Below are 60,948 nucleotides of genomic sequence, written 5' to 3' on the forward strand. Positions count from 1 at the left end.
AAAATACCCCTCTCTGGGAACCACAGATTACAATACACATAACATTCACCTGGAAATTAGCGGGAAGTAATATTGGTGAGGATGACAGTTCACACCCACAGAGGACTAAGATCACAAAGAGTAAGGGTTTCATGAGGATCTATGCACCAACCCTGTCTGTTATTTTCTGTAATTCTGGTCCATGACATCTGGGACCTTGCTGACTCCACAGGGATGATCCTGCCAGGTCTTGCCTATTCCGAAAGACAGCAGTTTCCTTGAGAGGGGGACTTTCATGTGGAAATGAATCCAGAGCCCACACCCCAACCAGCTCCTCTATGGAGCTGTCACACTCAGGGCCACTGTGACCTGCCCTGTCACCCAGGGCCATAACCATGGATAGCCATGGACTCTGCCCAGAGCCTCTGAAATTATTCCAGGTAGTCAATCCTGAGACTGCTCGTTTTGTCTCTCTTGTTTCCTTCAGAAACCATAAGGAAGGCTCTTTGCCCACATGCTCCCCAATGAGCTTCTGCTTCTTGACGGACACTGGGGCTTCCCCTGTGGCCCCTCTTGGCTTGGCGTGCCCCCTCCTCTTGTCAATGTCACAAGCTATTTTTTTTTTTAGTGACAGTCATTTCCTGCTCTTTTTTTATTTTGTTTTGAGATGGAGGGAGTCTCGCTCTGTTGCCCAGGCTGGAGTGCAATGGCGCGATCTCAGCTCGCTGCAACCTCTGCCTCCTGAGTTCGAACAATTCTCCTGCCTCAGCCTCCCAAGGAGCTGGGATTACAGGCGCCCGCCACCACACCGGCTAATTTTTTGTATTTTTAGTAGAGATGGGGTTTCACCATGTTCGCCAGGCTAGTCTTGAACTCCTGACCTCAAGCGATCCGTCCACCTCAGCCTCCCAAAGTGCTGGGATTACAGGCTTGAGCCACTGTGCCCAGCCCTCCTGTTCTCTTTAATTGTTTTGTGTGAAACTTTGTGATGCGGGGAATTGCTTCCTGCAAGAATTCTTAAATTCCATTTTGTGAGAGTCCTTCAAAACCCAGAGGCATTTTCTCAAACTACGTGTGTGTGTGTGTGTGTGTGTGTGTGTGTGTTTGTGTGTGTGTGTGATTGAAGGGGAATTGGGAGATGACTCTTGAGTCTCAGGTCATTTTCTTGCCTCATATTTACCTTATTAGGACACTCCCTAAACCCAAACGCCTAATCTCAAGGCTAGAGCAAGACAGCAGCCCTGGAATCTCTCCTCTGGGAGGTACCAGCACCCGGCTGCTTGGATGCTCAGAGGCAGGATGGGAGCAGGTGACGGGGGTGTGGGCTTGAGACCAGACAGCCTGGAGACCTCCCCTCTGTGAGCCCACTGTCCTCCTTTGTAAAATGCAGACACTCCTAGGACCTCGCTCACAGCCAGGGCTGCTGGGGATGGCTGTTTACGTTGTACCCTGCACTTAGGGTCCTGTTCAAGGCAAGGGGCAAAATGTGAAACCCCGCCTGCTCTCCACAGCTGTGTCCATGCAGAGCTGAGGGATTATTTTCAGGCATCCCACTGATCTATCCCACTTCCCACAGCCCACCCTGTACATAGGCACAGCCAGTGTAATTTGGGAAAAACTCATTTTAAACAAACAAAAAAATGTCCCAGCCAATACAACATATCCCTTTAAAAAGTACATTATTGTGTTTTTCTTTTCATTTGAAGCAATGTCTATGACATTGCAACATATATATAACTTAATATTTAACATTTTAACCATATTTAATTGTACAGTTCCCATATTAGGTGCTTTCACATTGTTTTACTATGATCTCCGTTGCTCATCTCCAATATTCTTTTCATCTTGAAAAACTGAAACTCTGTACCCACAAACAACAACTCTACTTCTCCCTCACACCCGTCCCTAACATCCACTTTCTTTTTTTCTTCTTTCTTTCTTTCTTTCTTTCTCTCTCTCCCTCCCTCCCTCCCTCCCTCCCTCCCTCCCTCCCTCCCTTCCTTCCTTCCTTCCTTCCTTCCTTCCTTCCTTCCTTCCTTCTTTCTTTCTTTCTTTCTTTCTTTCTTTCTTTCTTTCTTTTTTTTTCTGAGATGGAGTCTGGCTCTGTCACCTAGGCTGGAGTGCAGTGACACAATCTCTGCTCACTGCAACCTCCGCCTCCCGGGTTCAAGTGATTCTCTGCCTCAACCTCCCGTGTAGCTGGGATTAAGGCTCCCGCCACCATGCCTGACTAATTTTTGTATTTTTTTTAGTAGAGACAGGGTTTCACCATGTTGACCAGGCTGGTCTCAAACTCCTGACCTCAGAAGATCCACCCGCTTCAGCCTCCCAAAGTGCTGGGATTACAGACGTGAGCCACTGCGCCCGGCCCACTTTCTACTTTCTGCTCTATTAGCTGGTCAGCATTAGGGACACTATATTATTGGAGTCATAGAGTACGTCTTCTTTTGTGCCTGGCTTGTTTCACTGAGCATAATGTCTCAAGGTTCATCCAGGCTGTAGCATGTGGCAGGATTTCCTTCCTTCATAAGGATGAATAATATCCCATGGTATTGATAGAGGATATTGTGTTTATTCATTCATACTTTGATGGACCCTTGGGTTGCTTCTACTTCTTGCTGTCGTGAATGCTCCTATGAACATGGGTGGACACATATCTGCTCGAGTTCCTGCTTTCGATTATTCTGGGTTTATATCTCAAAGTGGTGTTGATGCATCATATTGTTAGGGAAACAGGAGCATAGGAGAACCAGGGTGACACCATTTTAAAATCTGTCCAAAAAACTAGCAAGGCACATTCCTTGCCAGCCCTCCTCCATGGCCATTAAAATGAGTATAGCTGAGGAAACAGCTTAATCAAGCCTGCAAGGACAAACTCCTATGAGAGTAAAATGTCCAGATACCCCAATACGGCATTATATGCTTTTAAGATGATTATAGCTATGCTTTGATGCATTATGCACCAAAATGCCAAGGATAGCTTTCTTTAAATCAACAAAATAATAAATTTTGTCACGCTGCCAGCCCACCTGCACATACACATAACTTTGCTTAGCTATTACCTAGATAAGACCCCCACATAAGTAAAACTTAAAACAAAGATGAGGCATTCCTCTCTTTGCTTTCTGAGGACGCCCTACTCTGTATCTGAGTCACTTTCAGTAAATGATCTCTTCTTACTGCACTCTGCAACTCACCTGGAAGCCCCTCCTGCAAGAGATCCAAGGACCTTCTCTTGGGGTCTGAATTGATAACTGTTTTCTGGCAACAATATGGTAATTCTACTTTTATTTGTCCAGAAACTATTGCACTGTTTTACAAGGCAGCTGCACCATGTGTCCATCCCACTGTCGAAAACCAAAATTTCCACCAGTTTATTTCCACTGTAATCAGATTCAGGATCGGCTGCTCAATGCTCGAAAGCCAGGCATGGGAGGAAAGGGTTGACAGAAGTAAAGACAGGTTCAATCAGAGAGCCAGAAAACTGAGACAGTGGCAAGCTAACATTCTAAAGCACCATCTTCAATTTTAGAATTCACCATGGGGGTTTTAAAGGGGAAGTTGGTATGGGAGACACGTGGAGTGTGCAGGGTGCAGGTCTGTGTCTGTTCTGATGGCTATCATGGGTTCAATTGGAGAGCCAGAAAACCGAGATGGTGGCAAGCTAGCATTCTAAAGCGCCATCTTCAATTTTAGAATTTACCATGGGGGTTTCAAAAGGAAATTTGCTATGGGAGACATGCGGAGTATGCAGAATGCAGGTCTGTGCCTTTGTTCTGGTGGCTATCATGGGTATCACCCACCCCAAGGCCTGGCTGGCATTATCCTGACTTCAGAGGAAGAGATAAAGGGGTCAGATGGGAGGGAAAGGAAGTGGGTGATTAAAATATATTTTAAAAACGGAGGTCCCTGGCTACACAATGATTGAATTGGCGTTTGTTATCGATTTATGGATCGGGCTGCATCCCATCTAGAAATACAAAGGCATTTTTGCCCTCATGTCAGAACAGTAGGCGCACTTTTTTGTCTTTTGTTTTTCTTTTGAGACGGATTCTCACTCGGTCACCCAAGATGGAGTGCAGTGCTGCGATCTCAGCTCACTGCAACCTCCGCCTCACAGGTTCTAGCAATTCTCCTGCCTCAGCCTCCTGAGTAGCTGGGATTACAGGTGCCCACCACCGCGCCCGCCTAATTTTTTGTATTTTAGTTGAGACGGGGTTTCACCATGTTGCCCAGGCTTGTCTCAAACTCCTGAACTCAGGTGATCCACCTGCCTCGGCCTCCCAAAGTGCTGGGATTACAGGCATGAGCCACCGCACCCGGCTAACAGTTGGCTTTTGTAGGGCTTCTTGAGCAGGAACAAAGAAACAGCACCATACAAAAAGGTGGCTCTTTTAACTTCTGGTTATTTTAGGTTACTTTCCTTTTCAGGGTTAAAGCAGAGGGGCTTCCTTCTCTTGGCCGCTCACGTTACTTGGGTCCTTTTAGATCAGATGCTGTGGATCTCTTGTGTTTTGAAAAAACTGGCCTGTTTAGGGATTTTCCTGTTTTTCCAAGTTTCAGTGTGATGACATGCACTTAACCTGAAAGACTCCATTTTTATTTGGTTTGTGAAGGGCTAGAGAAGGAGCTCAGTCCACAACAACGGTCTCCTATCAACTTTATTTAACCCATTAAGTGCAGAAGGGTTCCGATTTCCCCAAAGGCTGCCAACATCCTTTATTTTCCATTTTATGGAGAGTAGCCATGTTAATAATGTGTGCTGGGTTCTTTTTTTCTTTTCAGTGGAAAAAATCATATTTATTTCATTTTTCAATAGCAATTATTTATTGATGGTGTGTGCGTGTCTGTTGAGCACTGCACAATTTCTCAAACCTTGGGATCAGACTAGACCATGCCACCTGACTTTCGAAACCTTGCTGATTTTCATGTGGTAATTGCTCTTCTTCACAGCAACCATGGATGCCCCAGCATCACAAAGACATGACGTCAGCAAAGGAAATGTAGAGAGACCGAATGTGAAATCTGTGAGCTACTGGAGCTGGTGGTTCACGTGGTGTCAGAGGTGGAATGCTGCTGTGCTTCCCCTAATTTTAACGTATCCAGGGTCCCTCTGTGGACAGCTGAATCTGTGAGGATAGAACAGCAGGAATGCAGTAGGAATTAGTTGGAGGGGGGAGGTAATGGAAGAGCTGATCTGGTTGCTAAGCAGCTCAGAATCTCTGGAGATGAATCATAATGGAATTAGAGTGAGAGCAGACAGTGCGGAAGGGGCTACTCTGCTCCAGCTAAATGCAGCTGCAGAGAATAAGTGATGTGGATGTTCCACAGTCTCCCCTTTCCTTTCCTCTCTCTTCCCCTCCCCTCCCCTCCCCTCCCCTGCCTTTCCTTTCCTTTCCCTTCCTTTCCCTTCCCTTCCCTTCCCTTCCCTCCCCTCCCCTCCCCTCCCCTCCCTTCCCTTCCCTTTCCTTCTTTTCTTTTCTTTCTTTCTTTCTTTTTCTTTTCTTTTTTTTTTTTTTGAGACAGAGTCTTGCTCTGTTGACCAGGCTGGAGTGCAGTGGCACAATCTTGGCTCACTGCGACCTCCGCCTCCAGGCTCAAGTGATTCTTCTGCCTCAGTCTCCCGAGTAGCTGGGACTACAGGCACCCGCCACCACGCCCGGCTAATTTTTGTATTTTTAGTAGAGACAGGGTTTCACCATATTGGCCAGGCTGGTCTCAAACTCCTGACCTCAAATGATCTGCCTGCCTTGGCCTCCCAAAGTGCTGGGATAACAGGCATGAGCCACCGCATCCAGCCCCAAGTTTCTTTACTTAATAAGTTCTCATTTGTTTATTCTGATGGTCTTCATTTGTAACCGTACATCCATTGCCTGTATATATATTTGGCCAACAATCCCGTAATGCAGTTCAGGATCTGTGGGAAAAATCAAGACGTTTTCAGGGGGTCCACAATTTCTAGACTATTTTTTTAAGAACATTAACATTTTATTTGCTTATTTTCTTCTCTTTTTCTCCGCATGATGTGATATTATAAATATTTGAAGTAAGAAGCATATTGGAAAATCCATTTCTCTTCCATTAAGGAGGAAATTAAAAGAGTTTGCAAAAACTTCAAACAATATCACCTTTATTACTAAGTTTTTGTTTGGAAAATATAATTATTGTTCACAAAATGTGAGCTATGTTAATATACAATAGATTTGTTGTTGTTGTCATTAAGCTTAAAATGTAACGTTTTCTCTGACTTTCTAACATGATCTATATGAGATCATGTTATGTTTTATTTATATCTTATACGAAGAAATATCCTTTGGGAGTTTCCCAATAATTTTAAGAGGGTAAAGGGGTTTGAGATGACAAACTTTGAGAATTACTGTCCTGGGTTAAATTCCTGGGTTCCGTTTTGCTGGATTGAAAGACACACACACTTAATGTTTCTGAGACATGATACCACATTGCTATGATGTTCCACAGCTGTTTCTCTGGCTCTATTTTCTCACGGGAAATGTAACCCAGGTCTGTCGGACTCTTACCAATTTTCCAGTCTGCCTCCTCTCATAAATTCAGTGAAGGAATTTCTTTTCTTTCTTTCTTTCTTTCTTTCTTTCTTTCTTTCTTTCTTTCTTTCTTTCTTTCTTTCTTTCCTCTCTTTCTTTCTTTTTTCTTTCTTTTTCTTTCTCTCTCTCTTTCTTTCTTTCTTTTTCCTTCCTTCTTTCCTTTCTCTCTTTCTTTCTTTCTTTCTTCTTTTTCTTTTTTTTTTCTTTTTCAGAATCTCTCTCTGTCACCCAGGCTGGAGTGCAGTGGTGCAATCTCGGCTCACTGCAAGCTCTGCCTCCTGGGTTCACGCCATTCTCCTGCCTCAGCCTCCTGAGTAGCTGGGACTACAAGCGCCTGCCACCACTTCTGGCTAATTTTTATATTTTTAGTAGAGACGGGGTTTCACCGTGTTAGCCAGGGTGGTCTCGATCTCCTGATGTCGTGATCTGCCCACCTCAGCTTCCCAGCGTGCTGAGATTATAGGTGTGAGCCACCGCACCTGGCCCAGTGAAGGAATTTCTATGGGAAGCACGCGTGGCCTCCAGTTACATGGATGTTCAGAGATCTCCCCTCATGTGGGGTAAGATTAGATATCTCAGAAGATAATGTTCAAGGTATAGTCTTCAGTTTATAAACCCCAGTCCCGACATGGGGTGTCGTGGGCCAGACATGTGCCCCTTCTGAACCTCATTTCCTTTACCTGTAAGTGGAGGATGGGTTGGGTAAAAACTCAACAAAATGGCCAACACATTATAGGCATTTAATACATTATGACTAGGTTTTTCTGCATTTTTACACTAAATAGGAATAAGAGTTTTAATTTAATAATTATGAGCAAAAGAGGATGAGAACAAATACAGAGTCAGTGTCTGTAAAATTTCTCTCAATAGGCCGGGCGTGGTGGTTCATGCCTGTAATCCCAGCTACTCGGGAGGCTGAGGCAGGAGAATCACTGGAACTCGAGAGAAGGAGGCTGCAGTGAGCCGAGGTTGTGCCACTGCACTCCAGCCTGTGTAACAGAGAGAGACTCCATCTCAAAGAAAAAAAAAAAAAAAGGAATGGATATAGAAGAAAAGGAAAAAAGAAAAAATATAGAAAAGAACATAGGGAAACTCATAATTTGGGATAATAAGCATAATAAAGTCAAAGTCAGGAAGAAGAATGTGATTCTAGGAGACAAAGAGAGAGAGGCAAATTATTTGGCACCAGGCCTCTGTGTTTCCCTTAAATGAGCCACCCCAGGCCCTTTGCACGTATTGCTCCTTCTGCCATCACTGGGTCTTCATGTGGTGCCTTCCTGTCTCCATTCAGGACTCTGACCAGAGGTCACCTCTCAGGGATGCCTTCCCTGATTCCTGTCCCCAGAAGCTTGTCATGCACCTCTGCCTTCCAACCATCATGAGGTCGATTTTTTAATTTCTTCTATGTATATAAAAAAACCAGGATACATGTGCAGAATGTGCGGGTTTGTTACATAGGTATACATGTGCCATGGTGGTTTGCTACACCTATTGACCTGTCCTCTAAATTCCCTCCCCTCACTGCCTACCCCCAGCAGGCCCTGCTGTGTGTTGTTCCCCTCTCTGTGTCCATATGTGCTCATTGCTGAACTCCCACTTATGAGTGAGAACATGTGTTGTTTGGTTTTCTGTTCCTGTGTTAGTTTGCTGAGGATGATGGCTTCCAGCTTCATCCATGTCCCTGCAAATGACATGATTTAATTCCTTTTTATGGCTGCACAGTAGTCCATGATGTATATGTACCACATTTTCTTTATCTAGTCTACCATTGATGGGCATTTGTGTTGGTTCCATACCTTTGCTATTCTAAATAGTGCTGTGATAAACATACGTGTGCATGTGTCTTTATAGCAGAATGATTTATATTCCTTTGGGTATATACCCAGTAATGGGATTGCTGGGTCAAATGGTATTTCTGGTTCTAGATCCTTGAGGAATCACCATACCATCTTCCACAATGATTGAGCTAATTTACATTCCCATCAACAGTGTAAAAGCGTTCCCATTTCTCCACAGCCTCGCCAGCATCTATTGTTTCCTGACTTTTTAATAATCGCCATTCATACAGAATCAAAGAAGACCCCGTATAGCCAAGACAATCCTAAGCAAAAAGAATAAAGCTGGAGGCATCACGCTACCTGACTTCAAACTATACTACAAGGCTACAGTAACCAAAGCAGCATGGTACTGATACCAAGACAGACATATAGACCAATGGAGCAGAACAGAGACCTCACAAATAACACCACACATCTACAACCATCTGATCTTCGACAAACCTACCAAAAACAAGCAATGGGGAAAGGATCTCCTATTCAGTAAATGATATTTGGAAAACTGGATAGCCATATGCAGAAAACGGAAACTGGATCCCTTCTTTACACCTTATACAAAAATTAACTCAAGGTGGATTGAAGACTTAAATGTAAAACTGAAAACCATAAAAACCCTAGAAGAAAATCTAGGCAATACCACTCAGGACACAGGCATTGACAAAGACTTCATGACAAAAATGCCAAAAGCAATTGCAACAAAGGCCAAAATTGACAAATGGGATCTAATTAAACTAAAGAGCTTCTGCACAGCAAAAGAAACTATCATCAGAGTGAATAGGCAACCTACAGAATGGGAGAAAATTTTTGCAATCTACCCATCTGACAAAGATCTGATATCTAGAATTTACAAGGAACTTAAGCAAATTTACAAGAAAAAAAAAAATCCCATCAAAAATTGGGCAAAGGATATGAACAGACACTTCTCAAAAGAAGACATGTACATGGCCAACAAACATATGAAAAAAACCTCAACATCACTGATCACCAGAGAAATGCGAATCAAAACGACAATGAGATACCATCTCACGCCAGTCAGAGAGGCTGTCTTTTTTGGTTTACTTCCTGTTTTTTGCCTCTCTCTCTAGTGGAAAATAAGCTCCTTTGAGGATGGTAGAAATAATGAACCCCTGGTTTGCATTACTGATTGTGCCAGAAGATTGTTACTGTGAATGAAAAGCTCCAAAGGACAAAAATAGATTCATACCTGATTTCCTGCTCATTATCATGAAAAATGTTCATTTCTCATGCTGCTTATACCAAGGAAATAGGCATAAAGTAACAACGCACACAAAAGAGTTGGAGGTTTGAATATAGAAAAGCAGTCATGCAGTAGGTATTCACTGGACACAAAGTGAATGGAGAAGCTGGTCCTATTTCCAGGCAGTGCTCAGTGCCCTTAAGGATGAGTCACCACAAGGTTAGAGTGAGAACAGGCAGTGGGGCAGGGTCTGTTCCTCCCCAGCCACGTGTACCTGCAGGAGTGAGGATGAGGAATGACATGGAGGGAGTCATGGCTCATCAGGGATGAGAGTTTCCAAGAGAATCACATGAAGCAGAGTACGAAAAGGAGATTTGAGTTTGTGCAGAAGAAACTGGTTCTAACAATCAACCATAGACAGTGACCTGAAGGTGGGATGAAGATTAGCGGGAAATGGGTGAATCAATACTATGTTTTTCCTAAAGAAAAGGAAAATTGGCATCAGGTGAGCAGAAGTCACCTGGAACATAGGCAGTGATGTTGCAGATGGAGGCTTGAGCTGAGGAGATGGGCTGACAGCCTCTGCTGGTAACAACAAGGCTGATGGCAATTGATGGCTAATGGAGTTTAGATAGGAAATTTGGGAGAGAGGAGATCCATTTTCAGATAGTGAAGTGTTGGGAGGGTCATCTATGTTAGTGTTCCTCCACATCAGCACTATTGAAAATTTGGGCTTGAAAGTTCTTTTTTTATAGGGTGGGGAAGCCTGTCCTGTTTTTGTAAGATATTGATCAATAGGATGCCGTCTGCTACCCAGCTGATGCCTACAGCCCTCCTCCAGTTGTGAAAGCCAAACATGTTTCCAAAAATTGGCAGATGTCTCCTCATGGCAAAATATTCCCTGGTGGAGAACCACAGATATTAACGTGTAGGATATTCCCCAGGATTATAGAGGAAAGTGATGTTGGCGAGGACAACAGTCCACATCCACAGAGAATTGAGATCTCACAGAAATAGGGGCTTTTCATGAGGCTATATGTACCAACGTTGCCTGTTATTTTCTGTAATTCTGATGGGTCACATCTTGGACCTTGTTGACCCTGGAGGGATGATCCTGCTGGGTCTTGTCAATTCCTGGAGATAGTAAACAGCTCCCTTGAAGGGCAGCCTTTCATGTGGAAACCAATCCAGATCCCATTCCCCAATCATCTCCTCTATGGAGCGTTCACACTCAGGGCCACGAATCACTCAGCTGCCCTAATCACCCCAGGACCAGGCATCAGACAGCTCAGGGACAACCCCTATTCCCAGAGCCACTGAAATTCTTCAGAGAAGCCAATCTTGTACCTGCTCGTTTACCCCCACTTGTTCTTTTCCTTGGAAACCATAATTAAGGCTCTTCACTCACAAGTCCTTCCATCCCCTTCATCTTGCCGGATACTTGTCCTTCCTGTGTGGCTACCTGGTGTGGTGTTCCCCTCCTCTTGGGAATGTGAGCAAACAGCTATATTTGCAGTAACAACTTGCCCCTCAGTCTGTTTTACCATTGTGTGTGAAACTTGGTAATTTCTGGTCTTGATTCATGCAATTATGAGCCTCATTTTGTGGGAGTCTATTGAGCACCCTGATGCATCTCCTCGTCGTGTGTGTGTGTGTGTGTGTGTGTGTGTGTGTGTGTGGTTGAAGGGGAGTTTGGGAGACATGCCATTCTCAAGCAAATTGGAGACGCAGACCACTTTCCCTGCCCCTTATCTACGTTATTAGAATCTTGCCCAACCCTAAATGCCCAATCCCAAAGATGGAGCAAGACAGGGGCCCTGGACTCCCTCTTCTGGGAGGGGCCAGGGCACTTTTCTTTGGATGCTCAGACATGGGATGGGAGCAGGTGATGGAGGCGTGGGCTCGGGACCAGAGAGCTTGGAGAATTCCCTCTCTGAGCCCAGTATTTTCCGCCGTAAAATGCAGGCACTCGTAGGTCTCGCTCACAACCAGGGCTGTGGGGATGGCCATGCGTATGTTCCTCAGCATTGAGGCTTCTGTCCAAGAAGCTGAGGGGAGGTGAAATCCAGCCTGCACTCTTTCCAAGTTGTGCCTAGTTCGAGGATGAATAATCCAACCAGCGCCACTCCCTCATTGATCTCTGCAAAGCCCCTTAGCCCACCATGGCCTTGGGTTCACTCATGAAATTTGAGAAACAAATTAGTTCAAGGAACAAGAGAGCAAATAAATAGTGACACAGCCATTTTCAGGATCTCATTTTTTTTCCTGTTTCTTCTCACATGAGGCAATGGTAATGCTACTGTAAAGTGCCTTTGCCATCACTAGGTGGCACTCTTGAAGCACTAGAAAGCATACAGAGGTTTAACTTTTTATCTTTTCATTTTTAATTGTGGCAAAATACACAGAACATAAAATTTACCATATAATCCATTTTTAACTAATATTAATTGAAAAACAAAGGCTGGCAAGTTTAATTTTTTTTTTGAGACGAAGTCTCGCTTTCTTGCCCAGGCTGGAGTGCAGTGGCGTGATCTCGGCTCACTGCAAGCTCCACCTCCCGGGTTCAAGCGATTCTCCTACCTCAGCCTCCTGAGTAGCTGGGATTACAGGCCTGCACTACCACGCCTGGCTAATTTTTGTATTTTTAGTAGAGACGGGGTTTTACCGTGTTGACCAGGCTGGTCTCAAACTGTTGACCTCAGGTGATCACCTGCCTCAGCCTCCCGAGGTGCTGAAATTACAAACGTGATCCACCACGCCCATCCTCTAATTTTTTTTTTTTTTTTTTTTGAGACAGTCTCGCTCTGTCGCCCAGGCTGGAGTGCAGTGGCGCGATCTCGGCTCACTGCAAGCTCCGCCTCCCGGGTTCACGCCATTCTCCTGCCTCAGCCTCCCGAGTAGCTGGGACTACAGGCGCCCGCCACCATACCTGGCTAATTTTTTGTATTTTTAGTAGAGACGGGGTTTCACCGTGTTAGCCAGGATGGTCTCGATCTCCTGACCTCGTGATCCGCCTGCCTCTGCCTCCCAAAGTGCTGGGATTACAGGCGTGAGCCACCACGCCTGGCCTAAAAATTTTTTTAATTGTAAAAAATGATATAGGCCAGGTGCAGTGGCTCAAGCTTGTAATCCCAGCACTTTGGGAGGCTGAGGTAGGAGCATCTTGTGAGCCCAGGAATTTGAGACCAACCTGGGCAACATGGCAAAACCTTGTCTCTACAAAAAATAAAAATAAATTAGCTGGGCATGGTGGTGCAGGCCTGTAATCCCAGATACTCAGGAGGCTGAGATGGAAGGATGGCCTGAGGTCTGCAGTGAGCCGTCATCGTGCTGCTGCACTCCAACCTGGGTGACAGAGCAAGTTCTTTTCTTAAAGAATGGTGTAAATTATTACATAGTTTAACATTGGTATTTTCATCATCTTTTAAGTGTGCAGTTTGTTGGCTTCCATTACATTCGGGTTATTTGCAAACATCACTACCTTCCATGCCCAGAACAGTCTTCGTCTTGCAAAACTGGAATTCTGAGCCAATTGTACACGAGCTCCGCATTTCTCCTCTCTAAGCCCCCATGAACCACCATTCTACTTTCTGTGTCTATGAATTAGGCTAGTCTGGGGCCTGACCTAAGTGGAATCATGCAACAGTTGTCCCTCTGGAGCTGACTTATTCCACTTGGCATCACGTCCTCAGGGTTCCTCTGTGTTGTAGCATGTGTCTGGGTTTCCTTTCTTTCTAAGGCTCAGTAATATTCCATTGTGTGTGAACACTACAGCTTGTTTACCAATATCCACTCATCCTTTGGTGGACACTTGTGGTTTTCTACCTTTGACTATTATGAATAATGCATCGTGTCACATTTCCAGCAACAAGGCAGAAGGTTCCTACTTTTCCAAAGCCTGCCAGCACTTGTTATTTTCAGGCTGGGTGTGGTGGCTCATGCCTGTAATCCCAGCACTTTGGGATGCTGAGTTGGGCAGATGACCTGAGGTCAGGAGTTCGAGAGCAGCCTGGACAACATGGTGAAAACATGTCTCTACTAAAAATACAAAAATTAGCCAGAAATCTCTTGGCCCCTGGAAGCGGAGGTTGCAGTGAGCCGAGATCATGCCACTGCACTCCAGCCTGGGCAACAGAGTGAGACTCCATCTCAAAACAAACAAACAAAAAACCATTTGTTATTTTCTGTTTTACGGATCATAGCAATGTTAATAAATGTGTGGTGGTTTCTCCTTTCTCTTAAAAATAATTTTTCTTTTCAAACAAAAACTATTTTATTTAGAAAAGCCATGTTGAATCATGGCCCAGCTTGGAAAGTTATTTATTTCTTAAAATTAATTAATTTTTATTAAAACTTTTTAAAAATGTAGATACAGGCTTGTTACAAGGACATCTTGCCTGATGTGGAGTTTGGCTTCTAATGGCCCCGTGGCCCGAGTAGTGAACATGGTGTGAGACAGGTGGTACCTTCTCTTCCGGTGTTGACAGTGTCCACTGTTCTCATATCCATGTGCCTGTGTACCCAGTGACAGGTGGTACCCTCCCTTCCGGTGTTGACAGTGTCCACTGTTCTCATATCCGTGTGCCTGTGTACCCAATGTTTAGCTCCCACTTATAATGGAGAATGCATGGTAAAAATCATTCTTTATTCTTCAATCATGGCAATTCCTTCATCATGGGACACACGTGCCTGTTGGGGACTGCAAACCTCTCACCCCTTGGCTTCAGCCTGGACTGCACCACTCTCATTTCCTTATCTGTGTTAATTTTCGGGTGGTGATTGCTTCTCTTCACAGCAGCCACTGACACCCCAGCATCACAGAGATGTGATGTCAGCAAAGGAAATGTTGAAACTGTGAACCCCTGGAGCTGGTAGGTTCTGTGGTGTCAGATTTCGAATACAGCTGTATTCGATGCCTTCAATGTTAAGGTACCCAGGATCTCTCTGCAGAGATCGTCACAGCGGTGAGGACAGAACAGCAGGAATGCAGTAGGTGTTCACTGCAGGGGAGAGAATGGAGGAGCTGGTCTGATTGGCAGGCAACGCTCAGTGTCCTTGGAGATGAGTCACCATGGAAACAGAGTGGGAACAGGCAGTGGGGAGGGGCTGTTCCTCCCCAGCCAAATGCAGCTGCAGAGAAGAAGGAAAGTGATGTGGGGCTGGCGCGGTGGCTCAGGCCTGTAATCCCAGCACTTTGGGAGGCCGAGGCGGGTGGATCACTTGAGGTCAGGAATTCAAGACCAGCCTGGCCAACATGGCGAAACCCCGTCTCTACTAAAAATACAAAATTATACAAAATACAAAAATACAAAAAATACAAAAATTAGCTGGGCATGGTGATGCATGCCTGTAATCCCAGCTACTTGGAGGCTGAGGCAGGAGAATCACTTGAACCCGAGAGGTGGAGGTTGCAGTGAGCAGTGAGCCGAGATTGCACCATTGCACTCCAGCCTGCTTAATTCAAAGTGAAACTCCATCTCAAAAAAAAAAAAAAAAAAAGAGAGAAAGAAAAAAAGGAAAGTGATGTGGATGTCCGGTAGTTTCTTTCATGGATAACCTCTCATTTGTATGTTCAGATGATCTTATAATTTCATATCCACTATTTGAATATATCTTACATCAATGTTTTCCCAAAAGGTAGTTCAAGGACCTTGTGAAAATCAAGACCATTTGAAAGAGTTCCCAAGTTCTATATGTTCTTAAGAACACTGTTTTATTTGCCTTTTTCTTTCTCATTTTCTCTTCACGATGTAATATTGTGTGTTTGAATTAATTAGCTGAAATGAGAATTAGGCTGCTTTCTATTAAGAAACGTTTTCTTTTTGTAGAGACAAAGTCTTGCCTTTGGCGCCCAGGCTAGAGTACAGTGGTGCAATCATAGCTCACTGAAACTTCAAACTCCTTGGCTCAAGGAATTCTCCCACCATAGCTTCCAGAGTAGCCAGGACTACAGGCACACGCCATTCAACTGGACTAATCAAAAAATTTTTTTTTGTAGAGGGGGAGTCTCACTATGTTGACCACGCTGGTCTTGAACTTCTGGCCTCAAGTAGTCCTTCTGCCTTGGCCTCCCAGCATGCTTTGATGACAGGCATGAACCACAGCACCTGGTTATTAAGAAGAGTATTGGCTGGGAGGAGTGGCTCATGCCTGTAATCCCAGCACTTTGGAAGGCCGAGGCAGGCGGATCACAAGGTCAAGAGATCAAGACCATCCTGGCCAACATGGTGAAACCCCGTCTCTACTAAAATTAGAAAAATTAGCTGGATGTGGTGGTGCACACCTGTAATCCCAGCTACTTGGGAGGCTGAGGCAGGAAAATCGCTTGAACCTGGGAGGCAGAGGTTGCAGTGAGCCGAGATCACGCCACTGCACTCCAGCCTGGGTGACAGAGTGAGACTCCGTCTCAAAATAAAAAACAACAACAACAAAAAAAGAAGAGTATTAAAGGGATTTATAAAAAAGTGAAACAGTGCTCCCTTTATAACTAATTTTTTGTTTGGAAAAAGTAATTATTGTTGATAAAATGTGGGTTCTGTTAATATATGATACGGTTGTTACTTTTTTATGTTTTAAATTTAAAAATTTCTCAGCTTCAGTTTATAATATGGTAAATACTCCTAGATATAAACCATGCAAAGAAAAATTCTTTAGAGATTCTCAGTTATCTTGATAAGTATATAGGCCTTCTGACTTTTAAAAGTTTGAGAAATACTATTTTAGGCTAAATTTCTAGGTATAATTTTACGGGGTTGAAGAAGACACATGCTTAATGTGTCTGATCCATGATGCCAAATTGCTCTGAAAGTATAGAGCTGTTTTCTGGCTCTAAATTCTCATGGGGAATGTGATTTATATGTGTCAGGCTTATTGATTTGCCAAGCCGCCTACCATTATAAACCCAGTGGGGGGATTTCTCCAGGAAGTATGCTCTGACTCTCATTACCCAGGCTTTCAGAGATCTCTCTTATATAAGTTTAGAATTCCCAGAAGAGAAGGTGGAATGTAGATTCTCAAGTTTATAAATCCCAGGCCAACATTCATTACTGGGTGATCATGGGCCAGACACCTGCCTCTTTTGAGCCTCACTGCCTTTGCCTGTAAATGAGGATTGGGGGTGTATAAGGATTTGGCACAATGCCCAATACATTGTACAAATTCAATAAATAATAGTTTTACATTTTGCATTTCTACCATAAATAAGAAATACAGTAGTAATTTAATGATATGAGCAAATGATAGAAAGAATAGAGAGGCATTTTCTTTGTGAAAATTTCTCCAACAACTGTATCCACAATGGTTAAAGCTCTTCTCTCCCCAATACTGTTATGATACGTGTGCCACTTCTCCTGTTCCTTGTCTCTCTTGGTGATATAACTGTTTACCCATTTCCTTCACCAGGCCATGAACTCTTAGTGTTCGGGTTGTGTCTCTAAAACCTGTATCAATAGCACTTTGAACTTAGAAAGCAGGTAAATAGTTTCCTGGCTTAGCCCTTGATTTAAGAATCAGGGCAGAGGCTGGGCGTGGTGGCTCACGGCTGCAATCCCAGCACTTTGGGAGGCCGAGGCGGGCGGATCACGAGGTCAAGAGATGAAGACCAGCCTGGCCAACATGGTGATACCCCGTCTCTACTAAAAATACAAAATACCGGGCATGGTGGCACACACCTGCAATCCCAGCTACTCGGGAGGCTGAGGCAGGAGAATCGCTTGAACCCGGGGGCAGAGATTGCAGTCAGCCAAGATCGTGCCACTGCACTCCAGCCTGGGTGACAGAGTGAGACTCCGTCTCAAAAAAAAAAAAAAAAAAAAAAAAAAAAAAAAAAAAGAGGCTATGGTGAGCCAAGGTGACACCACTGCACTCTAGCCTGGGTGATAGGGTGAAACTCCATCTTAAAAAAAAAATCAAACTGTATTGAAGGATGGGTAAGAAGAAAGAGGAAAGGGGAAAATGAAGGAGAAACGGGGAAAATGAAGGAGAAAGAGAGAAAATAGGTAGTTTGGGATATGGAAGGATGAAGAGAAAGCAGAGAGGGAAGAGAGGGCATTCAGACCAAAGGAGGTTCTAAGGGAGAAATAGAGGCAAAATGTTTAGCTCCAGCCACATGGTTATATCTTCTACCCTGGAATTAATCAGCCTCAGGACCTTTTCATGTGCAGCTCTTTCCATCACCCTAGGTCTTAATGTTGCTTTTCTCTGACTCCAGTTAAGGTTTTGATAAAAGTTAACCACCCAAGAAAGTCCCCCCTATACTTCTATTTCCTGGTGCTTCTTTCCTTCCTTCCTTCCTTCCTTCTTTCCTTCCTTCCTTCCTTCCTCTCTCTCTCTCTTTCTTTCTTTCTGTGTTTTTTTTGGAGTCTCGCTGTGTCACCAGGCTGGAGTGCAGTGGTGCGATCTTGGCTCACTGCAACCTCCACCTCCTGGGTTCAAGTGATTCTCCTGCCTCAGCCTCCCGAGTAGCTGGGGTTACAGGCGTGCGCCACCATGCCCGGCTAATTTTTTTTTGTATTTTAGTAGAGACAGGGCTTCACCATGTTGGCCAGGCTAGTCTCGAACTCCTGACCTTGTGATCCATCCGCCTCGGCCTCCCAAAGTGCTGGGATTACAGACATGAGCCACCGCGCCTGGCTGCAGGTGCTTCTTTTATTTGCTTGCTGTTCACTGCTTTCGATCCACTGGAATGTAAACTTCATGGATAATGGCTGAAAATGAACCTAGCATTGTGAGTTTCTGCTAGTTTCAGGTTTGTTACTGGGAATAGAATAAGTCCAATGAGCAACAATAATAACTATATCTCATTTTCTTTTGAGACATCATGAAAATATTCACTCTGTGATGCTACTTATATTTGGGAAATAGAAATCAAGTGAAAATGGGGATGACAGGCTTGGAAGTTTAAGGATAGAAAAGCTGGCATGCAGCAAGCATTCATTGGAGGGAGATTGAATGGAGAAAGTGGTCTGGTGTTCAGGAAGCCCTTGGCATTCTTGGTAGTGAGTCTCCATGAAAGCAGAGTGAGAACAGGAGGTGGCCGAGGGTCTGTTACTCCTCAGCTATGTCCAGCTGCATGAGTGAAGGATGGAGCAGGGAGATTCATAGTCCAGCAAGCATTTATTTTTCTAAGAGACTAACAAAAAGTAGAATATGAAAAATTGCTTCATATGTGTGCATAAAAATTTTATTTTAATCAGAGATCATAGAAGGTGACCTTGAGGTGAAAGTTAAGATTAATGAAAAATGGGCAAGTCAATGGAGCATTAGTCCCCAATGAATGAAGTGATGTTGGCATCTGGTGAGGAGAAGTTACCTGAAATGTAGGAAGTAATGTTGGAGATGGGGTGCTTTAGGTAAATGGATGGAGGGGTTTGTGTTATTGGTAATGAGAAGGCTAATGGGAATGGATTGCTAAGAGGCACTGGACAGAAGCATTGGAGAAGAGGAGGCCAATATATTGATAGTCAAGAGGTTGGGAGAACCATTCATATTAGGTATTATCTACCTTAGCAACATAGAAAATTTGAGCTGGATAATTCTTTATGTCAGGGGGGTTCTGTTCTGACATTATAGGATGAGGAACAGCATCCCTGACTACTATCCACCAAAAAGATCATTCATCATAATCAATTGGGATATTCCACGGATGCAAGTATGTTTCATCATATGTAAGTCAATAAATATGATACATCATATCAATAGAATGAAGGACAAAAATCATGTAATAATTTCAATAGATGCAAAAAAGCATTTCACGAAATTTAATATCCTTTCAGAATAAAAATTCTCAGCAAACTAGGTGTGGAAAGAATGTACTCAATATAATAAAGACCATATATGGCAAACCCACAGCTAATGTCATGCTTAATGAGAAAATGTTGAAAGCCTTTTCTCTAAGATCTGGGACAAGAACAAGTATGCCTATTCCCACCACTTCTATTGAGTATAGTACTGCAGATTCTATCCAGAGTAATTAGGCAAGAGAAAGAAATGAAGGCATCCAAGTTGGAAAGAAAGAAATTAAATTGTACCTGTTTAGAGTGACTTGACCTTATATATAGAAAATCTTAAAAGTTCCATTAAAAAGTGTTATAACTAATAAATTCAGTAAAGTTGTAAGATACAAAATCAACATGTAAAAAGTAGTAGCATCTCTATACACTAATGGTAAAATATCTGAAAAGGAAATTAAGAAAGCAGTTTCATTTACAATAAGCTTCAATAAAATAAAATTCTTAGGAATGAATTAAACTTAGATGGTGAACGATCACTACACTGAAAACTATAAAACCCTGAGGAAAGAAATTGAAGAAGATACAAATAAATGGAAAAATATCTTGTGTTTATAGATCAGAATAATGAATAGTGTTAAAATGTCCATACTACTGAAAGTGGTTCAATGCAACCTCTCTAAAATCAAAAATGGCATTCCTCATAGAAATAAAAAACTGCATATTCTCACTCATAGGGGGGAATTGAACAATGAGAACACATGGACACAGGAAGGGGAACATCACACTCTGGGGACTGTTGTGGGGTGGGGGGAGGGGGGAGGGATAGCACTGGGAGATATACCTAATGCTAGATGACGAGTTAGTGGGTGCAGCGCACCAGCATGGCACATGTATACATATGTAACTAACCTGCACAATGCGCACATGTACCCTAAAACCTAAAGTATAATAATAATAATAATAAAAGAAATAGAAAACAATCCTGAAATTCATATGAAACCATTAAAGACCCAGAGAAGCCAAAGCAATCTTAAGCAAAAAGAATAGAGCTGGAGGTCTCACACTACCTGACTTCAAAATATACCACAAAGCTATAGGAACTAAAACAGGATGATTCTGTCATAAAAATACACACATAGACAAATGTGACAGAATAAAAATCCCAGAAATAAATCCACACATTCACAGCCAACTGTTTTTTACTTTTGACAAAGATACCAAGAACACGTAATAAGGAAAGGACAATCTCTTCAACATATTGTGTTGGGAAAACTGGATATTTATATACAAAGGAATGAAGTTAGACCCTTAACTCACCTTACATACAAAAATCAACTCGAGATGAATTAAAGACATAGAGGGAAGCCTCAAAACTATAAAACTAATAGACGAATACATAAGGGAATAACCCCATGAAATATAAAGGAAACGTCATTTGTCTGGGCAATGACTTTTTGGATATAACCTCAAAAGTACTGGCAAGAAAAGCAAAAATAGCCAAATGGGATTGCATCAAACTAAAATGATTCTGCACAGCAAAGAAAACAATCAACAGAGTGAAGAGACACTGCACAATGAGAGAAAATATTTGCAAACTATATATATCTGTTGAGGGGCCAACTCACACTCACACTCCTCATCCATGCTGATTTCAGGTGGTGATCTCTTCTCTTCACAGCAACCACTGCCAATCCAGTATCACAAAGGTAGGATGTTAGCAAAAGTAATGTAGAGAGAGCTAATGTTGAGTCTGTGAACTGCTGGAGCTGGTAGTTCATGGTGTGTCAGATGTGGAAAATTGCTGTTCTTCCCTTAAATTTAAAGCATGGAGATACCCCAGCAGACAGTTGCAGCTGTGAGGATAGAACAGTAGGAATGCAGTAGGTTTTCACTGCAGGGTGAGAGAAGGAAGGAGCTGGTCCTGTTTCCAGGCAGCTGTCAGCATCCTTGGAGATGAGTCGCCATGAGATTAGAGTGAAAACAGGCAATGGGAGAGGAGCTTTTTCTCCCCAGCCATGTGCAGCCACAGGAGTGAGGGACAGAGCAGAAAAGGATCAGAGTCCAGCAGGGATGGGATTTTCCACAAGAATTGCATGGAGAATATAAAAAAGAGATTTGCGTGTGTGCAGAAGGAATTGATTCTGAGGATTAGCCATGGAAGGTGGCCGGGTGTGAAGGTGAATCTCAGTGTAAAATGGTAGAATTCCTGGAGTGCTGGTCACCAAGGAACGGGGGTACATTGGCGTCAGGTGGGGAAGGGGTCGCCTGGAAGTCAGGGAGATGATGTAGGAGATGGGATGCTGATCTGATGGGATAAAGTGATTTTGGTTATTGGTAATGACAAGTTCAATGGGAGTGGAAGGCTGAGGGAGGATTGGAGAAGAGGTCAATATGTGGATCGTCAAGAGGGTTTGGAGGAGCATTATAATGGGTTTTTCCATCTTGGCGGTGTGGAATGTTTGGATTGGATAACGTGTCGTGTGGGGACAGGGACTTCCTGCGCATTGGAGGATGTTGAACTGTGTTCCTGGCTTCACAGGACCCTTTCAGAGGTGAAAATTAAAAATGTCTCTAGACATCGACAAGTGTCTCCAGTGAGCAAAATCACCCTGGCTCGGAACTACTGATCTAAATGGGTTATAATAATCAACCACAGTGTGGATCGAAGTGGTATTTTGGGGTTGTCACTCCACATCCACAGAGAACTCAGAACAACAGGAAGTGGGGAGTTCCCTGAGGATGTGGGCACTGAACCATCTTTAACTTCCTGTATTCTGATGCTTTCACATTTGGGACTGGCTGACCCTGGAGACATTTCCCCTCTCAGCTGTCTTCAATCCCTAGAGATAGTCACAACTCTCTTGCAAGTGTGCCTTTCATGGGTAAACCAACCAGTTCTAGCTTACACCCCCAGCCACACCTTATGGAGCTCTGAGCCACAATCCACATGCACAGTCACCCAAGGTCAGGTATCAGAAACAATGAAGGACGTCCCATAACCCACAGCTACTAAAATGACCTAAATGAGTCTGTTGTCAGCCTGCTTATCCCGCATGACCTGTTTCTTCCAAAGGGAACTTCAGCGGCTTTGTCCACGTTTCCTCCTGCATCTCTCTGGGTTTTTGCTGACTGGGTGATTCCCTGTGTAGCTCCCCTGGCTGTGCTGTGCCCCAACTTGTGATTATGAGCAACAAACTCCTTTTAACGGCAGGTGTCTCCTGATCTGTTTAACTCCTGTGTGTGAAACTTTGTGATTCATGCAATGAGAACCAGGCTTTATGTGAACAGACCAGAGCCGAGGTGCAGGGCGGTCATTCCAGAGCCCAGGTGCAGCAGTTGCAGGGCGGTCATTCCAGAGCCCACGTGCAGCAGGTGCAGGGCGGTCATTCCAGAGCCCAGGTGCAGCAGGTGCAGGGAGGTCATTCCAGAGCCCAGGTGCAGCAGGTGCAGGGTGGTCATTCTGCCCACACAGGTATGTGTTGGGGGAGGGCAAGTTGAAACAGAGCCTGAGAGATGAATCCATTAACGAACAAATTGGAGCCCCAAGCCACATTTCCTCCTTTACGGTCACCTTGGTAGGATCCTACCCAAGCCCCAAATGCCAAGCTAGAGTGCAGAGCAAGATGGCAGCCCTCAAATCCCCCCTCTGGGAGGTGCCAGAACTCCCCTCCTTGGATGCTCAGAGACAGGATGGGAGCAGGTGATGGAGGCGTGGGTTCAGGGCCAGGCAGCCTGGAGACCTCCCCTCCCTGCGCCCAGTGCCCTCCTCTGTAAAATGCAGACACTCCTAAGACCTCACGCACAGCCAGGGCCGCTGGGGATGGCCGTGCGTATTCTACCCTGCACTTAGGCTCCTATCGGAGGAGATGAGAGGATGTGAAATGCAGCCTGCACTCTCTCCACAGCTGTGTCCATGCCAAGGCTCGAGATCCCACACCTCAGCCTAGCATTGCTCTGTCCAAAGGCAGACAGGCTGGAACAGCCATGTGTGCAGTTATTTTCACTTCAAAAAAAACCTTATTGAACAAAAACCAAATATATGTAAACACACCAGTTTTTTAAGTATCTTATTTTTTTTTTCTAATTTGAGGCAATGCCCATTGTTGTCAAGTATCTGCTGTCATTAGATGGAACTCTTGAAGAATGGAAAAGTAAATAGGTATTCTTTCTTAATATTTAGTTGTAGCAAGATACACATAATATAAAATTTGTGGCCACGCATGGTGGCTCATGCCTGTAATCTCAGCACTTTGGGAGGCCGAGGTGGGGAGATTACCTGAGGTCAGGAGTTCAAGACCAGCCTGGCCAACATGGTGAAACTTCATCTCTACTAAAAATAGAAAAAAAAAATTAGCCAGGCGTCGTGGCGCATGCTTGTAATCCCATCTACTTGGGAGGCTGAGTCTGGAGAATTGCTTGAACCCAGGAGGCAGAGGTTGCAGTGAGCCAAGATCATGCCACTGCTCTCTAGCCTGAGCGACAGAGTGAGACTCCGTCTCAAAAACAAAAAATTGCTATGTTAACCATTTAAAAAATAATATTAATCCTTGAGTAGAGGCTTTAAAATATTTAAATTGTTTACTTTAAAAAATATGGTAAAATGTACATAACAACATCATTTTCACCAATTTAGATGCACAGTTCAGTAGTATTAAGTACATTCACATTGTTCTGCCACAATTTTACCACACGTTTCTAGTATCCTTATTATGTGGCAAAACTGAAATTCTGTATGAATGAGACAGTAACTGCCCGTTCTCCCCTCTCCCAGCCCCTGGCTCCCACCATTCTGCTTTCTGGGTCTGTAAATTTGAGTACAGTAGGTACCTCATAAAAGTGGAGTCATAAAGTACTTGTCCTTTTTTAACTGGCTGTTGCATAATGTCTCAAGCTTCATCAGCGCTGTAGCACGTGTCAGAACTGTCTTCTTTTTAAGACTTAATCACATTCTAGTGTATGTGTAGACCACATTTTGTTTTTCCCATTCATCCCTTGATGGACACTTGGGTTGCGTCCACCTTTGACCATTATAAGTAATGCTGCCATGATCATGGATGTACAGATATTTCCTCAAGATCCACCTTGAATTCTTTCAATATATTCCCTGAAGTGGCATTGCTGGACTGTATGGGCATTCTATTTTTAATTTTTCTTTTTCAGGAACCATTTTACTGTGTTCTGCAGGCTCCGCACTATATCCCATTCCCAGCAACCGTGCAGAAGGATCCCATTTCTCCAAATCCTGCCAACATGTGTCACTTTCTGTTTTAGAAATAGTAGTCATGGGCCAGGCGCAGTGGCTCACGCCTGTCATCCCAGCACTTTGGGAGGCAGAGGCGGGTGAATCACCTGAGGTCAGGAGTTCGAGACCAGCCTGGCCAACATGATGAAGCCCCATCTCTACTCAAAATACAGGTGGCGGGCACCTGTAATTCCAGCTACCCGGGAGGCTGAGGCATGAGAATCGCTTGAACCCAGGAGGAGGAGGTTGCAGTGAGCCGAGATCACACCATTGCACTCTTTCCAGCCTGGGCGACACAGTGAGACTCCATCTCAAAAAAAGAAAAAAAAAGAAATAGTCATGTTAATGGCTATGTGGTGATTCCTTTTTTTCTTTTCAAGAGAAATTTTGTTCTTTCGTTCGTCAATAATGATTACTTAACAATGGGATGTGTGTGTCTGCTGGAAAGGGCACCACTCAGCTTCTGAAACCTTGGACTTGGACTGGGCTGTGCCACCCTCCCTCCTCATCCATGCTGGTTTCCATGTGGTGATTGCCTCTCTTCACAGAGACCCAGCCTCACAAAGATGCGATGTCAGCAAAGGAACTCTAGAGGTAAAACTGCAGGAATGAGGGACGTGTTCTTTGGAGAGGGAAGAGAATGGAGGAGCTGGTCTGGTTGCCTAGCAACACCCGGCATCACCATGGAAACAGTGAGAACAGGCCGTCGGGGAGGGGCCGTTCCTCTCCATCCAAGTGCAGCCTCAGAGACAAGGAAAGTGACATGGACATCCCACAGTTTCTTTAAAAAATCACCTCAACAGGCCGGGCGAGGTGGCTGACGCCTGTCATCTCAGCACTTTGGGAGGCCGAGGTGGGCAGATTACCTGAAGTCAGGAGTTTGAGACCAGCCTGGGCAACATGGTGAAACCCGGTCTCTACTAAAACTACCAAATTATCCGGGCGTGGTGGCAGGTGCCTGTAATCTCAGCTACTTGGGAGGCTGAGGCAGGAGAATCGCTTGAACCCGAGAGGCAGAGGTTGCAGTGAGCTGAGATTGCGCCACTGCACTCCAGCCTGGGAGACAGAGCAAGACTCTATCTCAAAACAAGCAAACAAACAACAACAAAAAACCTCAACATGCACATGGTCTCCATTCATAATTTCATGCCTATTGTTTGTATATCTTTAGTCCGGTAGTTCCCAAAATATAGTTTAAGGACTCCTGGGGGGAAACCTTGACACTCTTAGGAGTGCCACAAGCTCCATACTATTCTTCTAAAAACATTATTATTTTATTTCCCTTTTTTCTTCTCTTTTTCTTTGTGTGATGTAGTACTGCCAGTGTTTGAATTAAAAAGCGGTTTGGAGAATCCATCCCTCTCCATTAAGGAGGACCTTAAAGATATTCGATAAAATGTGAAAACATGCTACCTTTATTACTATTTTTTGTTTGGAAAATGTAATTATTGTTCCTAAAATGTTGGTTAAGCTAATAGGTAATAGGTTTGTTACTGTTTCTTAAGTTTTACATTTAAAATTTACTCTGTGTTAATTTTTAATGTGGTGAATATAGATAGATATAATCTGTATGTATACAATTTATTTGTGGGTACTGTAAGCTCTGCCTCCCAGGTTCATGCCATTCTCCTGCCTCAGCCTCCCAAGTAGCTGGGACTACAGGCACCCGCCACCACGCCCAGCTAATTTTTTGTATATTTAGTAGAGATGGGGTTTCACCATGTTGTCCAGGATGGTCTCGATCTCTTGACCTCGTGATCCACCTGCCTTGGCCTCCCAAAGTGCTGGGATTACAGGCGTGAGCCACCGCGCCTGGCCAAGGGCACATGTCCTTTTCTGACTGGCTTATTTTACTTGGCATAATGTCCTCCAGATTTATCCATGTTGTAGTATATGTCAGAATTTCACTCTTTTATAAAGCTCAATAATATTCCATTGTATGCGAGTACCACAGTTTGTTTATCTATGATTCATTCAGTCCTTGCTGGAAGCTTGGGTTGTTCCACCTTTGCCTATCATAAATAATACTGCTGTGAACGTGAGTATACAAATATCTCTTCACAGTCTTGTTTTTAATTCTTTTGGGTTCAGAGTCAGATGAGCAATTGCTGAACCATATGGTAATTTTATTACCATTTTATCAGGAACTGCCATGCTACCCTCCATAGCGGCGGCATCACGCCCTGTTCCTGTGTGCAGAAGTGCTTTTGTTACCCAGCAGAAGGGGCTCACTCTCTATTGTGATAGAAGCCAGTACTATGACCCTGGGTTTTTGAGAAAAGAAAAGCTTTTTTATTGCAAGTCAACTAATGAAACCACCTTTGCAAAAATCACAACAGTGAGAACATTATGACAGTGAAAGAGGCCTGACCTAACCAACCCTTCATCCTGCCTTTAACCTCCAAACTGCTCTTAATTAACCAACCCCTTATCCTGCCTTTAACCTCCAAACTGCCCTTAATTATTCCTGGGCCTAAGCCAAGCTAACTTTGGGAGCTATTTAGTTTATAGTTTAAATGATAATAGCGTTTCCCCAAAACTAAGTTTTAGTGGTTTAAAGCTTGGTAAAGCTCATGAAAGACCATCAGAGGAGGATGAGAGGAGCCTGAATTCTGCCCATGTGTAGCCATACATGATTACCAGCCATTTTTTCTGGAGGTCACACGATCTGCAACTTCCCCTAGTCACTCCTGCAGATAGTATCACTACTGTAGAACCCAAGATTGGCCTTTTGAGATGCCTTTTCAGGCTTCTGCATTTCTGTTAGCTGATGGGTCCACCCAGACCTGCCAACCAGTCCTGTGACTGCACCCAGAAGTGGACTCAGCCGCAGGAGGACCATTTTTCCACACCTCCATGATTGCTTCCACAACCAATCAGTGGCTTCCATTCCCTGGCCCACCAAACTATCCTTGAAAAACCCTAGCCTCTGAAGCTTTCAGGAGGCTGATTTGAGTAATAATAAAACTCTGGTCTCACAGTCAGCTGACTGTGAATTAAACACTTTACTGCAATTCACCTGTCTTGATAAAGCGGCTGTATCTGGGCAGCAGGCAAAATGAAACTGTTGGGTGCTTACACTAACAAGGAGATGGGGTCCTGCTCAAATGTGTCTCCCTGTGCCTGCTTTAAGCCTGTATTTTTTTTTTTTTTTTTTTTGAGATGGAGTCTCACTCTGTCTCACTCAGGCTGGAGTGCAGTGGAGCAACCTCAGCTCACTGCAGCCTCCGCCTCACAGGTTCAAGCAATTCTCCTGCTTCAGCCTCCCGAGTAGCTGGGATTACAGGCACCCACCACCACGCCCGGCTAATTTTGTATTTTTAGTAGAGACAGGGTTTCATCGTATTCGCCAGGCTGGTCTTGAACTCCTGACCTCAGGTGATCCGCCCACCTCAGCCTCCCAGACTGCTGGGATTACAGGCGTGAGTCACTGCACCTGGCCAAGGCAGTAATTTTATTAGAAAAGTTTAGGGGGTGGATTCTGGGATTCATGGGTGATTGGTGGAAAAAATGGGAGGCTGGAAAGTCCTTGGGCAGGCACAGCTATCTCATCCTCCCTCCTTATGGGTCCCATATGCAAATTCAGGTACAGTTAGTATAAAACAAGCAGCAGAAATTCAAGCTGTGACATCAGCAAGCTTGTTCTGCAGACTCCAGTCGTTCATATTGGTCCCAACCAGTTTCAGCCAGTTTTCTTATCTTACCAACGGAGGAAGTTTCAACATTTCAGTAAGTCTGTTGTTGTTGTTGTTGTTCTTGTTTGTTTGTTTTGAGACAGAGTCTCACTCTGTCACCAGGCTGGAGTGCAGTGGTGAGATCTCGGCTCACTGCAACCTCTGACTCCCTGGTTCAAGCGATTATCCTGCCTCAGCCTCCTGAGTAGCTGGGATTACAGGCACGCACCACCACGCCCAGCTAATTTTTGTGTTTTTAGTAGAGATGGGGTTTCACCGTGTTGGCCAGGATGGTCTCGATCTCTTGACCTCGTGATCTGCCCACCCCAGCCTCCCAAAGTGTTGGGATTACAGGCGTGAGCCACCGCACCCGGCCCGTCGTTTCTTTTCTCATCTGCCATCCCACAAACTCAGTTTCTGTTAGTCTTCGGTGTCTTTAAGTCTTTGGAGCACGTTTTCCTTTCTGTTTCTTCAAATCCTACCAACACTTGTTGTTTTCTGTTTTATGGATAGAAGCTGTGTTAGTGGGTCTGTGGTGGTTCCGCTTTCTTTTCAGGAAAAAAATTTTTTTTTATTCTTTCATAATGACAATTACTCAATAATAGGATGTGTGTGCCTGTTGGGCACTGCATAACTTCTCAAACCTTGGAATCAGACTGGATCAGGCCACCCTCGCTTCCTCCTCCATGCTGATTTCATGCGCTGTTGCTTTACTTCTCAGCGAGCCCTGACACCCCAGCGCCGCACAGACGTGGTGTCAGGGAAGGAAATGTAGACAGATGGAACGTGGAATCTGTGAGACACTGGAGCTGGTGGTTCATGTCGTGTCAAAGGTTGAACGTGCTGTGCGTCCCTGCGGTTTAAGGTTTTCAGGGTTCCTCTGCAGACAGCTGCAGCTGTGAGGATAGAACAGCAGGAATGAAGCTGGGATTCACTGGAGCTGGGAGATAATACAAGAGCGGGTCTGGTTGCCAAGCAGCGCTCAGGGTTTCAGAAGATGGATCCCCATGGAATGAGTGTGAGAGCACGCAGTGGGGGAGGGGCTGTCCTGCCCCAGCCAACTGAGCTGCGAAGAATAAGGAAAGTGATGTGGAAGTCCCACAGTATTTTGTTTTTTGGTGACAGGGTCTCAGTCTGTCACCCAGACTGGAGTGCAGAGGCGTGATCATAACTCACTCTCATCTCAAACTCCTGGGACCAAGCAATCTTCCTATTTCAGCCAAGTAGCTAGGACTACAGGCACGTGCCGCTACATCCAGCTAATTATTTTTCATTTTTTGGTAGAGATAGACTCTCACTGTGTTGCCCAGGCTGGTCTCAAACTCCTGGCCTCAAGTGATCCTCCTGCCTCAGCCTCCCAAAGTGCTGGGATTTATAGGCTGAGCCACCATGCCCAACTTCCACACTTCTTTAATTGATAACTTCTCATTTGTTTAGTGAGATGGTCTCCATTTATGATTTCAGGTCTTCTGTTTGTATGTCTCTTAGGCCGGTCCTTCTCAAATTGTAGTTCATGTCTCCCTAGGAACAATAATATTTCATTTTCATTTTTCCTATTCATTTTCTGTGCATAATGTAATATTGCAAATGTTTGAATTAAGATTATTAGTAATCATTTCATTGGAAAATGTAATTATAGTTCATAAAAATTGTGTTAACATAAAATAACATTTTGGGAGGCCGAGGCAGGTGGATTACTTAAGGTCAGGAGTTCGAGACCAGCCTGGCAAACAGGGTGAAACTCCGTCTCTACTAAAAATACAAAAAATTAGCCAGGTTTGGTGGCGGGTGCCTGTAATCCCAGCTACTCGGGAAGCTGAGGCAGGAGAATCGCTTGAACCTGGGAGGCAGAGGTTGCAGTGAGCCAAGATCGCGCCACTGCACTCCAGCCTGGGCAACAAGAGCGAAACTCCATCTTTAAAAAAATAAAGTTACAATGGGCTTCTGAGGTGACAAAGTTTGAGAATTACTGTCTTTGCTTAGATTCCTGAATATAGTTTTGCGGGTTTGAAGGGTAGACACACACATTTTCTGATACACAATGTAAGATAGTTATGATGTTATTCAGTTGTTTCCCCGGCTCTAAATTCTCGTGAGAAATGTAAGCTGGGTGTTTCTCACTCATTGATTTTCTCCTGTGATAAAAGCAGTAAAGGAATTTCTATGGGAAGCTTAATTGGGCCCCGGTTACCTGGACTTCCAGAGATCTCCCCTAATATCAGATAAGTTTGGCATTCCCAGAAGAGAAAGATGAATGTAGGTTTTTGAGTTTACAAACCCCAGCCTAATAGTCATTTTTTTGGGGGTGGGGGGTGATCATGAATAAGATAGGTGCCCCTTCTAAGCCTGGTTTTTCTTCACATATAAATGTGGTTTGTGGCTGAGTAAGAACTTAGAAAAATGCCCAGTGCATTGTAAATATTCAGTAAGTAATAGCTGGGGATTTGGGGGCATTTCTATAATAAATATGAAGATAATTTTAATGTAATGATTATGACCAAATAATGTCTAGAAAAGATGTAGTTACTTTGTATGCAAGAGTGTACCCACTTATCCACAATTGTTAAACCATTCCCTCCTCAACACTGTTATAACACGTTGCTAATTCCATTGTTCCCCATCTCACCTGGAGATATATCTAGCTGTTTATCTGCTTTCCCCAACAGGCTATGAGCTGTTTGAGAGTTTGGGCCGGGTGCGGTGACTCACACCTGTAATCCCAGCACTTTGGGAGGCCGAGGTGGGCATTCGAGACCAGCCTGGCCAACATGGTGAAAACCCGTTTCTACTAAAAATACAAAAATTAGCCAGAGGTGGTGGCATGCGTCTGTAGTCCCAGCTACTCGGGAGGCTGAGGCAGGAGAATCAGTTGAATCGCTTGAACTCAGGAGGTGGAGGTTGCAGTGAGCTGAGATTATGCCACTGCACTTCAACCTGGGCAACAGAGTAAGGCTCTGTCTCAAAAAAAAAAAAAAAAAAAAAAATTTAGGAAAGAAAAGCAAAATTAAAGGAGAGTTTGGGCTATGTCTCTAAAATCTGTAAAACTATTAATTGTACCCATAAAGCAGGTATTTCCATGGTTAAGCTCCTAATTCAAGAGTCAGCACAGCTCCACCAGTGCCGTGGTCCTGAAGGGTACATTTCTACCATGGACTCACTGACAGCCGTGGGAGGTGGTCAACGCTCAGTAACTTTTACAAAGGTGACCTCACGGTATATTTATGGAATGAAGTGAGGCCAAGCTTCCTTGTTTTTTAAATTTTAATTTTTATTTTGAGATGGAGTCTCGCTCTGTTGCCCAGGCTGGAGTGCAGTGGTGTGATCTCGGCTCACTGCCACCTCCACCTCCAAGGTTCAGGAGATTTTCCTGCATCAGCCTCCTGAGTAGCTGGGGCTACAGGCGTGGGCCACCACACCTGGCTAATTTTTGTATTTTCATTAGAGACGGGTTTTCACCCTGTTGACCAGGATGGTCTCGATCTCCTGACCTCGTGATCTGCCCACCTCGGCCTCCCAAAGTGCTGGGATTACAGGCGTGAGCCACTGCACCTGGCCACTTCTTGTTTTATAAACAGGAGGAAAGGGCCCCAGTTGGGTCATGTCTTGCCCGTAGCCCCACATAAAATCGAGTTATGCAATGGCTCAGTGGACTGTCCTTGCCTGCTGCCTAGACGGAGCCGATTTATCGAGATAGGGGAATTGCAATAAGGAGTTTAATTCATACAAAGCCGGCTGTGAGGATGACTGGAGTTTTATTATTACTCAAATTAGTCCTCCTGAGAATTTGGGGATTGGAGGGTTTATGGATAATTTGGTGGGTAGGGGCCAGTGAGTCGAGAGTGCTGATTAGTTGGGTCGGAGATGACACCATAGGAAGTCGAAGCTGTCCTCTTGCACTCAGCCAGTTCCTGGGTGGGGGCCAGAAGACCAGGTGAGCCAGTTTATTGATCTAGGTGTTTCCAGCTGATCCATCAAGTACAAGGTCTGCAAAATATCTCAAACACTGATCTTAGGTTTTACAATAGTGATGTTATCCCCCAGAGCAGCTTGGGGAGATTCGGAATCTTGGAACCTCCAGCTGCATGACTCCTAGACCACAATTTCTAATCTTGTGGCTAATTTGTTAGACCTACAAAAGCAGTCTAGTCCCCAGGCAAAAAGGGGGTTTGTTTTGGGAAAGGGCTGTTATTGTCTTTGTTTCCAAGTTAAACTATAAACTAAGTTCCTTCCAAAGTTAGTTCAGCCTAACCCAAGGAATGAACAAGAATGGCTTGGAAGGTAGAAGCAAAATGGTCAGATCTCTTGCACCATCATAATTTTCTCCATTATGATTTTTGCAGAGATGGCTTCAGCCATGTATTTATTCCATCGCTCAACAGTCACTCAGCATAAGCCATGTGCTAGGGACGTGGGAAGCAGAGGAAATAATGCATATATAATCCTTGCATTCAAAAAGAATTGTTTTTTTGAGATGGAGTCTCGCTTTGTCACTCAGGCTGGAGTGCAGTGGCATGATCTCGGCTCACTGCAACATCTGCCTCCTGAGTTCAAGGAATTCTCCTGTCTCAGCCTCCTGGGTAGCTGGGTTTACAGGTGTGTGCCACCACACCTGACTGATTTTTTGTATTTTTAGTGGAGACGGTGTTTTGTCACGTTGGCCAGGCTGGTCTCGAACTCCTGACCTCAGGCAATCTGCCTGCCTCAGCCTCCCAAAATGCCAGGATACCGAAGTTTTGTTTTGTTTTTTATTTTATTTATTTATTTATTATTATACTTTAAGTTCTGGGATACATGTGCACAAGGTGCAGGTTTGTTACATAGGTATACATGTGCCACGTTGGTTTGCTGCACCCATTAACTCGTCATTTACATTAGGTATTTCTCCTAATGCTATCCTTTTCCTGCTCCCCACCCCCTACAGGCCCCAGTGTGTGATGTTCCCCGCCCTGTGTCCAAGTGTTCTCATTGTTTAATTCCCACCCATGAGTGAGAACATGTGGTGTTTGGTTTTCTGTCCTTGTGAAAGTTTGCTCAGAATGATGTGGGATACCGAAGTTTATTTCTCACTCGTATCATAATTCAGTGTAGCTTAGCAAGGATGCTGTGTTCCCTGAAGTTCAGAAACCTAGGATTTTTTCTTATATCAGTCATTTTCCCCTAGTGCCTGGAAGATCCCCATTTATTATTTTTCTCTCCAGAAAAGTGGTGTGGGGGAGAGAGGTAGAGAGACAGAGAAAGAGAGAAGGAGAATGGATCACACCCAAGGATGGAAAGGCCAGATTTAATGTTAACCCACAACATTCTGCCCACACTTCATTGGCCAGGACTTAATCACATGGTCATACCGATATGCAAGGGATGCTGGGAGATGTAGTTTAGTAGAGCTCTCCGGATTCTGATGTCATTGATAAGCAAACAAATGCATATCATAACAATGCTATCATTTATCTCCTGTGAGTTTATAAAAGTGGAAAAGATTTAGGGTAACCGATATATGATTTGGAAGACTCAATATTGTCAAATATGTCAGTCTCCCAAAACTGATTTCTAGATTCAATGCAGTCATAATATACGGAGGCCTTTTTTTTTTTTTTACAGAAATGAGTAAATCTTATAGAAGTGGTTCTAAAATTCATATGAAAGTGCAAAAACCTTATAAGAACCATAATTATCTTGAAAAATAGGAAGATATGGAGCATCCATACCCAATGTAGATGAGAGGATGTAAAACACGCATTCTTAGATGTCTTTGATGGGAATGTAAAGCAAGGCAATCTTTTTAGATGGCAATTTTGTAACATGTTTAAAAAGCTGAAGTGCATATCGACCCATTCATTCTACTTTTTTCAACGTATCTTGTAGATATATTCCTGTACATGGGCAAAGATAAGTGTGCCAGGATAGCTACTGCAGCAGTGTTTACTGTAACAAAAACTGGAAAACACATTTTCATTCATAAGGGACTTATTTAATAAGGTATAGTCTATTCCTTGAAGGTTTGACTTCCCTCTGCCAGGCTCTTCCTCCCTATTCCACCACCAGCGCATCAGACGTTCCTATATGGTTCATCAAGCATTCCAAAATTAAAATAATTTGCATTAAGGAAAAACTTCTCTAAGAGTCAGGGTCCAGGTCTTTGACTGTTTTTTCTGGATCAAAAAAAAGTTCCAGATATCTACTGTGAGCCAGGCCTTTGCTCGGCCTCAAGAATACAGAAATAAAAGACAGAGTCCCTGCCCTGGATGAGGTCACAGAAAGAAAAGTAAGCTAATATTTATAATACAAGGTAATAAGAATAGATTAGTGTCAGGAGCTAAGCCATTTTTAGATTTAAAGGAAAGAAAAATGAACATTCATCACCTTTTCAGTAGAAATTTAAAGAGTGTAAGTGCAGTTTCAGCTGGGCATGGTGGCTCACACCTTGCACTTTGGGAGGCCAATGTGGGAGGATTGCTTGAGTCCAGGAGTTCGAGACCAGCCTAGGAGACATAGGGAGACCCCATCTCTACATAAAATACAAAAAAATTAACCAAGTGTGGCGGCACCCCTGTAGGCCCAGCTGCTCAGGAGGCTGAGGTGGGAGGATCATCTGAGCCTGGGACATCAAGGCTGTAGGAAGCCATGATCATACCACCGCACTCCAGCCTGGCTGTCAGAGTGAGACCCTGTCTCAAAAAACAAACAAACAAACCAAAAAAAAGAGTGCAGTTTGTTACATGACTATACTGTGCACTAGTAAAGTCTGGGCTTTTTGCGTAAGCATCATCTAAATAATATACATTGTACTCATTAATTTCTCATCCCTCACTCCCCTCCCACCCTTTCATGTCTCCAATGATTATTGTTTCACAATCTATGTCCAGTGGTATACTTTACTTAGCTCCCACCTATGAGTGAAAACATGCCGTATTTGACTTTCTGATTTTCCTGTTTGTTGTTTCACTTAAGATAATGGCTTCCAGTTCCATTCATGCGACTGCAAAAGACACAATTTCATTCTTTTTTATGGCTGAACAGCATAGACCACAACTTCTATGTCTGAGACTGTGTTGGATCTGCACACATCTCTATTCATTTAATTTTTACATCATTTCTGAGAAGCATATGTAACTTCCACTTTACAGGTATTAATAATAGCAACAGCTTCTGGAGCACCTAAGAGGTGCTATGACTCATGATAGGTGTCTACATGCATAGAACAATCTTCACAAGTCTTCCAGGTAAGTGTCATCTTCTCCATTTTATAGATAAAAACATAGAGATTCCGGGAGGCCAAGGAAGGTCAGGAATCCAAATTCAGTTTCTCGTGCTCCTAGTGACCAGGCTATTCCTCTAACTCGGTTTGAAGCCCAGGCATTCAATCAAATTTCTGGCTACATACTGTGGATGATGAATTTCCATGCCACCACAATGCTCTCTCAGAGGGCAAAGAGGGTTACTCCTCAGTGCCTGGAGAACGAAGAAGTGAGTGAAACGTTCTCTGCTGGAATTGAGTTTGAGGGATGAATTAGATTTCGCATTTCATTTCATCAGAACACTCTGGGTAGAGGGAGCAGAATGAGCATAAATCCAGACATGTGCACGTTTTGGTGTGTACGATCATGGGGAAAGGCATGGAAGCACCATATGGTACACCAAAACATGTTAACACTGATGACCTCAGAAGATGGGAGGGGCAGAGGCCATGGATTGTACCATAAACTCAGAAATATATATATATTTTTGAAACGGAGTCTCGCTCTGTTGCCAGGCTGGAGTGCAGTGGCACGATCTCAGCTCACTGCAACCTCTGCCTCCCGGGTTCAAGCGATTCTCCTGTCACAGCCTCCTGAGTAGCTGGGATTACAGGCATGTGCCGCCATGCCCAGCCAACTTTAGTATTTTTAGTAGAGACAGGGTTTCACCGTGTTGATCAGGCTGGTCTTGAACTCCTAACCACGTGATCTGCCTCCCTTGGCCTCCCAAAGTGCTGGGATTACAAGTGTATTTTTTAATGATTGCAGAATATTGTGCATTGATGGTATTACTTACTGTTCCTTTTTGATTTTAAAAAAAGCCATGCTAGAGTTATGACTGCATGATTTTTAAATCTATTTTATTTGGTTACACAAAAGGGAAAAACAAACTTGATAATTAAATTTAATTTGATAATTCAAATTTGCACTGGGCATTCTAAAAGGAGAAAATACCTATTGACTGGAGAATCTAGGCATAGAGAGGAAAAGCTATGTCTCAGTCATGTGATGATTGATGTTGCATGCTAATTTAGGGAGCTAAAATATCCAGCAGGCGGTGTGAAGAAGATATTTTAATTTTCTCTGTGAACTGGTAGAATATCCTGTCTACTTATTTGTTTCTTATCTTACATCAAGCAGAAGTGATCTTGTAACCCTTTTGAGAGACTGAGTTTACACATCCCTTTCACGATGTTTCGCCAAATCTCCAGGTCCCCTTCTTTGCATATAGACATATTTCTTGCCATTTATGTAAAATGTTATAAATGGCTGTTTCAGCATCAGTAGGTGTCAGTGTCCTGGGAGCAGCTTGAGAACCTGGGAGCAGCTTGAGACTTGCATCCCCTGCCGCTGTGTAACGCCAGTTTCCAACACAAGTCCTGGCACCTAACAGGGGTTCCAAGGTGCATAAGAACAGATTTGAAACCAATGTGACTTTGAAGTGACCTTCCCAAGCCCCAGTGCACTTTCATGAGAAGTTTTCACTTCAATTTTTTCTCTAAATCCGGAGAGATTAGGTCAGCCCTCTTAGGTCCATCTCTTGTATTTAAACTGTTTCTTCTGCTTAAATACTCATTGCTCAAGACCAAAGACAAATTTTTCCAGCACTTCTGAAGCATGCGGAGGTCCTTGAATTCATTGGCCAATGCCTCAAGTCACTGGTATGTTCTGCCATGTCCAGGGGCAGAATGTGAACTTTTCAGTCCTGAAAGTCTCCATCAGGAAGGAAAAGAAAGACCTGTCTCACCTTAGCGGAGAGGTAAGAAAGTAAGATCTTCTGATTTGGTGGGAAAAAAGAGAAGATAAGGAAAGTCCTCCCTTTTATGGGATGCTCACAGACTCCTTGCCTGGGTGCCAAGGAGGCTATACTGGAATTAATCCCCATGACGATCTTATGAAGTCAGGGTCATTATCTCCACACTGGAGACTAAGCCGTGAGACTCAGAAGGTTGGGGCCCTTGTCTAAAGTCACAAACTAGTTGTAGACAGAGCATGGGATGTAATTAGTTCTGTTCAATCCCAAAGTTCTGCTCGGTATATTTCAAACTGAGAGTCAGAAAATCAATTTATTGGGTGAATATTAGCACTGAAATTAACACAGAATAAAATAGGAAATAAAACATCAAAGTGACTCATATAAAGTAAAGGTAAGTGCTGTCTAGTTAGACTTCTGTTTTATTGTATATGTGGTTTAGTGTGTGTGTCACTATGACTCAGCCACAATGTAAAATGTGTTTCTTATTGTAAGCCATAGTTAAAATGCTACAGGACCACTGTATGTATGATACCACATCTAAATTTCCCAGAGCATACTACACAGGCAACAAATGAAAGCTATAATTATGTAGTATCTTTCTATTTTTGAAGGAAATGTTGTCTTCTTAAGTAGTGAGTAATTCAGGATTAGGGAGGTCAGGTCACAAACTTCTCTAGGGCCAAGAAACAAGTCAATCATGACCATATCTCAAGCTCTAGCTGCAATTAAGTCATGACAAATGTTTGTAGAACTGACTCAAAATTTTTGAGTCATCCCCAAATAGCCCAATACCTTTTAAGATACTCTATCAGTTCTTCAGCGGATTAATCAGGGGCATTCTAGGACATCTGATGTTATCAGAGAAGCAAGGTAACACAGAGAAGTTTTATGAACAAGTTAAATTAATAATAGGGGTAGACAGAAAAAAAAGAAGAATCAGTACCAGGGATGACGTGGAGCAGAGGAGAAAGTAATTCCAGCCGAGGAGGGACAGTCCACGGCAGGAAACTGGTAGGAATCCATTCGGCATCAAGGACAGCAACACCACCCCTAAAGATCAGGCGGCTGCTGGACCCATGTTCAGGACCAAGGACAGCGAACCAGCCAGGAGACCTTGGGCAGAAGACGCGCATCCACCGCAACCAGTGCAGAAGTTGGGTTGAAAAGAACTTTAAGCACCAACTTGGAGCATCACTATGCTCATCTGAAAATTGGGGTATTGTGCACTAAGATGAAAGTTCTACCAAGAATATGCCTACCACCTTGTGCTGAACTACTTCCATGTCATTATAAAGTAACAATAGCAATGAGAATAATTTATTGCATTCATATTATTTAATATTTTTTCATCTCTTACTTGAGGGGGATGATCTTAACAATCTTGCCTATCTTTGACTAAACAAACAGACTTGAAGTATTCATACTTTAATTTAAACATGTGAGAAGTTTAAATTAAATTTCCTTAGTGTAATATAAACTTCTCACATGTTTAAGTTAAATTTTTTAAGTTAACATTTTTAGCATTATTTTCTTAAATTTCTCACATTTAATATAAGTTAAATTTCCTTAAACATTTTAGCATTATTTTCTTCCTTGAAAATGTTTAAGGAAAATTTAAACATATGAGAAATTAAACACTTTTAACAGAGGAAATAACGCTGAAATGAATGAGGAAGAAAATATTGAAGCATGGGAGAAAGAACATAGTATTTTGACTCAAAGAGATCTTGGTAGGCACACTTTATGTGTGATTTTGGCCATGTTTTAAAGAGGGAAGGATATTTATACAAAGTGCATAAATATGCTGGCAAAATTTCTGGAAGGACCTACAAGAAACTGTAGCAGTCATTACCTCTGGGGAATGAAACAAGGATACCAGAGTGAGAAAGTTACTTTTAGATTTTATTTTAAAAATTAACATACGAAACATTGATTTTTTGGCAGTTATACAAATTTGAACATACGAAGAAGCTACTTTTAAAAATGACTTTTATATAAATATTAAGTAGATGTGAAAGAAAATGTGCAACATGGGTTTAAGGCATAAAAATAACAATGCAACAAATCCTGTGTGCTCATTAAACATTTTTTGTTCTTTTTGAGACAGAGTCTTGCCCTGTTTCCCAGGCTGGAGTGCAGTGGCATGACCTTGGCTCACTGCAAACTCTGCCTCCCGGGTTCAAGTGGTTCTCCTGCCTCAGCCTCCCAAGTAGCTGGGATTACAGGCGTGCACCATCATGCCTGGCTAATTTCTGTATTTTTAATAGAGATGGGGTTTCACCATGTTGACCAGGCTTGTCTCAAACTCTTGACTGAAATGATCCACCCACCTCAGCCTCCCAAAGTGCTGGAATTAAGATGTGCACCACCACGCCCCACTAATTTTTGTATTTTTAGTAGAGATGGGGTTTCACCATGTTGGCCAGGCTGGTCTCAAACTCCTGACCACAAATGATCCACCCACCTCAGCCTCCCAAATAGCTGGGATTACAGACGTGCACCACCATGCCCAGCTAATTTTTGTATTTTTAGTAGAGATGGGGTTTCACCATGTTGGCCAGGATGGTCTTGATCTCCTGACCTCGTGATCCGCCCGCCTCGGCCTCCCAAAGTGCTAGGATTACAGGCGTGAGCCACCGCGCCCGGCCTTTTCTTTCTTTTACTTATTAAACTTCTGCTGTAACCTCACCCTTAGAGTGCTGTGTCCATGATTTCCTTGGCTGTGAGACCAAGAACTTTGGGTGGCACCCCCAATAATGAGGCCAGTTTCAAATTGATAGCTTGAGAAAAATGTGTAAAAAGGCTTAATATTATTATATGGTATCTCTATATATTATATATTTATATCCACATATGTCATCTATATATTATATATTAATATCCATTGTACATTATGGATATTAAGGCTTTTTACAGATTTTTCTCAGGCTATCAATGTAATTTTTTTCTATAGAATAGTTTGTATTCCGAAGCTTAACAATTTACATAGTCATATCAGTTTATTGTTTTCTTTCCTGGTTTTGCATCTTAAGCAGCAGTTCTCACATGAATATTTACCAAAAAAAGACATTTCTACAAATCAATAAGAAAAATCAAATGGCTCAACAGAAAATATTTTTAAAGTTTATGTACAGGAATTTCACAGAAGAATAAATATAGATGTTCAAACACATTTTTTAAAAAGGTGCTCAGCATCTCTAGAAACCATGGAAATGTAAATTAAAACAAAAAGAGACAGTTTCCGGCCATGAGATGGACATACATTTAAAAGACTGATATATTCACCATTGCCCAGAAAGACAAAAAACAGATGCTCTTGTACACAGTTATGTTGAGTTTGTATAATTTATCAGAATTAAAGTCCACATCCCCTTTGATTCAGCAACACCACCTTCATGGAACCTGTTCTGTTCACATACTCAAATAGAGAACATTTTGCTTTATAGATCAATACAAGATCAAAACACAAATATCAATGGCTTATGTGAATATCAGCAACATTCAGTTAGAAAATGCCGTGAAAACCAGATCCCATTCAGAAGAGTAACCCACACTCTAAGCTAAAGAGAGGGGAAAAAAATAAGTATGCTAAACTTGTGTGAAGAAATGTATAAAACCTTTTCTGAAGACATAAAATAAGAAGTCTGAGAAAGGTCAAAGGATACCCATTGCAGGATTGTTCGTCTTGGCACAAAAGGCTGAAACCCACCTGAAAGTTCACAACAAGAGAATGGCCACCTTAATTTTTCATCCATACTTTGAGACATTCTACAGCAATAAAAAAAAGATGTATTAATATTTCTATGTGTGACCCCTACTTATTCAACAGAAACATCACCAGGACATGTGGTTGTGCAAAAACCACATGTTGAAGAAGAATGTTTCTGGATAGTGGGCAGTATGAATAATGGTCAACAGCATTTACTGCTATGGTGTTTGATGTTCCCAGAACATTCTAGAAAGAGTGTAGCCAGGGTACATGGCTTGTGAGATTCTGCCTGTCAGAATCACCCTCCTTGTCAGAATCTCATTCTCAGAGCCTGGAGCCACCACGGGACAGAAAGTCCCGAGAGGTGAGCTTGGGCAAATTCCCAAGAAGATGAGCCAGAAACAGCCAAGAGGAGACACTGTGGCTCGGAGCCAGCTCCGGCAGAGTTCAGCAGTGCTGGCCCATCCCCAGTTCCCCAGTGCTTTCCTTGCCACAGCTCATAAAGTAGGGATTCACCCCCAAGCCGGGAAGCCCCAGACTGGATCTCTATCTCCACAGCTCAGCCCAGCACCCTGAAGGCGTCGGCTTCCCCTGCTGCTCCAGGAAGGTGGTCACCGTCCAGGTGGGTCAGGCTGCTCCACATTCCCGACTGGCTCCATCCCTCGCCTGGGAGGACTCAAGGCGTCAGGGCAGCTATTCAAACCGTGGGTTGTCATAGTCGTCAGACTGATTTGAACCCCAGCCCTGGAACTTACTAGCTTATGAGAACTTGCGCAAATTCCTTCACCTCTCTGTGCCTCTGTTATTTAATCTGTGAAATGAGGTTGATAACAACAGTACCTGCCTTCTAGGGTGGTTGGGAGGATTCAGTGGGTTGTATGCAAAGCATTCAGATCAGAGTCCAGCTTGCAGGAAGAGGTTTTTAAAAAGCTAGTTGTCATTCTGCTGAGGTCGTACAAAGGACTTAAAACTGAAGTCAGGGAGGCCTGGGTTCAGAGTTTGACGCTCCCACTTCCTCTCTAAATCTCGGTTCCCTCATCTGTGAAATGGGAACCCTAACATGCCTGCCTTAGCAGCTTGAGAATCCATTGAGGTCACATCTGGAAAATGCCCTTCCACAAACACAATGTTATCATTAGTTTTTGTGAACAGACAGTGTAAGCATTTGACAGACAATAAAAACTCAATCGCATCCTCCAACCCCCGGGTTCTCCCCCAGGGTGAATACACTTAACCATTTTCTGGGCATGTGTCAGCACTGCCCCCAACCCATTGGAGCATCACAGGCACCACACTGGGCACGCTTTACCTTTTTTTTGAGACGGAGTCTCGCTCTGTCTCCCAGGCTGGAGTGCAATGGCACAATCTCTGCTCACTGCAACCTCCGCCTCCCAAGTTCAAGTGATTCTCCTGCCTCAGCCTCCAGAGTAGCTGAAATTACAGGCATGCACCACTATGCCCGGTTAATTTTTGTATTTTTAGTAGAGACGGGGTTTTGCTGTGTTGGCCAGGCTGGTCTTGAACTCTTGACCTCAGGTGATCCTCCCACCTCAGCCTCCCAAAGTTCTGGGATTATAGGAGTGAGCCACTGTGCCCAGTCTGCTTTTTAAAAATTCTTAGCAATATCTGGCATTTATCATTTCACAGCAGAACATACGGCTGCCTTGCTTATTTTTTATTTATTTATTTATTTTTCTGAGAGGGAGTCTCGCCTCACTCTGTCACCCAGGCTGGAGTGCAGTGGCACTATCTCAGCTCACTGCAAGCTCCACCTCCTGAGTTCAAGCGATTCTCCTGCTTCAGGCTCCTGAGTAGCCGGAATTACAGGTGTGCACCACCATGCCCAGCTAATTTTTGTTTTGTTTTGTATTTTTAGTAGAGATGGGGTTTCACCATGTTGGCCAGGCCAGTTTTGAACTCTTGACCTCAAGTGACCCACCTGCCTCGGCCTCCCAAAGTGCTGGAATTACAGGCATGAGCCACTGTGCCTGGCCTGTTTTTTTTTTTTTTTTTAAATTCTTAGCAGTATCTGGCATTTATCATTTCACAGCAGAACATATGTCTGCCTTGCTTTTTTTTTTTTTTAATCTTGCTCTGTTGCCCAGGCTGGAGTGCAGTGGTGCCATCTCAGCTCACTGCAACCTCTGCCTCCTGGGTTCAAGTGATTCTCCTGCCTTAGCCTCCCAAGTAGCTGGAATTACAGGTGTGCACCACCATGCCCGGCTAATTTGTTTTTTGTTGTTGTTGTTGTTTTGTATTTTTAGTAGAGATGGGGTTTCACCATGTTGGCTAGGCTGGTTTTGAACTCTTGACCTCAAGTGACCCACCTGCCTCGGCCTCCCAAAGTGCTGGGATTACAGGAGTGAGCCACTGCACCCAGCCTGCCTTGCTTTTTAATGGCCTTGTCATATTCCACTGTATGAGCATCCCGCAATTAAGCTGTCCCCAGTCGAGGGGCACTGAGGTTAGCTCAGCATGTCACCACCTCCAACTTTTATGATATTTTGCTATTTGGTTTTGATTCGTGTCTGGTTCCCCCTCTCAACTGACAGCAGGCCCCAAGACAGCCAGTGACTGTGTCATCATGAGCTGCTTTGCCCTCACCGTCCTCTCTTACATCCGCATCTTGGCCACAGTGGTTCAGATCCGTTCAGCAGCCGGCTGCCGGAAGGCCTTCTCCACCTGTTCTCCCCACCTGGGCATGGTGCTCCTCTTCTATGGCACCTGCAGCTCTGCCTACATGCGACCCACCACCCGCTACTCCCCGCTGGAAGGGCGCTTGGCTGCTGTCTTCTACTCCATCCTCATACCCACCCTGAATCCGCTCATCTACAGCCTGAGGAACCAGGACACGAAGAGAGCCCTGCGGAAGCTCTATCTCCAGGTGCCATACTAGGGTCTGCCATCTGGATGCGGGAGGGACCCAAAAATCCACCTTCCCAAGATTTTCCTTGTGGTCGTGGTGGAAGTGTTAGTGCCTCCAGAGACCCCCAGGAACACACCTATTCGCCAAAGTTGTCAACAAGGTTGAATTGCAATGAGTCATGCAGGAGAACCCTGATGGATGTCTGGATAAAATGGAGACAAATCCAATGTGCATTTAATTTAGGCAAATAGTACTAAATGTACACAGGGGAGGAGAGAAAGAGGAGGAGCAAATAATTTAAATAGGGTGGGTGATTCCATCCAAGAGCTCACTCAATAAATTTATGACCTGGACTACGAATCCAACAGGAGACTCTCCTCTCAACCCGCCTGGGTTTCCATGCACCTCCCCATGTGGACATGTTTTATCCTGCTCAATGTGGTTCTAATGTTTAGTGGTACACATTTTTTCATCTAGTGTTTGTCCTAAATGCAAGCCAAAGCCTTCATCACAAGCAGCAGCAGCTATTCCAGAAGAAAAATAGGCCATATTGGACGTGCGGAGAAATGGTTGGTAGTCTTCACGTGGCTGCTTCCTAAGGGAAAGTCAAGGGTACCTTTATCTTTCTGCAATGTTTCTCTGATAGCAAAGCCTGTAGTTGTTGTATTTCTGGTTCAGCTGCTTTAACAGAAACAAAATAACAGCAGCTTAAGCCATACAGAAGGCTTGTTTCTCTTTTGTGTAATCATTTGTGCTTGGAGGTGACCCTGGGTGTCTCTATGCCACAGTCATCCCGAGGCCAGGTTCCTTCTATCTCGTTGCTCTACCATCCCTGAAGGTTTCCTTATTCCTATGGTGGGAGTTGGATCACTAGCACCTCATTCACAATCCAGCTGCTGGAAGAGGGACAGAAGAAATGGAGGGCAAGCTACATGGTTTTAAGATGTGACCCGGAAGTTATACACTTCACTTCTTCTAACATCTTATTGGCTGGTGTTTAGCCACATGGTCACACTGACCGCAAAGGAGGCTGGGAAATGTTGTCTCCAGCTGAGTGCCCAGATAAAACTCATGAAAGGAGAAAATGTTATTTACTAATTTGTAATCACTCCCTGACATCTGATCTCTTGATGAGCCACCATTTATCTTCTTACTCAATCCTACCATTATGCTTCCAATTCTTCCTTTGGCCACGTGTACTAATGTTTAGTGGCACTAAAACTTTACATACATTGTCACTTTTATATACATTATCTCTAATATTCAAAACACCTCTGTGAGGTAGTTGTAATTTTCCTCATTTTTCAGATAAGCAAAATAAAATTCTGATAAGTTAGGCAATTTACCCAGAGTTAAGAAGGTTGAGAAAGGCTTGATATTTTTAGATTGATATTTTTAGGTTTGATATTTCAGAACCACTCAGGATTCTTTTTTTTTTTTAAATAGGGTCTTGCTCTATTGCCCAGACTTGAGTATAGTGGCATGATCATAGCTCACTGTAGCCTCAATATCCTGGGCTTAAGTGATCCTCCAACCTCAGCCTCCCAAATAGTTGGGACTACAGGCATGCACCAGCACACCCTGCTAACATTTAATTTTTTTTTTTTTTGTAGAGATGGGAGTCTCATTATGTTGCCTAGGCTGGTCTCGAACTCCTGGGCTCAAGCGATCCTCCCACCTAGGCCTTCCAAAGCGCTGGGATTACAGGCATGAGCTACCATGCCCAGCCTCTACTTCTTTTAATGATAGAGATTGAATTGTATGTGTCTAGGGCTTTAAAAAATCTTACCTTACAGAGGCATTTCTCAGAAGTTTTAGGAGTCAGTTGCAGTCCTACCAACATATCCCTGAGGATTGAACAATTCTCCTCTACCTGGGACCACCCTTTGATCAAAGACATAACCCTTAGAAGAGACATAAATTGGCCAAAGAGAGAGAAAATGGGTAGGTGACCAGCCAGCTTGATCAAGTCTCTGGTGACCACTGAGGCATGGCAGCCGCACACAAAGGTGACCACCAATTAGTCACTTTCTTGTATAAACCCTTCCCCTTGAGTGTGGTAGGAACCTGGGATTTGCCTTCAGCCAATAGAATATGGCAAAGGTAAGGGGTGGTCACTTCCGCAGTTATCTGAGAGCGCCTCCCTGAGGTGAAAAACACCTCATTCTGTTTTATTATCTCCATTACATTTACCACCCTTATGAAATTTACATTATTGAGTGTGTTTGTTCTACCCCAACCACCCCATTCCTCTGAATATAATATCCATGAAGGCAGGGTCTTGTTTTCTTCAATGCTGTATCCCCTGTGCATAGCATACTACCTGGCACATATTAGGTGTTAAATATGTATTTTTATGAACAAATAAATGTGAAGCAGAACAACAAAAAACAAAAACCAGAGCTGTTCTTGTGTAAACGAGGGTGAGAGGGCTGGGATCCTTGTCTATTTGGTGTTTTCCCAACCCCTCAGCACAGTCATTTCTGCAACACCTACATGGGATCTTTGAGCTCCACAAACCTGGTTCAGACACCTCTTCTCTAATCAGATTAATACATGCTATTGAATTGAAACCACCATTGATTGGAAGATACTCCATTATCTTGCATTCCATTAAGAAAGAAAAAGACACTGCCAATCAAACTGTGACACTCCATCAATAAAACGTCTTGATTTTCCATGCTAAAATGTGCTCCTCAGCCTTCAGATCACAGCTGAAATGTCACTTCCTGATCACCCCTGCTGGCCAACCTGTGTCATTTCTCCTTCTATACTCTCAGCAAACACACACTGCAATTTTAATTAATTATGTAATTATTTGTTTAAAATGTCTTCTGACGCAAAAATGAAAACAGAATGAAGGTTGGCATTATGTCTGCTTGCTTACTATTATCCAGTGGTATGTTGATAAACTTGCTCTCTCGAAAAAAAATTATATATAGCATTTGACAGTTTCTATGGTGTAAATATTCTCACCACAGCTGATGTCAAGCTATCAATAGTTCAACAACTTATTTCCAACATTCCTGAATATTTATAATTGGCTCTTGTGAGCTGACACCAGCTTGCTCCAGCACAGTTCACCCAGGACCAAACACTGTATCTGTACATAATAATGGCTTAATAAACGATTGGTTAGTGAATGAATAAATGGTTGTGAGTCACACTGAATGAATATGTAGCGGGTATTTCAAAGTTAACAGTTCAAAATACAGCCCTTTACGTCTCCTTCATACCTGTGCTTTTCCCAGTTTTTACCTCAGTTAGCAGCACTGACATCCGCTGGTCACTCAGGGCAAAAACATCTAGGCATATTTATTTCTCTCTCTCCCTCACCTCTTCCCAGCACTCTTCTCATTCAGTATGTCCATGAGTCCTGTCAATTCTATCCTCAATGTGTATTCTATTCTATTCCAAACCCATCCCTCACACCATCCCCATGGCCACCATGCTAACCCAGCACATCATGGCCTGGCCACAACAGCCTCCTGCCTGGATTCCCTCCCTTCAGTCTTACCTTTCAAAGCTCATCCTCTCCCCACCTTCACTCCCCACACCCTGCCTATGCAAAAGCCACAGGGTGTTGCTGAAAAGATAAGTCAGGTCCCGTCATCCTCCCGCTGCCGCCCTCCAGGTCCTCCACGATCGGACCCCTCCCAGCTCTGCGGCCTCCTCTATCACGCTCTCTCCTGCAGCTTTTATTCCCAGCTATGCTGGCCTTAGCTCAGTTCTTCAAGCAAACCATTCTTCTCCCTACCTCGGGGCTCTGCACTTGCTCTTCCGTCAGCTGAAATACCCTTCCCCAAATCTGAGCATCACCGCCTTGCATATCTGAGCTTCATTCTAAACGTCGTCTCTTTGGAAAGACCTCTCCTAACCACTTCTTTAAGTGGCATCATCCCCTCCCCCTCTCGCACATCCCCCCGTTTTATTGCTTTCGGAGCCCTTATCACTGTTGGAAATCACCGTGTTGCATAACTTTGCAGAGCCTGAGACAAGGACTTGGGAAGGGTAGTTTACGCCTGGGAAAAGGCAGGCCGGTCGCCGGGATGTAGTGCGCCTGCGCGCCCGTCTCCAGACTACAACTCCCAGAGTGCGCGGCGCCCCGAGCGCATATCCGCTTCCGGTGGCGTTTCGGCGGGAGATCCGAGCGTCTCGGATGGTGGAAGGGATGAGGAGCTTTGCGGTTATGTGCGAATGTGTACAGGTGAGTGTGTCCGTACGCGTGATTAAGTGTGTGCGTGTGATCAAGTGTGGGGGCGAGTGTGTGCGTGAGCAAACCTGTGAGAGGGTGTGTGAGAGTCCGTCCGTGTAGGTGAGGGAGCTAGTAAGAGTGTGAGCGAGTGCGAATGTCCCTGCAAGTGTGGGCGCGTGATGTGTTTGAAGGTGTGTTTGTTCGAGAGGGTGTGTGTTGGGGTCAACGAGGGTGCATGTGTGTGAGTGAGGAAGCGTGAGTGTGTGGTGTGTGTGCGAGCCAGCAAGCTGGAATGGCTCTCGCGTGCTTGTAGATCATGAGCGTGACTTGATGGCTTTCTGTGATGGTATTGGGTGTGTATAGCTTTTTGCTGTCCGTGCGTGATTGTGTTAGCGTGACTCGTGTTGGTGTTTTGTGGGATTTAGTTCATGAGACTACGTGTGTGTTGCCCTGCAGTCTCAAGTTTGCTGGGTTAGCTGTTTCTGAATAGGATTTGACCCAAGTTCAGTGTCAGCTTTTCAAACAGCCTAAAAACTCTGGCCTTGGGCATTGAGAAATCAGAAAGTTTTTTTTTTTTTTTCTCTCTGTCTCTCTGACTATAACAGTTGTGGTAGTCAGAGAATTCTAAGAAAGAAAGTTTCCTGAATTAGCATTAGAAAAACTAGACACAAAAATCCCACTTTCTGAAAAAATGAGAAACTTCCTAATTGTAACTCAAATGATCAGTAAACAAGCCACTTGCTGGTTTGGAAGACAGGAAGCACACCTATGTGTTCTCTTTCTGTCAACACTTGAATTCTCTGGTCCAACTGTTAGGCCTTCTACATGACTTCCATTAAGAACAAGCAGCACCCTTAAATGCATCTCAAGTGTTGTATGTATGTCGCTAAAGGCCATGACCGGTTCTTGGTTTTCCTTATCTCCAAGCCAAGCCTCAGTTTCTGCATGCACAAAATTAGGAAGATAATATCCACCTATCTACAACTCTCAATGCATTGAGTCACATGAAAGTTTTGTAGACAGGAAAAATTCTGTGGCACTCGGCCTGATCAAGTCGGCTTTCCTGGGTGTTGCTGAGTTAACTATAAGGATTATATGGAAGGAACATCCCTAGACTAATTCTAGACCTGGCTCCTAATGTGCAGGTCAGCAGTTCTTTCCGTGACTGGCAAGTCTGAGGTCATTTGCAAGTTAAGGAAGATAAGTGTACTGGTATCTGACTTGGTTTGCGCCAGAGATGATTTTTTCAAAAGATGTATTAACTGGGTTGGATGCAGTGGCTCACCCCTGTAATACCAACACTTTGGGAGGCTAAGGCAGGAGGATTGCTTGACCCTAGAGTTCAAGACCAGATTGGGCAACATATCAAGACCCTATCTGTACAAAAATAAAAAATAAATAAAAAATTAGCTGGGCATGGTGGCACTTGCCTGTAGTCCTAGCTGCTTGCGAAGATGAAGTGTGAGGATTGCTTGGGCCCAGGAGCTCGAGGTTGCAGTGAGATGTGATCACATCACTGCACTCCAGCCTGGGCAACCGAGCAAGAACCTGGCTCTTAAAACAAGAATTTATTAACTGGAAAATTAGGCTTCTTCAACAGTTATTTCAAACTTAAGAGCCGGATGCCCCCACATAATATTAAAGCTGATTTTCAAGGATCTCTTTTCTTAATGTAAGAATGAGTCCCAAAAGTGAGAAAAGATCTGTGAAGGCTGTGGTGGAGCAGTGAAAAGCATTGTAATTTTCTTGACTCTTTGGGCCAAACATACAGGAGGGACTTCTTTCCAGTAAACAGGAGTGAGGAAAAGACAAAGAATTTAAATATATCTATGTATGATCTGCTAAATATACAAGCTGTGGCGTATAAGTTAGAAGATCAGCCATCTTTCATGGTTTACAGCAATAGATGGACACAGCTTTGCAGAATTGCAGAACTTGGGTGATTGAGATACCTAAACCTGGAGTTTTGAATCCCAGCTTTGTCATTACTAGTTGTGTGGCCTTAAACAAGTCACATCACCTCCCTGTGCCTTAGTGTCTCTGTGTGTAAGATGGGGTGTTGTTACCCATCTCACAGTGATGGTGTGAGTGACCGATGTGAATCTCCCAGCATCCAGAAAGGCCCTCCAGTCTAGGAGGGGCCCTGAGACTATCAACAGTGGCCAGTTAGGACAAACCAAACTGAAAATAGCAATTATCAAACCTTTATTCACTGACTTCAATAGCATAAACAGAGGCCAAAAAGAAAAAAGTGCCAGCTTCTCTGTTCTTTTTCCCACGTAGCAGCACTGGGTGAGGGTCAGATGAATCTATACAGGAGGTAGGGATCATCTCCCTGCCAGGGAATCCTGAACAAAGGGCCCCAGATCAGACTTCTCAAGTCGGGATGATTTTACCTCCCAGATAAAATGTCGAATGACATTTTTGCTTGTCACAATTGGAGAAGCGGGTGCTCCTGGCATCCACTGAACAGAGGCCAGGGATGCTACTAAACACCCTACAATGCACTGGATGGTCCACAGGAGTTGCCCAACACCAAATGTCAACTGCACCGGTGGAGAAATCAATCCTGACTGCTGCTCCCACATCTGAACCTATCACTCTCCCTCTCACTCGCAACTCTTCTCCTGTCTCCTCCACCAACATACAAAGCTATTTTCTGACCAAAGAGCTTTGCTCATGCTGTTTCCTCTGCCCGGACACTCTCTTCTCCAGGGTCCCAGGCTGACTTCTCATCTGATGATCTTTGCTTAAAGGCCATCTCTTCAGAGAGCCTTTTTTGGACCAACCTGTCTTAAATTAGCCCTCTCACTTCCATGGTAACTCTCTACCCTCTTTCCTGGTTTTATTTTTCTTCATAGCATTTACCACCTTATTTTGCTTATTGTCTGTCTCCCCCATATTGCACATTAAGGTTTGAGAAATACTGGTTTCAAGAAAGGATTGAAAACTGAGGATCCTACAGGGGCCAGCAGAGATGATCTTGGGTGACTTTAATAAAGCAGCAAATGTAGTTAGTCTGGTTCTAAAATTTCAGAATTCCTTGGCAATGCTGAAGTGACCCTATTCTTGAGATGCTGGCTTTTTACAAGAAATATAAGAAAAACTCTATAGAAGAAAACTCTATTTCTGCAAAAACATGCAGAAATAACTAAGGAAAACTTGTGACATTTTGATAAGAAAACTATAAAGCTTTGCTGATTGATACAAAAGCTTGAATGAATGAAAAGACAGTATCATATTTCTGGATGTTAAGATTAAATGTAACAATGCTAATCCTCCCTAATTTGTAAGTTCATTGCAATAATCATCAAAAGGTTGGTTTTTGATTACTAAAGATAAATTTTAATCTGGAATAACAGAAACTTACATATATAACTTCACATAAATTTATGCATACATGTACATACACTTTAAAGGCACAATGATGGGAAACATTAAATATAGCCATAAAAATTAAGAAGAATATAGATCTAGGATAAAACAGGGCAACAAGCCAATAAAAGCAAATAGATGGTCCAAATATAGATCCTACATTATAAAATATAACAATTTATAATTTACTAATAATGTTGGGGCAATTAACAATGAGGAAGAATAATTTTAATTCTCTTTTCATACAATATGCCCAAGTAAATTGAAGAATGACGAAAGCATATTTTTAAAACTCCAGAATAAAACACTAATGTTTACAGAGGGTTAGATTTTGTAGGGTTGGAAGAAAATAGAAGGATTGAAATACATAAAAATTGAAACATTTTCAAAAAATAAAATACCAAACAGGGAAAATCATTTGCAGCCAAGATGACAACAAAGAATTAATATCTCTATTATACAAAGAGATGGTTCAAATTGATAGGAAGCTATTAAAGTCACATAGACAAATGATTAAAAGACAATGCGAAGAGAGGAAACACAATGGCTAAGAAGCTTACAGGAGAAAGTTCAACATCCTTAAAAATCAAAGACAATTAAAATGAGATGCCCTTTCCCCTATTAGCAAAGTTGCTACTAAACACCTTACAATGAAAAGTGCTGTTATTACATAATGCCAGCTGGGCGGGAGGTGTAGGGGGTAGTGGGTGTGTGTGAGGAACACATATCCCCAAGCATTACTAGCAGTAGCAGCAGTGCAAACTGATGTAATGTTTCCAAAAGGAACTTGGATATATAAAAAATCTTAAAAGTAAATTATACACCTTCTGATGCAGCAATTCCTCTTTGGCAAATATATATCTTAAAGAAATTTTACATTTGAAAAAAGGTTTAAGCACCGAAATGTTCATTATAGTATGTTCATAACTATGAAAAACTGAAACTAAATTTTACCTCCCAACAACAGAGGAGGAGCCATACATAGAAAGCACTGGGTATGCTGTGCAACTGTTAAGGAGGTGATAACCACAGACAAGTGAGTGATGAAAGCAGTTTTGTAAGGTATAAGATTGGGTAGAAAAACAAGGTATACTATTGCACACATGGAATGGTCACAGCTATATGACAACTATCTATAAATACCTTAAAAATAGGTAATACAGGGTTGGGTGCGGTGGCTCACACCTGTAATCCTAGCACTTTGGGAGGCCAAGGCAGGCAGATCACCTGAGGTTAGGAGTTCCAGACCAGCTTGGCCAACATGGCAAAACCCCATCTCTACCAAAAATAGAAAAAAAAAAAAAGTGGGGCAGGGTGGTGCATGCCTGTAGTCCCAGCTACTTGGGAGGCTGAGGCAGGAGAATTGCTTGAACCTGGAAGGCAGAGGCTGCAGTGAGCCAAGATCGCGCCACTGCACTGCAGCCTGGGCAACAGAGCGTAATACGGTCACAAGGGTGACAAAGTGGACAGGTATAGACCATGAAAATGAGATCTTTGCTTTAGCCACTCCCCAGAGGCAACTACCTTCATAAATCTAGTCATTAATTTTAAGTTAGAAGAAAACAGACTAAAATGTTAGTGGTGTTCATAGTGTATTTTTCTGTTTCGGGGCAGAGGGAGGGAGAGAGATCTACGTTTCTGTAAAGTAGTTGCCTTTAATGAGTCAAATATTACTTTAAAAAGAAAAATAAACATTAATCCATCAGAAATGTGTACTTGAAACTTACAAATTAGTAAGAAAAAGCATAAAGACAAAAAAGCTAAAGAGGTAAAGGGCCTAGGTTATACATAAAGAAGTTTTTAAAACTTATTTGGAAAAAAATGCATAATAATAATGCAAAAATGGATTAATTATTGTTAATAATCTTTTTTTTGGTTTATCAAATAGGTAAAGATTTTTTGGTTGTTAAGTGAATAAATACCCAGTGCTGGCAAAGTTATTTAAAGGGAGTATTTATTTGGTACCAGGGTGACAAAGGCAGTTCTTTGCACATACAAAAACTGCTTAGTGTGTCTTGTTTGCCTTGGGTGCTGTGCTGAGAAAGATCCAACCCTGTCCTCAGGTTCACTGGAACCAGAGAGTGCATAACTGGTTAACAACGCCTGCCAGGGACTCGAGAGGGAGGATTGTAAGTTTACCACCTATTTCGTACCTCTGGCCCTCCCTATGCTGAGGGCTACAAATGGCAGAGCCCCTCCACAAACAAATCCAGCAGGATCTTTCGAGAGCCTGAGAAATGTTCATAACATGTCATCTAGTGAAACCACTTTTTGGAAATCGAGTCTAAAAAAACTGTAAATACAGTAATTTATGCTTTGTTAATCAGACTTTTATATAAATTAAAAATCGTCACAAAATCAGAAAAGAACTTTAAACTTGTAATGTTATTTTTAAAAACCTACACATAGAAAAAATATTTGTAGAAAAAATACTAAAATATGATAAAATGTGGTTGCATTTTGATGTGTTAACTGTGGTTTACAACTCTAGTTTATTGCTGCTAATAAAACATTTTAAAAAATAAATTTTAGGCCGGGTGCAGTGGCTCACACCTGTAATCCCAGCACTTTGGAAGGCTGAGGTGGGCACATCATGAGTTCAGGAGTTTGAGACCAGCCTGACCAACATGAGGAAACCCCGTCTCTACTAAAAATACAAAAATTAGCTGGGTGTGATGGCACGCACCTATAATCCCAGCTACTCAGGAGGCTGAGGCAGGAGAATCACTTGAACCTGGGAGGCGGAGGGTGCAGTGAGCCGAGATCATACCACTGTACTCCAGCCTGGGTGACAGAGCGAGACTCCATCTCAAAAAAAATAAAATAAAATAAAATTTAAAATATTCCCTAATTGCAGCTACTCGTTACTGAGTGCCTTCTAAATACCAGGCACTATTAGGCTCTTTTCTATAGATGAACTCTAGGCCTTTTAATGGTTCTCCCAGGGGAGGATCCCCATTTCCTAAGAAAACGAGGTATGATCAGCCTCTAAGGAGGATCTTGAGATTTGACCTCAGCCCTCCCTGGCTCCAAAGCCCACCCTCTCTCTTCTCTGCCAAGGGTCTCTTCTACTTGTGAATATAACTACCTCCCTGGACTTGTACTAGTTGCGTACCTAGATCTATTAGGAAGTTTATTAGCCTTCTCTGTTTTGCAAAATTTTCTTTAATATGCTCAATATTATTTGTATAGTGAGGAAACAATACCTAACAAAACTATGTTAAAAATCAGAGTTCAGGCCAGGCACGGTGGCTCACACCTGTAATCCCAGCACTTTGGGAGGCCGAGGTGGGGCGGGTCACAAGGTCAGGAGATCAAGACCATCCTGGCTAACACAGTGAAACTCCGTCTCTACTAAAAATACAAAAAAAAAAAAAAAAAAATTAGCCGGGCGTGGTGATGGGCACCTGTAGTCCCAGCTACTTGGGAGGCTGAGACAGGAGAATGGCGTGAACCCAGGAGGTGGAGCTTGCAGTGAGCTGAGATCGTGCCACTACACTCCACCCTGGGCGACAGAGTGAGACTCCGCCTCAAAAAAAAAAAAAAATCAGAGTTCAAACAAAAGACTTCAATTCATCTGTGGCTCTTTCGAGGCCTGACTTAAATTCTGTCATATTCTAACATGGGTTCATCATGCAAATTCTTCAAGGAGAAGAGGGTTGCGGAGGAGAGGTGAGTGGTTTATAATCCTTCCCTAGAGAAAAAAAATCAACACAACTTTTAAACCCTGCTAGAATGAGGCTAGGAGTGTTTCTAAAACCTTCAAGATACAGACATTTTGGCTCAGAAATTCCACTGCTGAGAATTTCCCCTTAGGAAACAAGACCAGATGCAAAGACGTTAGAGCAAATCAATGAGGAAAAATGCCAAAACCCCAAAACCCAAGGGCTAAAGGGGTGGAAGCATAACTATAGCAGCAATGTGTATATAAGAGATAAATTGGCCGGTCACGATGGCTCACACCTGTAATCCCAGCACTTTGGGAGGCTGAGGCAGGCGGATCACGAGGTCAGGAGATCGAGACCATCCTGGCTAACATCGTGAAACCCCATCTCTATTAAAAATACAAAAAAATTAGCTGGACGTGGTGGTGGGTGCCTGTAGTCCCAGATACTCGGGAGGCTGAGGCAGGAGAATGGTGTGAACCCGGGAGGTGGAGCTTGCAGTGAGCCAAGATTGCGCTACTGCACTCCAGCCTGGGTGACGTAGTGAGACTCCATCTGAAAAAAAAAAAAAAAAAAGAAAAAGAAAAAAGAGAAATTATAAGCAACCCCAGTTTCCAACCATGAAAGGCCAGATGAAATAAATTAGGACACACCCATGCAACCAAGTACTAAAAGGAAACTTAGGCATGTATTTCTGTATATGGAAAGATGTTCATAATATATGATAATGAAAATGATAGCCCTCAAAACAATGTTTATGGTAGTATATTTCATTTCATAAAAATATAACTTTTTTTTTTGAGATGGAGTCTCATTCTGTTGTCCAGGCTGGAGTGCAATGGTGCAATCTCAGCTCAGTGTAACCTCTGCCTCCTAGGTTCCAGCGATTCTTGTGCTTCAGCCTCCCAAGTAGCTGGGACTATAGGTGAGCGCCACCATGCCCGGCTATTTTTTCATATTTTTAGTAGAGACAGGATTTCATCATTTTGGCCAGGCTGGTCTCAAACTCCTGACCTCAGGTGATCTGCCTGCCTCGGACTCCCAAAGTGCCAGGATTACAGGCATGAGCCACCATACCCAGCCTAAAAATATAATTTTTAAAAGCTATACAGATTTATGCATAAGAAAAAATGGGCACAAACTTTTAGCAGCAAGTATATTTGGGAGGGGGAAATACAAATATTCAAAGAAAAAACAAACATATTTTCTAGTTTTCTTCAGGGAATGTATAGTACTTGCATCACCACTAAAAAACTTAAAACATGAGTGTTTCTAAATTTATAGGCGCGAGCCACCATGCTCGGCCTACAATGTGAATATACTTAACATTACTGAACTGTATGCTTAAAAACGGTTAAGACACTAAGCTTTATGTGGTTTTTACCACAATGAAATATAAGAATTTTTAAATGAGTTCTAAATTTAAAAATGTAAACATGAAGAGGAGTGTCTAAACTGTTAGACATATCACGAACTGGGTAGGAACAGGAGGGAAGTTCTATATTAACCTCAGGGTTGCACAGGCCTTAAAAACGTGAGAGGGGATTGCTTTAGATTAAGAGACTTAAGAGATCAAACAACCAAATGCAATCTGTGGATCACATTTAGATCCAGATTGAAACAAGCCAACTGTCAAAGGACATCTTGGAGATAATCAGGGAAGTCTGGTTATGGTGTGAGTAAAACCCTTTGTCTGAGGTGATTTAAAAATTTCCTTTTTAAGTAGAGGTACTGAAGTTTAAAAAACATAAATGAGTCCATTAAAAATATGTTAAGTAAGTAACAACAGTTCAAGCAGAATACAGATTTAGCAAAAACTGCAACGGGAGAAGTGAAATAAAAGACTGATCAGGCTATGAGCCTTCTTACCATGAGGAAAGCAGCAGATTTCATGAGAGAGTGAATGAGGTAGAAACTACCTTAAAGACATGACAGGGTTTTCCTGGAGGTGAAGGGAGAAAAATTATGGAAGATGTAGAAAGGAAGTGGTTCCTGAAAAGGATGGGAGCTTGTTGAAAAGGCACAGGAGCTGACTGAAAGAGCTCCCAATGGCCAAAGCTGTAGCCATTTGAACAACAAAATAAATGACAGTACTGAATTACAGCCCATAGAATACATACCCATGAATCCAATCTGATATAAAGGAGGGCAATCCTCCCTCACGATGAGTATCACTGAAAAAGGCAAAATCTATTAGCTACTTTCCTATGCAACAAAAATATTCTTTGTAAGCTTTTCACCTGTGTGACACGTGAGGAATCCCCTTTTCGAAAAATTGCACCTTTTTTTTTTTTTTTACCACACTTTGATGAATTTTCAAGTTGTTAACAAGGTGTGGGGGCTAGTGAAAGGCCTTCTCACATTCAGAACACTCTTTCTAGGATGAAGCCAAAAATGTTGAGAACAGTGTGTGCTGTGACTGAAGGTTTCTCAACAGTGATTGCACTCAACAGTTTTCTCTTGAGAATGGAGCTGATAATGTTGAGTGAGGTATGAGGGTCGGCCGAAACATTTCCCACATAGCTGACACTGGTAAGGCCTCTCTTGAGTGTGAGTTCTATAATGCTGAATGAGATATGAATTCCGACTGAAGACTTTGCCACAGTCACAACACTGGCAGGCTCTCTCTCCAATGTAGTCATGTTTCCGCTGATAACGAATTAAGTATGTCTTGCTGTGGGACAACCCAGGAGGAAGGACTCTTGCTGCCTCATGGGCTTTGAGATGTTGAAGAAGATGCACATTCTGGAGAAAAGCTCTGCCGCACTGAAAACATTCACAGTAGTCCTGACTATGAATTCTTACACGTTCACAGAGATTCGCACACTGGATGGAAGGCTTTCTACCTTCATTGCAGCCAGAAGGCTTCCTACCAGAATGGGTCTTCTGATGTCTGTTGAGGTGTGGCATGAGATAGAAGGCTTCACCACACTGTTTACATTCATAGGGTTTCTTCCCAGTATGGATCCGTTGGTGTCTCCCAAGGGCTACTTGAGTACTAAAGGTTCGTTTGCAAAATTCACATCTGTTGTGTTTGTTCTCTTGGGATGCTGACTGGGGACTCGTACATATTCCAGGAGCAGTGCCTTCCTGGGGATCCTTTCCTAGAGGATCCTCTGATTGTTCACTAAGATTAGAGCTTCTTTCAAATTCATCACTGCCATAGCTTCTTTCTGGAGTGAGGGTCTTGGGGTCATTCATTGTTATAGGACTCAAAAGTTTCTCTTGGTTGCCCTGGTGTGGTTCCAATGGATCATCATGAGACTCTCCTGCAGAGACATGCCAGAAGTTACCTACTGCCAAATTATCCAATCCTGCCCCCCAATAATGATATTTCTATAGGCAGGCTTTGCCCTGGAGTTAGTGCTTTGGTTTCAGGTCTCTTTTCCTAATCTAAAAAAAAAAAAGTAAAAATTCCTCTATTCTTTTTACTCAGAGAGACATACAATATAATAGAAATAAAGAGACCAAGGATAACAAACAGATCTTACGGAGGTTGAGAGAGTTTTCTGAAAACCTAAAGAGAAAATGGAAAAACGATAGAAAGGACAGTAAGTGGCCGGGCACAGTGGCTCACACCTGTAATCCCAGCACCTTGGGAGGCCAAGGCGGGCGGATAACAAGGTCAAGAGATTGAGATCATCCTGGCCAACATGGTGAAACCCTGTCTCTACTAAAAATACAAAAAATTAGCTGGGCATGGTGGCGTGTGCCTGTAGTCCCAGCTACTCAGGAGGCTGAGGCAGGAGAATTGCTTGAACCTGGGAGGCGGAGGTTGCAGTCAGTAAGCAGAGATCGCACCACTGCACTGCAGCCTGGATGACAGAGTAAGACTCTGTCTCAAAGAAAAAAGAAAGAAAAAGAAAAGACAGTAAGCAAGGAAGAGTGAGGAAGAAGCAGAAAAAATATCATCCAGGAGGATGGCGTGTCAAAAAGATGCCACAAATGTACAGAGTAGAATGAGCAGAAATCAGAGAAAGAGCTGCGGTTGGGGTTTGTCAGCATTTTCCAAACCATGTTTGGCAGATTGCTAATATTCTGAAAAACAAATAGCTGTTACCATGAAGGGGGTTCCATTGTCAAGTTAATTTGGGAAATGTTGTATGACACAAATCAAGCAGGTTTCATTCCTGTAGGATTCAGAACTTTTAATATGCACCTTGAACCCTGAAGAGGGAAGGCACAGAATGTGGCATTTCTTAAAGTGATCTTGCCATGAAACATTTTTTTTTAGAACATCTATTACTGTGGTTCTTCAGGACTACTGAGGAAACACTGGAGTAAACAGGTCAACAACCTCTTGTTCAGAATTAAACAAAGATTCTCCTTTCTTAGGTCTGAATCTCTTGTTTTACCCCAATCTACACTGCCAACCAATCCCCTTTAATTCAATATTTATTAAATGCCTGTTTTGTGCAAGGCATTATCTAACCAGATGAGTCAGAGGTCTGTAAAAGGGACTCTAATCAGACTGTAAGTGATGACAGGAGCAGAGATGGGGGAACTGACTCCACTTAGGAAGAGGAAATGATTAGTGGAGGGGACAGCATTTGGCGTCAGTAAACGGGGAAGGGGGGCGAGTTTATATGAAATAGCCTGAGTTAAGCTATAGAACTGTGGAAGTATACAGTCCTGGGGAGCTAGAAACACAGGATCTTAGTTGCAAGATCTGTAGAAGATGAGGCTGGGATGTAAATTTCAGGCCAGACTGGGAGGAACTTCAGTGTTTTGTTAAAAGTTTGAATTTTATCTTGACGGAGGTAAGAAGCTGATAAAAAGTCCGTGCTTTATAAAGGCAACTCTCTGGTAGGAAAAATACTGAAGTCAAGGAAGTCAAGTATAAGACTGTGGTTTGGAAGAGAGGTGATGAACACAGTGGTTGCATCCTGGCAGACACTCGAAGTATGTCAACAGAGTACAGGTAAAACAGCAGAGCCAGAACATGGCTTAGGAAGTCATCAGGAAAAGAGGGATAGCTGGGCCCATCACAATGGATTGACTCTTTTAGGAAGTGGTCTTTGAAGAGAACACTCAAGAATGGAAGAGTAAGAGAACACCTAGTCCTCACTGGCTCTTCCGTTTTCCTCACCCTGCTGTACATCCAATATTTCAGCATGTTCTGCCAGTTCTCCTTTCAGGGAATACCTCCAACCTGACCCCTCTACAACCACAGCCTCAGCCTCCATCATCTTTAGCCTGGTGGACTTCAATGGCCTCTTGACCTGGTTTCTCTGGCTTTTCCTCTTAAAGCCCACTCTCCATAGGACAGCCAGATGGATCTTTCTAGAATAGCACTGCCCAGTAGAACTCCCAGTGATGATGGAAATGGTCTACATTTTTGCCGTCCAGCACAGTAGCCATTAGCCACATTTTGCTATCAAATACTTGCAATGTGGCTTGTGTGACTGAGGAACTAAATTTTAAATTTTATGTAATTCTTACTCGTGTAAATGTAAGTAGCCACATGTGCCTACTGTCTAGCATATTGGACAGCAAAGTCCTAAAATATCAATAACACTACTTCATGCCCCTGCTCAAAACTTCCCACCATCTTTGCATCTCACTTATAATAAAATTCTTTAACATATTCCTAAGCGGGCTGGCCCTTGACTATCTCTGTGATCTCATCTTCTATCTTCCACTTAACTCAGACCATATTGCCCTTCTTCCTGTTTTTGGAACACCCAAGCTCATTCCAATCTCAGGGCCCTTGCACTTGCTGTTCGCTCTGCCTGTAACACTCTTCCTCAAGATTTCTACATGGGTCAGCCCCTCATCTCATTCAAGTCTTCCACAGTGAGGCCTTCTCTGACTATTCCATCTTAAGCAACCTCCCATATCTCATTCTCTATCTGCTTTACACTCAGTTATTATTTGTCTATTTTTTAAAACTACTGCCCCCATTAGAATGCAAGCTCTATGAAGGAA

At 43.2% G+C, this 60,948-nt stretch overlaps 1 protein-coding gene across 10 annotated transcripts; it reads left to right on the forward strand.

The window, feature by feature from the left end:
* Positions 1-25,199: 25,199 nt before the first annotated feature.
* Positions 25,200-44,506, forward strand: LOC129051806 (olfactory receptor 1L4-like). Of its 10 annotated transcripts, XR_010138667.1 has the most exons (6): positions 25,214-25,398; positions 35,344-35,439; positions 37,136-37,213; positions 41,478-41,541; positions 43,472-43,803; positions 44,263-44,506. XR_010138667.1 is itself a non-coding variant. In XM_054539176.2 (5 exons), the coding sequence occupies exons 4-5, from the start codon at positions 43,504-43,506 to the stop codon at positions 44,272-44,274; spliced, it is 312 nt and encodes a 103-aa protein (XP_054395151.2). In that variant the 5' UTR covers positions 25,231-25,398; positions 35,344-35,439; positions 41,478-41,541; positions 43,472-43,503; the 3' UTR covers positions 44,275-44,502. The 10 variants fall into 10 exon arrangements, 2 of the variants coding, with proteins under 2 accessions (XP_054395151.2, XP_063576410.1); XR_008516299.2 differs by having other exon boundaries at positions 25,200-25,398; positions 37,039-37,213; positions 43,472-44,502; XR_010138666.1 differs by having other exon boundaries at positions 25,200-25,398; positions 43,472-44,502.
* The last annotated feature ends 16,442 nt before the right edge of the window (positions 44,507-60,948 follow it).

Source organism: Pongo abelii, chromosome 20 (assembly GCF_028885655.2).
Source record: "Pongo abelii isolate AG06213 chromosome 20, NHGRI_mPonAbe1-v2.0_pri, whole genome shotgun sequence".
Classification (NCBI taxonomy): Eukaryota; Metazoa; Chordata; class Mammalia; order Primates; family Hominidae; genus Pongo; species Pongo abelii.

Excerpts from the sequence above, each read along its gene's own strand:
- LOC129051806 (XM_054539176.2), top strand. The coding sequence starts at position 43,504 with ATGAGCTGCTTTGCCCTCACCGTCCTCTCTTACATCCGCATCTTGGCC.